This window comes from Loxodonta africana, chromosome 5, assembly GCF_030014295.1.
Source record: "Loxodonta africana isolate mLoxAfr1 chromosome 5, mLoxAfr1.hap2, whole genome shotgun sequence".
NCBI classification, from domain to species: Eukaryota; Metazoa; Chordata; class Mammalia; order Proboscidea; family Elephantidae; genus Loxodonta; species Loxodonta africana.
The window spans coordinates 78,594,957-78,655,904 of NC_087346.1; the positions used below are offsets into that span (position 1 = coordinate 78,594,957).

General features: G+C 39.0%; 2 protein-coding genes across 2 annotated transcripts in view; both read left to right on the top strand.

The window, feature by feature from the left end:
• Positions 1-226, top strand: part of CXCL9 (C-X-C motif chemokine ligand 9) — a 7,520-nt gene extending 7,294 nt beyond the window's left edge. Inside the window, exon 4 of the mRNA XM_010594179.3 lies at positions 1-226. This exon is cut by the window's left edge and continues 2,220 nt beyond it. The gene's annotated coding sequence lies outside the window, so the exon portion shown is untranslated.
• Positions 227-15,922: 15,696 nt separating this feature from the next.
• Positions 15,923-51,984, top strand: SDAD1 (SDA1 domain containing 1). Its single transcript, XM_003414144.4, has 22 exons — positions 15,923-16,109; positions 22,742-22,846; positions 23,229-23,327; positions 26,034-26,144; positions 27,882-27,953; positions 28,025-28,125; positions 29,127-29,184; positions 29,943-30,017; positions 31,148-31,249; positions 31,853-31,922; positions 32,875-32,978; positions 34,789-34,846; positions 35,973-36,031; positions 36,654-36,730; positions 37,536-37,633; positions 37,740-37,816; positions 39,523-39,652; positions 41,090-41,184; positions 41,346-41,536; positions 41,644-41,728; positions 42,981-43,142; positions 46,910-51,984. The coding sequence occupies exons 1-22, from the start codon at positions 16,020-16,022 to the stop codon at positions 46,955-46,957; spliced, it is 2,067 nt and encodes a 688-aa protein (XP_003414192.1). The 5' UTR covers positions 15,923-16,019; the 3' UTR covers positions 46,958-51,984.
• Positions 51,985-60,948: the final 8,964 nt, after the last annotated feature.

The following is a 60,948-nucleotide window of genomic DNA, read 5'->3' on the forward strand; positions in this document are numbered from 1 at the left end:
TACTCTGTCCTACAGAGTCACCATAAGTCAGAATTGACTCAGTGGCACACAACAACAATAACATTATAATCACTGGTCATTTACATGTACATGAATATTTTCCAAGCAAATAATTGTGTTTAAAGCAGCACTGACATATATACTTTGTACTTTGAAATATTTTCTTTGTTAAAAAAGTGATATCAATAAATAGACAATTGTTCAGAAAACAAATCTTGATTTTCTTAATGCCTTTAACATTCCCCTCAACTATTGCATGCTTAACAGTAACTTTCAGGTGACCTTATTCATTTGCTTTTTAGCTTTCTTTTCAAATAAGGTGCAATATTAATGGAAATAAATACAAGGAAGCCCTGTAAAGAGCTCTCTGGGGAAAGAAAGACCTTTCTATGAAAAATATTACAACACCGCTTTATAGCAACATTGACTTATAAGAGTTATATGTAATGCACTTTATTTTCTAATCCTCAAGAGTCATACTATTGAAATGAGATATATATTCAGGAAACCAAAAATGCCCTGACTGTTTTCCATCTCCTAAAATTATGTGTTTAAATATTATAAAAAGCTTCAAGTAGTTATTGTGGAGACCTAAATATAAGTTATTTAAGAATCTATAAAATTTGGGCCAGAGATTATATCCCATGTGGAGTCTCTAAGAGGTTGGGCGTGGACAGAGAATATTACCCTTCTACACTTGATATTAGGCCAGTAGCTGTGATGTTTGGGCAGGTAACCGCCACTGATGGTGGACATGAATAAAGTCCTTAACCTGAGAGGCAGGAGGGTGCTGTGGAAAGAGCTTAAATTCTGGACTCTGAGATATCTGCGTTAGGATTACAGGCCCACCCCTTATTAGCTGCATGACCTTGGTTCAAGTACATTGTTTAACCTCCCTGTGCACCAGTTTTCTCATTCAGGATTGTTGTGAGGAATAGTCCCAACCTAGACCTTGAAACATAGAAAGTACTCAAGGATAGTCCCAACCCTCCCCAATCACTTACCTTGGCCGTGCCGTCCTCACAACAGAGGGTGTTCCACATCTCATACACACAAAAATGTTTCCAGAACTGAAAAAATACTCTGGAGAAATGAGACCAAAAGCCTCCTTAACCAGTTCTCAGAATTATGTTTTTATGATCCTAGTCCAGGTCACCATCATCCCTTTCTTAAACTATTTCAATAGCCTTCCATTTTCCCTGCTGCTCCTGTTTCTCAACTTTTCTCTTGCTCCCTACCATCCATTCTCTACATGACAGCCAGAATGGTCTTTATAAAGCATAACTCACAGAATATTACGTCCTTGCTTAAAATTCTGCAATTAGAATTAACTCAAAATTTATGATGGTCTACCAGGCCTTCTTACCAGGTCTTACTTGAACTGGACGCTTTCTACCCCTCTAACTGTATCTTCCTTCAGCCTCCCTCTTATCTGTTAAGCTTCAGCCTTGCCTTCTTTCTGTCTTTTTGCACACCAAGCTCATTTCCTTCTCAGGATCTTTGCGTGTGCTATTCCCTGCTGTGCTGGCTTGTGTTATATCAATTTAGTTAAACTGAGAACCATTTGCCCACAATCCCCTTCCCTATGTGGTTTTGGATTAGAGTTAGCCAAAAGTGGAACTTGTGTGAGATTTGGAAAACAGAAAGGAAGCAGGGCCATTACTCTTGAGTAAATGACAGATGGTGGCAGTGGTACCCGGTGGACCCCAGCTTGTCCAGCTTCCTCCTCTGCATTTAGTTCCTCTTCCCAGCTGCTGCCTTCTGACTAACAGTGGTCCCAGGCCCTCCACCAGATACTTAGCTGTGGACCCACAGATGAGGTAGTTATAGAGGCAACAGCTTCCCATCATGTTTGGTAAAATAGAGGGTCAGTTTGAAAAAAGGAAGACCCTCTGTGAGTTGGATTGCCACAATGGCTGCACCAATGGGCTCAAATATACCCACCGTTGTGAGAATGGCACAGAACTGAGCAATGTTTCATTCTGTTATACATGCAGTTGCTATGAGTCGGAACTGACTTCACAGCACATAACAAAAGCAACAGCTTCCCGTAGATCCCTGTTGTTGCTGTCGTTGGACATCCTTGAATTGATTTCAACTCCTAGCGACCCCGTGTGATAGAGTAGAACTGCCCCACAGGGTTTTCTAGGCTGTCATGATTACGAGAGCAGATCGTCAGGTCTTTCTTCCACGGAGCCACTCAGTAGGTTTGAATTGCCAACCTTTCAGTTAGCAGCCAAGCACTTAACTATTTTGCCACCAGGGCTCTTCCCCGTAGACCTCTGCCTAAAACTGATTGCCATGGAGCTGATTCCAACTCCTAGAGACCCTATAGCAACAGTGCTATAATAGGACTGCCCCATAGTGTTCCCAAGGGTGTAAATCCTTATAGAAGCGGACTGACACACCTTTCTCCCAGGGAGTGGCTGGTGGACTCCAACTGCTGACCTTTCAGTTTATAGCTGAGCACTTAAACACTGTACCACCAAGATTCCTGTAGACCCCTTACCAGTCCCAATTTGACATGTGGGTAGGCTTGGCATCTTGGATTTTCTTACGAGTTCTGATTGTTGAATTTTCCAACTGTACCAGTGACCAGTGCTGCTAGTGGACTGGTCAGTGATTCTCAGATTCTCTGACTCTCCTTTCTGGAATTTCACTTCCCCAGATCCTCCCTTGTTGTGTAAGATTGATTCTTATAATAAATCTTTTATTCCCATAATATTCATAGTGGCTGTGCTTCCCTGACTGATACAGCTATACCTAAAGCACTCTTCTTTGCATGGCTGTTCCCTCCTCCTTGTTTGAGTTTCAGCTTAAATGTCACCCCACAGAGCCTCCTTCCGTTATCACTATTGGTCATATAGCTGTCTTCTCCTCAGACCCTTTCTATTGTAGTGGTTTCCAAAGTGGATGGAAAGTGTGTACCCTATGGGGTGGATGAAATGAAAATATTAAAAACGTATCTTTGTCTAAAAAATAAGAGCAAGCTGAAGATTTACTATCAATCTTAACCCACAATTGACACTGGCAGCTTCACTCAATGCCTGTGTCAGGTAGCCATGTGTCACCTGCTGATTTCCTGAAGGAAAAGTGAGACTTCCACAACTGGGAAGGGTTGACACGTGCCCTTACTCAGTCATTCCCTTCCTATCCATTGCAACAGTGGGCTGTCATTTATGTGTACACAGTTAAGTGGACTTAAAAATTATAAAATGTAGTGCTAACTAAGCTGACCTTACAAAATGGGCAAGTAGCTTTTAAAGATGCCCACTAAGAAATTCGTGTGAAAGATAAGACTGATAGTGCAAACATAAACTAGCAATAAGAATAAGGATATATATACATGAGATGCCTGTTCTTTGCTAAGGCACAAACTGCTTTCTGGTATACCAAAACATAAGTTGAAGAAGGATGCCCTAGGGACACAATTTTAAAAAGGGTACCTACAAGAGTTGTTAGTTGCCATCAAGTTGATTCTGACTCATGGCCACCGCCTGTGTCAGTGTTAAAAGTCTGGTGGCTATAACCTGTTTCATAGTCTTTTAAACTTCATCAAGATCTGAAATTATCTCCTTTCTTTTTAGGAGGTTATTTCCTGCCCCCCCGCCCCCAACCCCCACCCCACCACATACACAAATGTAAGTTTCTTGACTACAGAAATATGGTCCTGTTCACTGTGTCATTCCCCAGTGCTCACAGCAGTACCTGGCACACAGGACGCACTCAATACCTATGTTTTAGTTGACTGACATATACTTCATCCTAATTTTTCTTGCAGGTCCTTTTCTAATCAATCTCAACTACTCTTATCACAGTCATCTACACCCATCGCATTTTTGCTTTCAGCTTTGCTAATACTCTTATTTACCTGCCCCACTCCCATCTTCTGACTCCCACCTGTACATGATTCTAGTCTCACTTCTCCATAACTCCATTCCAGAGTGCTTCTGGCCACTCTGAAATCCTCCCCCTGTGACTGTCTGTCATAAGGGATTTAAATATTTAGAATTGTTTAGATGAAAACTTGCGGTTACATTTTGCTTATGCCAGAAAGTAGCTTGAACCTTAACAAAGTTTATACATTAGAGGAATCGATAAAAGATTCAGTAAAAAATGTGTGTCATCGGTAAACTGTACTTTTGAACTTAAATGTCAATGATCTCTCAGTTGGTTAACTGAGAGAAAGCTGTGTGTGGTTTCTTTATCCCTCCTGGGAAAGCAGAAAGTTGTTTTCTTATCGGAAAGGGTAATAAAGAGAGAGCCTGCGATCACAGATGCTTTAGAACACTGTCATTTTCTTTTTTTGCCCTGCGTAGACAGAGGATGACATCGAGAAGGAAAAACAGGCAACCTTCCATACTGATAGCAAGTTAATTAGTGGCTAAATAGTAATTTGAGGCATTTTGATAGGTAGTTGGTTTAGAGTTTCCAGGAGAGTGTTTGACCCTACTCTTTAAGGAAGTGAGTAAATTACAGAAAGACTAGTCTACATCTGTGAATAAGATTATGAACTGGAGCAAACTGACAACAGATTAGAGCAAAGATGTCAAAGAGTGCAAAACTGGTTTGCTATGCAGATAAAAAAAATTCATCCTTTAAATCTAGCATTTAATTATGCTGTTTCAAGTCAAATATTTTATTAGGTAATTTGTTTTACCTTAAAGGAAAAAAAAAAGAAAAGAAAGGATTGCTGGTATCTCCATCTTCTAGGAATTTGACCTCATCCCCTACCTTCTGGGTGGTGCATAGGACCACTTAGATATAGCCATCTACTGTCAGCTTCCCTTAAACATCAGAGTAGGCAAGCTACGCTCAAAAAGCCTCTAGAAGGAGGAATGAAAACCTGTAAGGTGAGAAGAGAGCAGTGAAACTAAATCATATAACCCCCAGAAAACCCAGTGCCGTCGAGTCGAATCATATAACAGAGAGGGAAAAAAAAATTGTTGCTTAAACAAAGAAATGTAGGCAACCACACCTACAATATTGAACTGAGCAGAATTTACCTCATGTCAGATGTTTTTTTTTTTTTTTTTTTTTTCAGATGTGTCTTCAGTTTGGGGACTTTGATTAGGGCCAGACTAGCCAAGAGTTTTTATGGTATGGAAATTGAAGTGAGCTAAATTTCTCTGAATAATTAGGAAACCGGAAATAGGGAGGGTGTTAGAGATTCCAGAACAGTAACAAGGATAGAGGACAGGGAGGAGGAGGGAGCCTATAAAAATGGCAGCAAGCTGGGGCTTCAAGGTAAAGAGGACTAGTAAGAAATTTCTTGTGGTGGGAATGACCAACTTTAAAACAATGCTGTGTCGTGTTCAGTTTTAAGATATAAGGCTCCCTGGGACTCTTTCAAAATTGTGAAAAGCTTAAGAGATCTCATAATTGGTAAATTAGGGGTTTAAATTACTTTATTTGGGTATTGAAGGTAACTCCAGAATGCCAGAGAACTTGGGTTATGTGGCAGCCATGAAGGCGGCTCTGGGATCTCCCTTCAACGAAGAACTTGCTGTTTGGCTGTGGGGAGGGAAGTTAGCTGACAGTCTCCGTGGTAGCACCTTCAGAATTCACCTCAGCTTTCCAACTGAATCCAGGCTCTTACTGGGCAGCCTCCAGCCAATGAATGAGTATAGAAGGACTTCCAGGGTCTGGCCATTTCTGCCCATGCATGACTCCTCTGATGGGCAATCTTTAATCAGGAACTCCCCATTGGTTGACTGAGACTTTGTCAAACTGTATCTGTCTGCCCAACCTGTTTCCTTCTGTGTTTATTTTTACCTGTTTTATTCCCAATAAACTCCTTGCATGACTGATTCTGTCTCAGTGCTTATTTCTCAGGAGATCCAAATGACGCAGTTTACGCATAACGTTCATTTTATTTTGATCAATAAATATTAGTTACTATTATCTTTATTATCATCTCCTATAGCTCCTAACAGGGTCCCTGGTGGTACAAACAATTAAGCACTTGGCTGCTAACTGAAAGGTTGGTGGTACAAATCCACTCACAGGCACCTCAGAAGTAAGACCTAGAGATCTACTTCAGACAATCATAACCACTGAAAATCCTATCGAGCACAGTTCTTTGCTGACACACATGGGGTTGCCATGAGTCAGAATCAACTTGACAGCAACTGGCTTATAGCCTTTAACACAGAAATTTTAACACTGGGAGGGGCCTTAGAGGTGGAAGTACAAGCAAGGATCTGGAAATCAAGAGACTAGAAGATGTTCCAGGTCCTGCCACTCATTGGCTAAATAGCCTTGAACAGGTCACATACCTCTCTGGGTAGCAGTTTCCTCATCAGCAAAGTGAAAAGTAAGAGACTATGAGATCTACGGTTTCTTCCAAAGCTTTTTCCCCATTTCAGTTTTCTGTCCAGTACACTATAATTGTTGCTTAATGAATGCCTATTAACTTAACATATCCACCTTTTACAGTGAGGGTTTCTGTACTCTTTTAAATATGTTTATATTTTAAAATAAATTTCCATAGAGAACAATTTTAGGACTGCCAAAATTTGGGAAGGCTACCTCTCTGGTCTTTAGATTCATGTTGATAGTAATAAGATGAAAATTAGAAGATACGAAAAGGATTTAATTATTTTTTTTAATCTTCTGTCAAATGGGATGTCAAGGTATTTCCTACACTGCTCCAGTCCTCTGCCTGAGGGTGGGTTTCTCCAATGTTCCATTTATTCCTGTGGGTCCCTCAGATTGGGGGCAGACAATAGAAGGGGTGCTATTCCTTTTGCAGTTTAGTCCCTGAGGATACAACCAGGAGAACATTCCAGGGTAGGAGAGAGGTATTCTCACTATTTTTATTTATTTCCTGATAGAAAAAGCTGTGGATCCATGAGGACATCTTACTAAACTCTCATGTCATTTGAGATACAGAGGAACAGGTTTCTTCCTAATATTTTATAGAAAAAAAGCAAGCAGGTATGAATTACAAGCAAAGCAAGACTTTTAACAGGGAATTTATGGACTTTGCACGTTATCTCCACTTATTGTAGATATATAAGTGGTCTTCTGAAAAGAGATCCACAGATCCTTGCATATCTTACCTAAAAACTAGTCACAGTCTGTTATATTTCTCATGAGATGGACAAATCTTACAGAATTATGACAGGATCTTGGATCGTATGGTGGGAATTTTCCTAGTAGGTTCTCATAACAATGGAGATCAGGAACATCCAAAACCAACCACATGAATAGTCCTTTCATGGTCTAAATTATCCAGCAGTGACAGTGGATCTTATAGAATAAGGCAATGGACAGCATCAGGTTCATCTGGCACACCCAAGAAATCTGGCAAAAAGATAAGGGCAAGCCTTTGTGTCTGTTACTCATTGAGGTTAAATAATGGCATAAGGTGCAGTGGTCTACCTATAAAGAAGCTAGTTTTCCCCTCTCTGTTTGCAAAATCAAAGCCCTGGCAGAGCAGTGGTTAAGAACTCAGGTTGCTAGCCAAAAGGTCGGCCGTTTGAATCCACCAGCCGCTCTTGAAAACCCTGTGGGGCAGTTGTACTCTGTCTTATAGGGTCGCTATGAGTTGGAATCAACTCAACGGCAATGAGGTTTGGTTCACAAAATCACTAAAGACCCTTCAAAGACAACTGAAAGGCTATCACCCTTTGAGGTTTTAAGTGTAAAAAAAGAAAATAAAAATCATTAGATGGTTCTTGAGAAACATTTTGACTTTAAGAATTTGGCTGTGGTGGTTTAAGAGAAAAATCTAAGGAAGATGGTGCAACTAGTACCTACTGAGCTTGGGGTTGATAACTTTGTCCAGTGGCAGACCCCATAGTTTTAAAAACAAAAGCAAAAAACCAAACCTGTTGCCATCAAGTTGATTCCAACTCATAGCAACCCTACAGGACAGAGAAGAACTACCCAGTATGGTTTCCAAGGCTGTAAATCTTTACGGAAGCAGACTGCGGCATTTTTCTCTCATGGAGTGGCTAATGGGCTCAAACCCCAACCTTTCAGGTAGCAGCTGAGCACTTAACCACTGTACCACTAGGGCTCCTTCCAAGGGGCCTATGAGCCTGTTTCTGTCTGGTTCTTACAGTCCACAAAGGGGAAGAGAGGGGTGGGACTTGTGAGCAAAACACAATAAAGGTGGGAAGAAAGAAAGAAAGATCAATGCAAAATTAAACCAGGTTTGAAAAGAACTAAAGTTGCTTCTGATGCCAGTTCCCTGTTGAGTTTTTATGTGGCCATTTTGTCAAAGGGTCTAATTTTGAGAAAAGCATGAGCTCCCTCCAGTGGCTAATCTATGTTTACATTATTTCAGTTGAGAAAAGACTGACGCTTGCCTGGCTTTTCTGAACACAGTCAATACGTTGCTTTCTTATGCAAATGCATTTATGGTGAGAAAAAGCAGATAATGTTTTTTCTGGGGACGGTGGGGCTCAAGGAAATGTTTGAGGAGGATGGATATGTTTATCGTCTTGATTGTAATGATGGTTTCATGGGTGAATGCATGTACGTTAAAACCCATTAGATTATACAGTTTATGGGCAATTTCTTATACATCAATTATACTTCAGTAAAGCTGTAAAATAAATAAACAGTACATTATCATAAAAAATAAAGGATGGCATCTCATGCAGAGGCAGAAGAAATGGTATTAGATAGGCTCAGGAATGTTTCATCCTATTTTGATGTTTATTCAAAAGATATAATTCAAAAGATATAATTAGCACAACAAACCCATCATTAGGATGAAGATGAATATGAATAAAGAGAGTAGATTTATGTCGGGCAAGTTACACGTGGCACCACCTCCAGGGGAGGAGTCCCATCACATGGACGATAGTAACGTACTCTATATGTTGCAGACGTTAGGGCCACCAAGAAAGACATGACTCACACACAGGCATTGGAGGGAATAACACTTTACCCACCTAGAGAAGATACAGAACAAGGTCAGCTTCAGTAGTGGGTGACAGTCACCCATGGCCAGCGGATCTTGCTCCACCACTGATACAGGGTGATGGTCTGCACGTGCCCCTCTTGCGCCGCAGAAACCCGTTCCATTCCCACCAGGAACAGATATAAATGTGGGGTCGGACCAGGTGCCGTATAATGCACATACATTCTTGAGAAAGTTGACGTGCTCAGAGAACAAGGGTAGGATGTGCTGATAGGGTACTATCTGCTCTGGAAGGTGTTTTGGGTCAAGATGTCCCAGAAAGGAAATCAGCCCACACTCTCATCACTGCCAAGAAGCCACACTGACACATCTGGTCCTAAGTTTATTCATGGTTCACAGGCAAAGGCAGCAAGCTGTGCTTGCACTGCCCCCTTCCACAATTTAACATCAATTTAAAGAAAAAATTCAATTGGTCAACATAAGAATGGTAGCTCTATATGGCAAGTATGTACAGCAATGCCATGAGGGTTGTGTGAGAACTGACCTTGTTCAACACCCTCATTTATAAAGAAGGAAGTAATTTCCTAAGTAATACCACAAAGGTCTTTTAAATAAAGGATACTGAAAAGTTCTTATGGAGATTACCACTGTTCCAATTTTCTTCTATGTAGCCCTTCATGTCAAAGCCCTACACATCCTTCAAAGCCTATCTCAAATACAACCTTCTTCATGAAACCTTTCCTTATGCCTCAAACCAAATGTAACCTCTTTATTCAAACCTTGACTGTGACCAGCCAAAAGACTTTATTGTTCAACCTCCTTTGTAAGACTGGCCATCTCACTAAGTTCTGACCAATGAGATACATGCAGAACTATTATATCGTTTGCGAATCTTTGGGGGCTGATACAACTGGAAGGTGCATCCTTTTGCCTTCCATCCTTCCTACTACTTGTAATAGGGACTTAATGGCTGGTGCTCCAGCAGCTGCCTTGGACTATCACCTCCCCCAAAAAGGGACCCCAAATAAACATATGATCTAATTAAAAAGAGTGTGTTCCTCATGCAAATCAAATTTAAAATAGCCCTCTAGTCTAGGCCCCCCCACCACTCACAAGATATTATGACCCATTTTATAATTACAATAGGGTCTCTTTTTGCAAAAGTATAAAGGAGAATTTTTCTCTCTAGAATAATTCACTTCGGGTTGAAAATCATTTAGGAATTAGAAAAAGAAAGAAAGTTTCTTTTTCTAATCTAAACTAAGAGTATAGAAATAAATATGAAATTTTATAATCCAATCTCTTCTGGTTTGGGTATTGATCTGGCTAATGTACCTTAGACGTAATATAGCCAATTAATTAACATTTTTAAAAACATATACCCAGTTAGCCACTTTCAGCCTTAGTTTTTTCATCTATCAAAAAAAAAAAAAAAAAAAAGAAAGAGAATTCTGCCTTCAGGGTTATGTGGGGTAAAACAAGCTGACCATATATGATCTCCGTGAACTGGTATGTAAAGCCTTTTACCATCAGAACGGCATAACCCCCTCCATCTCATTTTCCTCAGCTCCTTCCCTGCTGCATGCCCCCCTCCCACCTTAGTCACACCAAACTTTTGGCCATTCCTTAAACCTACAAGACTTTTCCAAGGCTTTTTGCCTTTATAAGGGATATTTCCTTTATGTGGGGAAGCCCTTTCCTTCCTCCAGAAAAACTCATCTTTTCGAATTTCATCGGATGGAACCACAACAATGAAATTTTCTGATTCTCTAAGACAGTGTTTCAAAAAAGCCAAACTTGTTGCCATCAAGTTGATTCTGACTCATAGTGACCCTACAGGACAGAGTAGAACTGCCCCATATAGTTTCCAAGGAGTGGCTGATGGATTTGAACCGCTGATCTTTTGGTTAGCAGCCGTAGCTCTTAACCACTACACCACCAAGGTTTCCCCAGAGTAGGGTTAGGTCTGCTCTATTGCTTTCAGTGCTCTATTATACTTTTATTCATTTTAAGAATAAAATATACTTCTACTCATTTTAGATGTGTTTATCTACTTACTTCCTTTATTAGATTGTAAGTTCCCTGAGGACAAATGCCCATGCCTAATTTATTTTTGTATTTCCAGCACTTACCCTAGTGCTTAAGGAACCCTGATGGCACAACGTTTAAGCACTCAGCTGCTAACTGAAAGGTCTGCAGTTTTAACCCCTCCCAACAGCTTCAAGGGAGAAAAGATCTGGTAATCTGTTCCTTTAAAGATTTCAGCCTAAGAAACTCTACTGGGCAATTCTACTCTGTCCTATAGGGTCTCTATGCTTTGGAGTTTACTCAACAGTACACAACAACAACACCCCAGTGCTTGCCACGTAGATTGTACTCAATGAAAGCTTGTGACATGGCCTGAAGGTTTTATTCACAAATTACATTTTTGTGACAGAAGATAAATATTTGCAGAGCATAAACTTATGGTTTTGACAGGAATAAAATGAAATAATTTCAATATATTTGTTTTGAGAGTACTTTTCTCCTTCATTAATACAACTTAAAGAAAAAAAATTTTAATTTAAGTCTATGATTGGGTTAAAAAAAAAAAAGGACTTATTGCCTACATTGACTTCTTAATAACTTCACAAGTACCTGCTTCAATAATTAATAAATAAAATAGTCATTCTTCAAATGCAACTAGAAAGCTAATAATTGTGGTTTATGCCGTTTTTTTATTTTGTGTTGGGATATGAGTACAGGGAGGTCTTGTTTTGGGCTCATTTTATCACCATCACAGATGATTTCAACTGATGTTTATATTCTTTGAAATGGATTATGTTCAGCAGGAGAACACCACTGTCCAGCTGTTAGTGCCAAACCAGATATCAGCTGACAGCTGTCAGCTACTTTTTTCCTTCTCATATAGTTAAAACCAGGACTGCCTGGATTCAAATCCCAACTCCTTCATGAGCTATGAACTTGGGCATTCAACCTCCCCAAGCTTGTTTCCTCGTCAATAAAATGGAGACAATCATAGTACTTATTTTAGAGGGTCGTATTGAGGATTAAATGAGTTAAATACAAGCCAAGCCTTAAAACAACTCCTGAAACAGGGCGAGTGATTAGTAAGTGTATTTTTTGTATTAACAACACTCTAACACATTGAGAAGGAGCCCTGGCAGTGCAGTGGTTAAAGAACTCAGTTGCTAACTAAAAGGTTGGTGGTCCGAATCTACTAGAGGCTATGTGGGAGAAAGATGTGGCACTCTGCTTCCCTAAAGATTGACAGCCTTAAAAACCCTATGGGGTAGTTCTACTCTGTCCTATAGGGTCGCTGTCAGTTGAAATTGACTCCACGGCAGTGGGTCTGGTTTTTGGCTTTAACATATTGAGAAGGCTCCCCTGTGTCGCAAACAGTTCGTGCTAGGCTGCTAACCTAAAGGTTGATGGTTTGAACCTACCCAGCCTTAACATGGAAGAAAGGGCCTGGTGATCAGCTTTCCTTAAAATTACAGCCAAGAAAACCCTATGGAGCAGTTCTATTCTGTAACACCTGGGTTCACAATGAGTTGGAATCCACTAGCAACCAATAGCATTAGTGAGCTGAAATGGACTGGTATTGGCCATTTTGAACTGGACAATCATATGGTCTACTACGCCAGGAAGGACAAATTGAAGAGGAATGGCATTGCATTCATCATGAAAAAGAATATTTCAAGAGCTACTCTTTAGTACAAGACTGTCGGTGATAGGATAATATCCATACACCTACAAGAATGACCAGTTAATACAACTATTATTCAGATTTACACACCATCCACCAAGTCCAAAGATGAAGAAATTGAAGACTTTTACCAACTTCTGCAGTCTGAAATTGATTAAACATGCAATCAAGATGCATTGATAATTACCGGTGATTGGAACGTGAAAGTTGGAAACAAAGAAGAGGGAACAGTGGTTGGAAAATATGGTCTTGGTGATAGAAATGATGCCAGAGATAGCATGATAGAATTTTGCAAAACCAGCAACTTCTTCACTGCAAATACTTTTTTCAATAACGTAAATGGTAACTATACATGTGGACCTCGCCAGACGGAATACACAGGAATCAAATCGACTGCATCTGTGGAAAGAGATGATGGAAAAGCTCAACATCATCAGTCAGAACAAGGCCAGGGCAGACCGAGGAACAAACTGTCAACTGCTCATATGCACATCCAAGTTGAAGTTGAAGAAAATTAAACCATGTCTATGAGAGCCAAAGTATGGTCTTGAGTATACCCGACCTGAATTTAGAGACCATCTCGAGAATAGACTTGACACATTGAACACTAATGACTAAAGACCAGATGAGTTTTGGAATCACATCAAGGACATCATACATGAAGAAAACAAGAGGTCAGTGAAAAGCCAGGAAAGAAAGAAAAGACCAAAACAGATGTCAGAGGAGACTCTGAAGCTTGCTCTTGAACATGGAATAGCTAAAGTGAAAGGGAGAAATAGTGAAGTAAGAGGCACTGAACAGAGGATTTGAAAAGATGGCTCAAGAAGACAAAGTAAAGTATTATAATGAAATGTGCAAAGACCTAGAGTTGGAAAACCAAAAGGGAAGAACATGCTCAGCATTTCTCAAGATGAAAAAACTAAAGAAAAAAATCAAGCCTCCAGTTGCAATATTGAAGGATTTGACAGAGAAAATATTAAATGATGAAGGAAGCACCAGAAGATGGAAGGAATACACAGAGTAACTGTACCAAAAAGAATTGGTCAATGTTCAATCATTTCAGGAGGTAGCATACGAGCAAAAACCCAGGTTCCAGAAACTGACAGAATACCAACTGAGATGTTTCTACAAATGGATACAGCACTGGAGGTACTCACTTGTTTATGCCAAGAAATTTGGAAGATAACTACCTAGCCAACCGACTGGATGACATCCATATTTGTGACCATTCCAAAGAAAGATGATCCAACAAAACGTGGAAAATCATCAAACAATATCATTAATATCACACACAAGTAAAATTTTGCAGAAGATCATTCAAAAGCAGTTGTAACAGTACATCAACAGGGAACTGCCAGAAACTCAAGCCAGATTCAGGAGAGGACATGGAATGAGGGATATCATCATAGACGTGAGATGGATCTTGGCTGAAAGCAGAGAATACCAGAAAGATGTTTACCTGTGCTTTATTGACTATGCAAAGGCATTTGATTGTGTGGATCATAGCAAACGATGGGTAACATTGTGAAGAACAGGAATTCCAGAACACTTAACTGTGTTCATGGGAAACCATACATAGACCAAGAGGCAGTCATTTGAACAGAACAAGGGGATACTGAATGGTTTAAAATCAGAAAAGGTGCACGTCAGGGTTGTATCCTCTCACCACACTTACTCAATTGGTATGCTGAGCAAATAATCTCAGAAGCTGGACTATATGAAGAATGGGGCATCAGGGTCAGAGGAAGTCTCATTAACAATTTGCAATATGCAGATGATACAACCTTGCTTGCTGAAAGTGAAGAGGACTTGAAGCACTTACTGATGAAGGTCAAAGACCACAGACTTCAGTATAGATTACACCTCAACATAAAGAAAACAAAAAATCCTCACATCTGTACCAATAAGCAACATCATGATAAATGGAGAAAAGATTGAAGTTGTCAAAGATTCTATTTTACTTGGATCCACAATCAACACCCATGGAAGCAGGAGTCAAGAAATCAAACAACACATTGCATTGGGCAAATTTGCTGCAAAAGATCTGTTTGTTTTAAAAACCAAAGATGTCACTTTAAGAACTAGGTGAACCTGACCCAAGCCACGGTGTTTTCAATTGCCTCATAACGCGTGTGAAAGCTGGGCAATGAACAAGGAAGACTGAAGAAAAATCAATGCCTTTAAACTATGGTGTTGGCAAAGAATACCCAACATACAATGGATTGCCAGAAGAACAAACAAATCTGTCTTGGAAGAAATACAGCCAGAATGCTCCTTAGAAGCAAAGATGGCAATACTCCGTCTCACATACTTTGGATATGTTCTCTGGAGGGATCAGTCCCTGGAGAAGGACATCATGCTTGGTACAAAAGAGGGTCAGAGAAAAAGAAGACCCTGAATGAGACAGACTGACACAATGGTTGCAACAACGGGCTCATGCACAACAAAAGTGGGGATGGCACAGGACTGGGCAGTGTTTCTTTCTGTTGTGTATAGGGTCCCTATGAGTGGAACCGACTTGATGGCACCTAACAAAAGAAACCAACGACATGTTGAGATTGTAGAAATTTATTCTCTTCAAATTACCAGTATTTGTATTAAAATCTCGGTCTGAGTGTTGCTTACAAGAGGTTATAACAATAGTTAAGTTTTAAACACAAATTAATTTGCATTTTTAGGAGATGAATATAATCACGTTATCCAGTCCACATCGTTTTCCTTTGTCTGAGTCAGTATGTCGAACCAACCCAGAAGAAAACAAACCAAAATACTTGAAACTATACAGAAAAACTAACTTATGCTCCTCAATGCTCTTTTTTTCCCCATCTCTAAAAAAAAATGGGAGAGTGCTATCTTTAAGGTCGTGGCGGTTAAAATACACTATTAATTCTCATCTGTTTCATGAGGTTGTTGTGACAATTAAGTAAACTAGTGTACGTGGAAGAAAAAAGTTTGCCCTTACTGATTAAACAGACATAGGGAACCAGTGGCAGAAAGGGGGAGTGCGCTGTCATATTGTGGGGATTTCAACTAATGTCACAAAACAATATGTGTATAAATTTTTGTATGAGAAATTAACTTGAGCTGTAAACTTTCACCTAAAGCACAATAATAAAAAACAAACAAACAACAACAACCAAAAAAACCTTGCCCTTCAGAGAGTTGTAGAAACGCTAGGTAGTAGTAGCGGTGACTTGGGAAGGAAAAAAGAAAAAAAAAAAAAACATCGCGGACAAACCATTACAGAGCAGTCGACAGTGACAGTAAATTTGACACTCTGAGGCTGCCGTAGTTTATCTCGCTTTAAAAATCAAGACGGCGTCTTCTGTCTAATATCCCTTGTACTATTTCCGGTGACGCTCGGAAGTACGATTCTAAACCGTGGCCAGAATTCGCCAGGGGCTGTCTGCTGTGTGGCTTTTCTAAGCCAACATGTCCAGCAGAAACAACAACAAGCTGCCCAGCAACCTCCCGCAGTTACAGAATCTGATCAAGCGGGACCCGCCGGCGTACATTGAAGAGGTGGGAGCGGTGCGGCAAATTCTAGAGGCCCTGGCGTTAGTGGTTGAGACACACGCGGGGGAAAACGTGGAGTGGAGCACAGGTCCTAGCTCGCCGCGGCTCCTCCCGTTCAGTTCAGGGGTCCTTAGGGAGGAGGGAAGGGGAACCTTCCCCCACCACTTGGAAATCTGAGGCCTGTTTTGATTTTATACCAAAAATTTTCGTAGCTTCTGTGTCGTTGTTGGGTGCCATCGAGTCCATTTCGATTCAGCGACCCCAAGTGACAGAGTAGAACTGCCCCGTCCGTTTTCTAGGCTGTAACCGAGCGGTCGACGGTTCGAAACGTTGTTGGGAGAAAAGACCTGGCGATCTGCTCCTTTAAAGGTTACAGCCTAGAGACCCTGTGGGGCAGCTCTACTGTCATATAGGGTCGCGATGAGTCGGAATCGACTTCAGGGCACATAGCGTTAACAATAACAGCCTTTACAGGAGCAGATCACCAGGTCTTTCTCTCACGGAGCTGCTGGGTGGTTCCAACCGCCAGTCTTCGGGTTAGCAGCCAAGCCCTTAACTATTGCACCTCCAGGGCTCCTATTATAATTTCTGGAGAGCCCAGCAAAGCTACCGCAAAACACCTTTAAAAGCCTCACTCTGTTTTAGGGCTTCTCTCCGACCTTACAGAAGCGGAGAAATAGAAGGATAAATGGCCCGCCCTCCACCTCCAACTTTCTTGCAGGTTTCTCTACTTTTTCGTATTAGAAACTCCTACCTTGAATTATTAATATTTCGTGAAGCTCATATTAGAATGCTTTCGACGTCTGTTTTCAAGAGCCTGCTCTGTGCCCACTGTGCTGGTGAGGGACTATCCTCAAGTACAAGAGACAGACGCAGGAACTTAGCGTATCCAATTAGGCCGGATTCAAACTCATTGGAAGCTTGCAGGGCCTGGATGCCAGACTTTGATTGGGGAAAAAACAAGTTTTAAAAATGAGATTAGTCCCAGATTGTGAGAGACTTTATCTTCTGACCTAATACAAATCGTGAAAGGTCATTGACGGTGACAAAATGAAAGTGTTGGTTTTGATAGATAAATCTGGCAGGTGCTTTCTTCAGATACCCATTTGTAGCCTTAAGACAGAGATCCCTACTAACCTTTTGCTGCATTACTTGTTTGTGTTTTTCCCTCACTAGATTGTGATTTCTTCAGTGGCTAACACTCTTACCCATCCTTTGATTGTCTTCTCACTTTCCCTCGCCCCCAGATTTTTCACACAGAAAATTTTCTGTGAATGCTTTTTAACAAATAGGATTGCAGTGGTTTAGGTCCTCAGTAGAGAGAGCCTTATTAAGGATCAAGGCATTGGAAATAGAGAGTGAGGAACAAACACAAGAAATTAAGCAATGTAGGCAAGCCTTTGAGATGTGTAAAGCATTATATAAGCGTTGACAAATAAAGTAATAAGTTGAGAGGTCGTATAGTGCTGTATTTAAGAGCACTGGCTTCAGAATAACCCTAAAATCCTGAATCTCTATTCAACAGTTGTGTAACCTAGGTAGGTTAATCACCGAGCCTGTGTGTCTATTTTAATATGTAAAAGAAGGAGGTAATACCTACCTCAGAGGGTTGCTCTTTTATTCACTTAACAAATATATATACAAATACACATATATAGCACTCACTGTGTGTCAATATAATTCTAGGCACTGCGGATACAGTGATAAAACAGTAAGACAGATATGAGAGCCTTATTCTCTTGGACTTACATTCTAGTGGGGGTAGACTTACAGTACTAATGAGTATGAAGAAAAAAAACTGGATGGGAATATGTTAGATTGGGAGCCTTTTTGTTTATTGTACTGTAGATGAAGGTTTATGGAACAAAGTAGCTTCTCATTAAAGCTAGTACACATTTTAAGACACTGGTTAACAACCGCGTGACGTGTCAACACTTGCTTCTCAACCTTGGGTTCCGTGTTACTAGCTTTCCTGTTTCCTCCTGCCTTTTCGTCCTTGCCCCTGGGCTAGTGTGCCCCTTTAGACATTTTGTTTTATGGGCCTGTCTAGTCTTTGGCTGAAAGGTGAACCTCAGGAGTGACTTCATTACTGAGCTTAAGGGTGTTTATGGGCCATACTCTCAGCATTTATCCAGTCTCTGTTAGGTAAGTCTGGTCATTTTTTGAGTTAGAATTCTGTTCTAAATTTTTATCTGGTTCTGTCTGGGACCCTCTATTGTATTCCCTATCAGAGCAGTCAGTGGTAGTAGTTGGGCACTACCTAGTTGTACGGGACTCAGTCTGGTGGAGGCCATGGTAGTTGTGGTCTTTCCCTTGAATCTTTAGTTTTCTGCATTGTCTCTTGCTCCCAAAGGGATGAGACCAGTGGAGCATCTTAGATGGCTGCTCACAGGCTTTTAAGACCCCAGATGCTACTCACGAAAGTAGAATATAGAACACTTTCTTTGTAAACTGTGTTATGCCACTTGAGCTAGATGTTCCCCGAGACCATGGTCCCTACAGGGAGGCTGCTGATTTAAATCCTATGAATAGGGAACCCTTCTCTGTGATGATAATATTGAGCCAGACAGGTCAAGAGCATTTTGATAGAGGGAATAAGGAAGCACAGACACTCATGGTGGAAAAGAAATAGGCAGCCAGTGTTACTAAAACTTAGTGAGTATAAAAGGGTAGTGGGAGATAATGTGGAGAATACAAGTAGGAGTCAGGTCATTCAAAGCCTTTGAGACCATGTAAGTAGTTTAGATTCTACTCTGAGTACATTGGGGAGCCATTGGAGCTTTTAATACAGGTGTGATATGATCTGATTTTTTAAAAATTTACTCTGGGGGCTCTATATAGAGTGGATTGTGGGGGAGCAAGACAGGAAGCATGATAATTAAATAATGGCTGTCAGAATAGTCCAGGCAACAGATGGTGGTACTACTAAAATTTAATCAGTGGAAGTGGAAAGAAGCGGACAGATTGGGACTAGCTGTACATGGAGATAAAACTAGGACTTCCTGGTGGAGTGAATGTGGGGGATGAGAGAAAAAAAGGAATGAAGACTGAATCAGGCATTTTATTTCAGCAGCTGGGTAGATGACAGTGCTATTGGTTGTTAGTTTTTAGGTGCCACTGAGTCGATGCCGACTCATAGGAACCCTGTGTACAACAGAACGAAACACTTGCCCGATCAAGTGCCATCCTCAAAATTGTTGTCATGCTTGAGCCCATTGTTGCAGCCGCTGTGTCAGTCCATCTCATTGAGAGTCTCGCTCTTTTTCGCCGACCCCGTACTTTACCAAGCATGATACCCTTCTCCAGGGATTGGTGCCTCCTGATAACATGTCTCGCCATGCTTGCTGCCCAGGAGCATTCTGGCCATACTTCTTCCAAAACAGATTTGTTCCTTATTTTGGCAGTCCACGGTATATATGTAGTATTCTTCTCCAGCACCATAACTCAAAGGCGTCAGTTCTTTTTCCGGCTTCTTCATTCATTGTCCAGCTTTTGTGTGCATATGAGACGATTGAAAACATCATGGATTGGGTGAGGTGCACCTTAGTCTTCAAAATGACATCTTTGTTTTTTAACACTTTAAAGACGTCTTGTACAGCAGATTTGCCCAATGCGATGTGGTTGATTTATTGACTGCTGCTTCCGTGGTCATTGATTGTGGATCCAAGTAAAATGAAATCCTTGACAACTTCAACCTTTTCTCCGTTTATCATGATGTTGTTTACTGGTCCAGTTGTGAGGATTTTTGTTTTCTTTATGTTGAGGTGTAATTCATACTGAAGGCTGTAGTCTTTGACCTTAATCGGTAAGAGCTTCAAGTTCTCTTCACTTTCACCAAGAAAGTTGTGTCATCTGCGTAACGCAAGTTGTTAATCCTCTAATCCTGATGTCCGTTCTCCATATAGTCCAGCTTCTCAGATTATTTGCTCAGCATACAGGTTGAATAAGTATGGTGAAAGAATACAACCCTGACTCACACATTTTCTGACTTTAAACCACAAAGTATCCCCTTGTTCTATTTGAATGACTGCCTCTTGATCTATGTACAGGTTTCTCATGAGTACAATTAAGTGTTCTGGAATTCCCATTCTTCACGATATTGTCCATAATTTGTTATGATTCCCACAGTCGAATGATTTTGCATGGTCAATAAAACACAGATAAACGTCTTTCTGGTATTCTCTGCCTTCAGCCTGGATCCCCCTGACGTCAGCAGTGATATCCCTCATTCCATGTCCTCTTCTGAATCTGGCTTGAATTTCTGTCAGTTCCCTGTTGATATACTGCTGCAACTGCTTTTGAATGATCTATGGAAAAATTTTACTTGTGTGTGATATTAATGATATTGTTTGATAATTTCTGCATTTGGTTGGATCACCTTTCATTGGAATAGGCATAAATATGGATCTCTTCCGGTTGGTTGGCCCGGTAGTTGTCTTCCAAATTTCTTGGCGTAGACAAGTGAGCACCTCCAGTGCCATATCTGATTTTTTTTAAACAGCTCAATTGGTATTTTGTCAATTCCTGGAGGCTTGTTTTTCATCAATGCCTTCAGTGCAACTTGGACTTCTTCCTTTAGCACCATCAGTTCCTGATCACATGCTACCTCCTGAAATGGTTGAAGTCGACCAATTCTTTTTCACATAGTGACTCTGTTTATTCCTTTCATCTGCTTTTTGATGCTTCATGTGTCATTCAATATTTTGCCCGTAGAATTCTTCAAAATTGCACCACAAGGCTTGAGTTTTTTCTTTAGTTCTTTCAGCTTGAGAAATGCCAAGCATGTTCTTCCCTGTTGGTTTTCAAACTCCAGGTCTTTGCACATTTCATTGTAATATTTTACTTTGTCTTCTCAAGCTGCCTTTTGAAATCTGTTCAGCTCTTTTGCTTCATCATTTCTTCCTTTTGCTGTAGCTGCTGTACATTTGAGAGAAAGTTTCGGAGTCTCTTTTGATGTCTATTTTGGTCTTTTCTTTCTTTCCTGTCTTTTTAATGACCCTCTACTCTTTTCATGTGTGATGTCTTCCCGCAACTTGTCTGGTCTTCAGTCATTAGTGATCAGTGTGTCAAATCTATTCTTGAGATGGTCTCCAAATTCAGATGGGATATACTGAAGGTTGTATTTTGGGTCTTGTGGACTTGTTTTAATTTTTCTCTGCTTCAACTTGAACTGGCATTTGAGCAATTGATGATCTGTTCTGCAGTTGGCCCCTGGCCTTGTTCTGACCGACAGTATTGACCTTTTCTATTGTCTCTTTCCACAGATGTAGTCATAAGGTAATACAGAGTATGTCAAATGATATTAAGTGCTATGGAAAAAAAATAGAGTAAGGAAGTGCTGGTGTGTACGTAGGGAAGGAGTGTCTTACAATTTTAAATGGGGTAGTCAGTGGAGACCTTGAGATGGCAGCCTTTGAGTAAAAACCTGAAGGAAGTGAGGGAGAGCTATGCTGATAACTGGGTAGAGCAATCTAGGCCAAAGGAATAGCAGATGCAATGTCCCTGGGACAGGAATATGCCTAGTAGATTTCTGAAACATTAAAGAAGGCAGTGTGGCTGGAAATGGGGGATCAGGAAAGCGGAATGTAATAGAACGTGAGATGGGGTCCCATCTTGTAGAACCAGGCTATTTTTAAGAGCTTTGGGTTTTACCGAATGAGGTGAGTAGCTTTTAGAAGGTTTTGAACAAAGGAATAGAATATATGATCCATCTTAAAAGAAAACAGGATCACTCTAGATGGCTGTTTTGAGACACTATGTAGGAGGACAAAGATATAAGCAGAGACATCGGTTAGGAGGCAACTACAACTATCCAAGCAAGAGATGATGGTACCTTGGACCAGGATGGTAAAGTGGAGGTGATGAGAAATGATAAGATTCTGCATATGGTAGATAGAGAAAACTCTGGGGAAGCCCAGTGTTTAGACTTTAGTGATCTTCTGAGTAACTGGCCAAAGGGACTAAGAAAGTAGCTAGTGAAGCATGAGGAAAACCAGGTGGTGTCCTGGAGGCCAAGTAAGGTGTTTCCAGGGAGAAGAAGAGACCATGTCAAGTGCTGATGAGACATATTAAATAAATTCTGAAAACTGACCATTAAATTTAGCAATATGAATGTTATTGGTTACCCTAATATGAGTAGGTTAGGTAGAGAAGTGGGTACAGTAGGCTTAAAAGCAATTGGGGTATGACTCCATTTATATGAAATGTCTAGAATAGGCAAGTCCATAGAAACAGAAAGTAAATTAGTGGTTGCCAGGGCTGGAGGGAGAGGAGACTAGGGAGTGACTGCTAATGGGTAGGGGTTTTTTTTGTGGGGGTGGGGGTTAGTAATGGAAATGTTCTGGAATTAGTGGAAATAGTTGGACAACTTTGTGAATATACTACACACTTTCGTTTGCATCACACCACCTAAATATCTAATGATAGTTCTAAGGAAAGGATCTTTAGTTTATCTATGATGTGCTTTGATTTTTCAAAGCTCATTTTGAAGAATGCAGATAAGGAAAAGGTAGTGGTTCTGTATTCTTTTGCCATATTTTTTTCCATCCCACAGTCAAAGACTTATAAGTAATTTTTCATTCTGTATTGAGAAGGTCACATAAGAGAATGTGACACACTTAAATTCTATTTTTCCACAGTTTCTACAGCAGTATAATCACTACAAATCCAATGTGGAGATTTTCAAATTACAACCAAATAAACCCAGCAAAGAACTGGCGGAGCTGGTGATGTTTATGGCACAGGTAAGAAGAAATTTCTGAATAAACAAAGACCAATTTGTTGCATACAATCTGCAGAATATTTTTTCTGTAATACCTTCATTCCAGTCGAGTGGAAACTTAAGTAAAGAAAAAAATTATTAACCTTCCTTTTTTGTGACTTTTGTTTTCTCCCTGTGGTAAGTTAAGAGGATTTCACTAGAGTCGTTCACAGAGCCAGGCAGAGCAAAACTTTTAAACTCTTTGTTTTCTTCAAATTCATCATAAAAGCAGTTTCTAAATCATGTCATGAGTGTTTGACTAAGAGTAGAGGAAATATGAGAGGAGTTGGAAAAACTAGAATTTAGAAGAAAAAGTTACATCTGAATAACTTAGACACTTCAGAAGAGCCTTTGTTTTTTTACAGATCGGTCACTGCTACCCAGAACATCTAAGTAACTTCCCTCAGGAACTGAAAGATCTGCTGTCCTATAATCACACTGTCTTGGACCCTGATCTTCGAATGGTAAGACCAGTATTTGAGTTAGTAAATTCTACTGTGTTCATGTGTGTGTGCAATATGTGTTTAAATGAGAATAGCCTCTTAGCCAGATAACTTTTAAAAATGTAAATCAAAATGTAAATTGAAATCCTCCCATGGCTTCTCATACTTAGAATAAAACTCAAACTTACTGTCATGGCCTGTAAGTCCCTACATGATCTGCTTCCTGCCTGTGTTTCTGATCTCATCTCCTTCCGCCTCCCCCTTTTCCGCTACACTGTCCTGTCCCTGATCTTTCTGTGCTTCCAGCATGTTAACCCTGCAGGGAGGCTGTTCCCTGTCTTTTGAATAGGTGATTCCTTCCAGTAGTCATTCAGATTCATCTGCATGAAGATCATAATTACAACTTAATAGTTTTTATAATGCCTAATTTAATAAACTTATCCATTAAACAGTCTGTTTGAGTGCTTAAATATTTATTACGTCTGTGGTTGATGTTGGGCTCTGGTCTAATTCCCCTTTACCAGGCCCCTGTACCCATTTCCCTCTCCTGCTATGAATGTTGGCTGCAAATGGCCCACTGTCCTTCTCTGAAGAATTGCTCTCAACCAAATGAGAGTCCTACCACCTGGGAAGTTGCTTGCACAGCCTACGGGCAATGACTGACCAATTGGGAGGTATGAAAGCCCAGTCTTTGCCAATGGAACTTGTTCTCTGGTGCAGTTTGCGCTTCATGGCTTCCCTGTGGAATCTCACTAAAGCTAATCTCCAGTGGAGCTTTTCTTTTTTCTGCTCTATCCTGCTTCTTTCGCTTCTCTCTGATAGCACACCCGTAACAAATCACTGGTATATGAATCAGGCTCTACTAGGGAACCTGACCTAAGGCATTTTCAAGTTTGATACTTCTGCTTTTCAAACACTTTCACAGCAGGTAGAACTTAATACAAATATAATTACAAAACATGTTAATACCCTATACCAAAACTTGTAAAATAGATTCAACTTTGTTTTTTCTACTTATGTTTTCCCAGTCTTTTGATTATTCTACCACTTTACACTTCTCTAGGATTTTGTTAATTTGATTAGGTCCAAAAGTAAAAGAAATGGCAATCTCAGACAAGCCAAAGTTGCAGGCTCTGGGCTGTCATCTGATTGACTCTCAGCTGGGACATGGGACTGGGCTGCACAGCCCAAGGGAATTCAAACTTGAGCCATTGGTCAGAAGGCTTTTATCTGTCATGTAACTCTTGAAATCCTTTTAGGCCATACAGATGAAAAATTAAATTTTTAAAATTATTTCAGAGTAATTAGTTTTTTTTTTTTTTTTTAAGTTTTGCTTGCCTGGCAGCACCTAACCCAACTGGCTAAGTAAATATGTGTGTGTCTGTCTTTTTAGTGTTTTATGATGATTTGTCGTGCTGTTGTTAGATGCCGTCAAGTTGGTTCCAACTCATAGAGGCCCTATAGGACAGAGTAGAACTGTCCCACAGGGTTTCCGAAGAGCGGCTGGTGGATTTCAACTGCCAACCTTTTTGTTAGCAGCCGAGCTCTTAACCACGACACCACCAGGGCTCCAATATGATGATTAGTGTATTTAAAACAAACAAAAAAGTGAACAGAGATTTTCTTTGCTAAGAGAAAAGGAATGAGGCTGTGTAATTAGCATTGCCCTTTAGAGGAATCACTTGAAACACACTGATGGGCCCTCCTTAAAATTGGCTGTTACAATAACCACCAGTCCTTAACTGCTGGGCTTTCTTTCTCCCTAGGATAGTTGCTTTTTTTTCTAGGACTTTTTGATTCATTCCAGGTTTTTGTTCATTCTTTCTTACTTACACAGCTAGGGACAGATTGTATTTATTAGAGGAAGAAACAAAATATCCATGCATGTTAACTCTTATCTACTTAATAAGATCAGCAGAAATTGAACTAGTATTTATATTTCTTTGACAACGCAACTATTTATGTAGCTTTTGTTAGCTTGTTTTTGAGCATTGTTATTTTTATTATTTTTGTGTTCAAATCGTCGCACCTTGAGCAGTTGGTACTTCTTAGTCCTTTTAGCAATGTCCCTGATGTTTTTGAAAGCATTCTTGCCCTCTGGCAAAAATACTTTCTTACTGTTTTTTCTGCCCCAAGATATGGAGTTAACTGTTCTTCAAGGATTACTTGTTCCCTTTAATGAAGAATAATTACTAGAGGCCAAAATAGTGTTTTGGGTAATAGGTGTAGATGTGAAAGTTGGTGGTAAGCAAAGTGCTACAATCCCTGTTGGGCCACTCCTAGTACTGAGAGTACTTCAGATTAACACCTTTTAGGGTCACAAATTCACACTGATTATTGCAATTTAGTGTATTATATGGTTGGTGCCCCACCATTCTTGTCTTTGTGGATTCATTGCTCACTGGAGTTTTGTCCTATGTTGACACTTCCCAGAGAGGGATTCTTTGTCCTGCCTGTATAAAGTCACTGTTTAACGATCATATTACCTTGTTTTACGTCCTTTATGACGCTTAATCATTATCTGAAATAGTCTTGTTTATGTGTTTACATGCTCATCTGTCCTCTCTTCTGCTCCACCACCAGGGTAAGCTCCATGAGTGCAGGGTATTTTGCTCGATGTCTGGAATAATGCCTAGCAAATAGAAAACTCTTTTGGGATACATGCACTCCATTGTCTCGTCTTAACTTTGTCATTATGTTATAGTATATTTTCTTTTTCTTCCTGAGACATTTTGCAAAGCTTTGATCTTGCTGAGAAATAAGAATCTCATCAATCCATCAAGTTTGCTAGAGCTCTTCTTTGAACTTCTACGTTGCCATGATAAGCTTCTGCGAAAGGTAAAGAGCAAAATTACTTTTTTTCTTATGTCTCATTCTTGTAGTGACATTAAAACTTGCAGAGTTTGGGAGTCCCTTGATTTCTTGATGCTTTATATTATTGGATATAATTAAGAATAATTTTAATAGGAAAAGAATTTACCATTGTGCATGCAATGTGGTAAGAATAGCTAACATTTATCGAGTGTTTACTTTGTGTCGAACACCATTCTAAGAGCTTTCGAGTATTAACTCATTTACTCCTCACAAAACCCTAGGTGATAGGTGGTGGTATTATTACTATTATTACTCTCACTTTACGGATGAAAAGGCTGAGGCAAAGAGAGATAGTGTTACTTGCCCAAGGTCATACAACTTCTAAGTGGTGGGACTGGGCTGTAAACCCAGGCAGCCTGGCTCTAGAACTGAAGCCCTTTGCCACTGCACTGTACTGACTGGCTAAATCAAGAGCATGGACACTCGTAGCTATGCCTCCCCTCCCCTCAAATAAAACTAACTTTTTTGTTAATATTTCTCTATTGGTTTGTTTTTCTTTATACAAGTAAGACCAGAAACTGAAGGTTTATGAAAGAAACTTAAGAAAGAAAAGCTTAATTTTACATTCAGTAGCTTAAAAGTTTTTTTTGAAAGTATTGAGAGGACTATCACCATTCAATTTTAGCAGTTGTATTTCTTGGTCCATGTTGTGGAATAAAAGTGATCCGTAGGTACATAATTTGGGCATCACTGATACTTGTATTCACAGAATGATCTTGCATGCGATAGGTAAATGAAACAACTTTCCTTTTTTTTCCTTAATAGCTTTATTGAGATATAATTTACATACAGTTCACCCATTTAAAGTGTATAATGGTTTTCAGTATTTTCACAGAGTTTTGCAACCATCACGACAATCCATTTTAGAACCTTTCCACCCCCCCACCACCCAAAATAAAGAAACCTTATGTTCATTAGCAGTCAGCCCCCAACCCTCCATCTCCTCGAGCCCTACACAGTCATGAATCTGCTTTTGGTGTCTGTAGATTTGCCTATTCTGGATATTTCATATAAATGGAATTATATATGGTCTTTTGCGATTGGCCTCTTTAACTTAGTGTAATGTTTTTAAGGTTCGTCCATGTTGTTGCATTCATCAGTATGGTAGTTCATTCCTTTTGTTGCTGAATATTATTTCATTGTATGAATGTGCTACATTTTATTTTTCCACTCATCAGTTAGTAGGCATTTGGATTGTTTCCACTTTATGGGTATTATGAATGATGGTGCTGTGAACATTTGCATACAAGTTTTTAGATGAACATATATTTTCAGTTCTCTTGGATATATACCTATGAGTAGAATAGCTGGGCTGGATGGTAACTTTATGCTTAACCTTTTTGTTGCTGTAAAATGTGTATAATAAAACATTTGCCACCTCTAAACCATTTTCACGTGTACAACTCAGGGACATTAATTACATTCACCCTGTCATCCGACCATCATCACAGTTTCCTAATTTTTCCATTACCCTTAATGGGAACTTGGTGCCCCTAATGTTTAACCATTCGAGGTCAGCTTTCCTTTTGCTTTTTAACTGCCTTTTTTGTTGTTGTTTTTTGGGATTTCTCTGGTCCCTTTTGTGGTATAATGAAAAGTAGGTAAAATTAAATCATCCTGAATATTTGTATATTTCTCCAAATTGAACAAGGTTAGACATATTGGTTAGACTTAATGTGTATATGCTTTTCTTTTCCTCAGACTTTATACACTCATATTGTGACTGATATCAAGAACATAAATGCAAAACACAAGAACAATAAAGTGAATGTAGTAAGTATCCTTTTGTTTTGCACGTTTGTAGCATTGCACCATCAGTGTATTAAGCCTCTCTTTTTCTTCAGGTATTGCAAAATTTCATGTACACCATGTTAAGAGACAGCAATGCAATTGCAGCCAAGATGTCTTTGGATGTGATGATTGAACTCTACAGAAGAAACATCTGGTAGAGTACATGTATTTGCCTCTTAAGCAGATCATTTTATTCATTTATAATTAATACAGAACACATACAAAAATACTTTTCTTGATCTCAGTCTCTGTAATATCTCTGTCATAGACTAAGTTGGAAATAAAAATATCGTAACCCAAGTGACTAATAACCACAGTGGCTACCATTTCCTGAGGCCAGGGACTGTATATTACCTCATTCAGCCTTCAAAACAGCTTACTGCAGCTTATGTAAAAGTATTTGTAAGTAACAAAATGAAGTTCATAGATTTTAAGTTTAGTAGCTAGTAAGGGACAGGTCTGAAATTCAAACCCAGTTCTCTCTGACTCCAAAGTCTGCGCTCTTTCTACTCCGTCACTCCCAAGATTTGCAAGTCCGTTTGTCTTATGTATGTACAATACCATGTTTTATAAACTTTCATTTGTTGGTATAGTACCACCAACTCATGTCTTTTGTTTTTCTTATTAACTAATTAATTTTTTTTTTTTTTACTGTAAAATAATGTTTATTCATTGCAGCAGAAAACTTGGAGAAACTAGAAAAGGTTTTTTTTTGTTTGTTTGTTTTTGCTTTTAATTATTGATAGTCCCACCACATAGGGATGATCACTGTAAATTTTTTTACAGCATTTCCTTCTGGTCTTCGTAATGTGCATTTTAAAATACAGTTGGAATTTTGCTATACTGCATTAGAACTTCTTATTCTGCTTCCCTCCCTCCCCCAGTTATCTTCAGTAGTTCCTATGTCATTAAAAATTCTTAAAAAATTTTCTCTTCGTGGCTGCATAATTTTCTGACATATATAAGACTGGGCTGAAATTTAAATAAAACAGCCAGTGGTTGACTATTTAACAACCCAGGACTTTTAAAAAATTACAACTCTGAATTCTAAAATGTTAGAGATAATTATTATGTTGTCTATTTTATACCATTGCATATGCTACGAAATACAGTAAAATGGAGATTTGTTTAAAAACAATCATTGTCTTTCCCCAGGAACGATGCCAAAACTGTCAATGTTATCACGACTGCATGTTTCTCTACGGTCACCAAGGTGAGCTCGTGTAGGACTCTGTGAGAGGTGCTGGTCCTTCTGTGTCACAGTCTTCTAGGGATAGAAGGTGAAGGAGAGGGATACGTGATGAAGCGGTGTATGGACGTGCAGTTTGTGCTTAGAAATGCTGTATTGTGCTTAGACCACTTCCCTGATTTCATTTGTGCTTTACAGGAGCCAAACAAAATTATCCTCAAGGGTTTTTAAAATGCTGTGTATTAAATAATACCCTTAATGTTTAGATTTTGTGTTTTCCCCATAATTTGTTTTTAATTGTGCTTTAGGTGAAAGCTTACAGAGCAGATTAGTTTCTCATTAATTCCTCTATAACCCTTGACTTTTCTTCTTTTAGGAATGTAAACTCAGGCAACCAAAAAACCTAACTTGTGCGTTTGAGTCGATTCTGACTCGTAGCGACCCTATAGGACACAACGGACAAAATTTAAGGGCTATGCTTTCCTTTCTATTAGAAGGGCTATAATGTCACTTTTCTTGTCAGGGATGTAGAAATTCCTAACATTCTACCTTGAAGGATACTTAGGTAAAGCTTCATTATGTTCATCTAGTTAAATTTTTTTTTAATTAATATTTATGGAACGAATAGCAGAAAAACATTTTCTTTTAATTAAGAAAAATGAGTTAGAATTTGACTACACTTTGCTTTTTTTTCCGGATCCTAGTTCATACTCGTGCATATAGACAACAGTGTTTGTTGTAAGCTGGGTTAAGTAATTGACGTTTTCCTGATTGCTCTTTAGATATTAGTGGCTGCTCTAACGTTCTTCCTAGGGAAGGATGAAGAGGAAAAACAGGACAGCGACTCAGAATCCGAGGTTGGTTAACCATTATTGCATCTGAACTTTATAGTTTATTAGATTTTATTACAAATTGTAAAATCTATGATTGCTTGAGTTAAAAAGAAGCTTATATGTCACAATTATCCTTTATTGAGTTCTCTCATGTTGCGAGATTTTATCCCGTTTAGAATTTGTCACTCGTATTCAGTAAGGTTAGTTGAATAGCTAATAAAACATAGATTCATTCAGTCTTGTTCTTAGTTCTAATGTTATGCTTTTATCTCACTATGTAAATTTAGAACAAAAATTGCCAACATATTTTTGAGGTAGCCTGTTGACATCATAGAAGTTTAGGGTGGGGGACAGGAGGGGAATAATGCCACGACAACTTTAAAAGAAAGAAAAAAATCAAAACTTACAATATGATAATTTCTTAGAAGTATTAAAAGGTAGAAATTTGGAAAAAAAATTTTCCTCCCCATCTTAACATTTTGATAACAAGGATACTGGGATATATGATAACATTTTAAAATTAGTTTTATTATTGTTTTACTATTATTGTATTAAATAATGTATGAACAATACATTCTCATTATGAAGTATTTCAGATAATATAGATAAAATTTTTCTTGGCTCTAATTTCCTCTTCCCTCAGAGGTAACCACTTTGTTTCCTATGTATTTACATGGTGTGTGTACATGTAATGTTATGTATGGAGTAGGTTTTTAAAAACTGTGTGTAATACGTGTATTATTATGCAACTTGCTTTTTTCATGTCAATCTATATATAGATGTAAAGATTTATATATAGTTATAAAAAGATTTAGATCTTTATATGTTTGTACATGTAGATGTACCTTATTCTTTAACATTTTAGAATGTGTGCTATAATTTAAACATTTTCATGTTAATAAATATTTGATTCCAGGTTCTTTTTTTAATTAAATACAAGGCTGCATTCTGTCTGTATATTTCAGTAAAAAGCAAAACAAAGACAAAAATCTATGCTGTGGTAAAAACCTTTGTATATACCTGTTTGTACACATGTGTGTGTAGTTTTTTATTTGATTTTAAAAGTAATGTTCATTTTTAAAAAGTGGTTGAAAAGATTACCTTTGCCTCTAAACAGATTTGTTTATGATTTTACAAAGTAGTTTCTTCTTCAGGATGAAGGACCAACGGCGAGAGACCTTCTTGTGCAATATGCCACAGGGAAGAAAAGCTCCAAACACAAGAAAAAATTAGAAAAGGCTATGAAAGTGCTCAAGGTGAAACTTGTACTTGAGACTTGTACTTGGGGAATGAGGTGGGGATCATTAGAATGCAGAGTATGTGGCTTTTAGCAAAAGCTTTTAAAAATTTGAAATAGCATTTCTGAGAGCTTAGAAATGTGTGATAAATTTTTAAGCACTAATTTTTTAGATGAATACATTTATTCAGCTCTAGCAAAATCTGTGACTTGAATAAATGAATTCGACTGAATTTAGATTTCACTTGTTCTGATCAGGATGGCCTGTATTAGTATATCTTTGTCAGAAGAGTGCATAAATGAGGTATATTTGGTATTTTATAATGATTATTCTGAAAATCTCTAATTTGGCCCCTGTGTGCTTTTTTTTAATGTATATTTTCATATCCCCTTCAGTCTCACAGGTACTAATAACTGGAACATTCTCGAGATTTAAGCTTAAAAGACAAAAAACCATCTTCAGTTCTTGTAATGAAAGAAAGGTTTTAGGCACAAGATTTGTTTTCCTTTTTTGAATAGTGTGGTGGACTTGAGGACAGCCTTCAGCACACTTTCGATAATCCCATGAGGGCTGTTATCACTAATTCAGAGTATACATGTTTTTCCTCTCCCTTTCTTTCAGAAACAAAAGAAGAAGAAAAAACCAGAGGTGTTTAACTTTTCAGCTATTCACTTGATTCATGATCCCCAAGGTACTATGATCATGACTTTGTAAGCTCCTTGTTGGCCATATGTCTGCCTGTTTAGTTTCCTACCTTCAGTGTTGCCAAAGAGTGTAATACCCCTGGCACATAGTATGTAATCAATAAATGCTCACTTTTTAATAGTTGGTTGCAGCCTGGAGAATTATGTCCTAAGGCAGTGATTCCCAGTCCACGGCAAAATAAGAAAAATGTAGAACAGCTCTATTTGAGATCCATGTTTATAACAACACAATATTGGTAGGACATTTTACCTGACCACATAAAAAGTTGACATTCTTTTTTTGGTCCTTTTTTTTAAACTGGTCTGTGGAAATCAAAAGTCTGGGAAACGCTGATGTATAACACCAGCTCTCAAACTAGGCTGCACACTGGAATCACCTAAGTGATTTATAAAAATATACTGATGTTTGGATCCTGTTATCTCCAAAGATTCTGACTTAGTTGGTATGGGATGTGGCTGGTTATTAGGATTTTAAAAAGCTGTCTGTACTCTAATGTACAGTAAAGCTTGCTGACCCTTGCTCTAAGTCAGTGTTAAATTTTAATACCCATACAGATCACCTGAAATCATGTTAAAGTATAAATTCCGATACTGTAGATCTGGGATGGAACCTGAGATTCTGTATATCTCACAAGCTCCTGAGGCTTTAGAGAACTGCTAAAGTGGAGCACCTGTCAGCAATCACTCTACGTATTAATGTTGGAAATTTCGGAAGTCCATAAGACTTACCTTTTGGACACTATTGAAGGTATATCTACCGGTGTGTGAATTTTTGCATCTCCTGTCACGTTGCTGTTTTTACCACCCTGGTTCAGCATGGTGATTTCAGGCACAGCCATACCAGAGTCACTATCTGACTACATCTTTCTCTACACCTGTTAGATAAGGGTGTATGTACCATGGACCCACAGTACCCTTCTCTGACCCTTTCCTTTCCAGATTTTGCAGAGAAACTACTAAAACAACTAGAGAGCTCTAAGGAGAGATTCGAAGTGAAGATGATGCTCATGAACCTTACCTCCAGATTGGTGGGAATTCACCAGGTGTGATTTACATTATACTTCTTTGTGAATATCAGACATAAAGTTATTCTTGGTAAAAGGAAAGCCATTAGGTAGAGCAATGGCTTAATTTTATCCCTCAACCTTTTAAATCCATATAATTTACAGAAAATAAAATCTCACCCTAAAAATAACTTTTATCACTTTATTTTCTTTCCAATAAGTAAGTATTTTTTATTTTATTTTATTTAACTTTGTTTCATATATACATTTTCCTGAACCAGCATAACCCATGTATCTTTATTAACTATTATTAACATTTCACAAGGAACCCTGGCAGCACAATGGTTAAGTGCTTGGCTTCTAACCAGTAGGTCAGCAGTTTGAACCCACCAGCTGCTTTGGTGGAGAAAAACCCTGGTGAAAGCCTAGACAACTATGGGGACAGTTCTAGTCTGTCGTAGGGTCACTATGAGTTGGAATCGACTTCACAGCAACATTACATTTCACAGTTTGTTTAACCTTTCATGGCTTTCCTGTCTTCTAGAACTTTCTAGTTAGACATTGTCATGTCTGCAGAGCTGAATTTTCTGTGATTTATTTAACATTAAACCAGATGGCAACAGCTCCTTGGTAGTGCATGTGTGTGTATGTATTATGTATACGTGCACACATACGGGAGGATCACACATACTTTTAGGCTAACTGCTATTGTAGAAAAAAGAGAGATACCTACAAATTTAGGTCATAAAAACATGACCATTGAAGGTGTTTCCCTTCACTTTGCCCTTGTGATTGGTACAGCTTTGAACATCATGGAGTGCATCACACTCCTTTAAATTTTTAAAAAATAAGTAAAACAGGCTCGTTTATTGAAAATCAAATGATATAGACATATGCAAAGTTAAAAGTAAAAGCACACATGAGTGAAAGCACTCATTCCATTTCTCTAAGAAAAATACCTGTAGTCCCAAAGTAGGATCACCAGGTCAGTTCTTGTTTCATTTGTACGGTAATTTCATTTCAGACCTGAATCTGAGCGTGATAGGAAGGCAGAAGCAGTTTGCAGTTTAAGCCTAGTTTGATGGCAGTGATACTGGAGTTTCACAACTGACTGCAAGGGAACATCTTTATATTGAACCACAGTTTTCATTGTCACTTCTCAGTGGTCCATCCTAGTTCTGCTCTGTGGTTAAAAGACAATAATTTATTCCCACATGACAACTCTTGAAAAAGGCCATCCGTCTCTGAAGTTTCTCTTCCGGAAGTTAAACATTGCCAGTTCCTTGATTGGTGGACCCCTGTCACCTTTACCTAGGTAGACTCCAGAGCAGTGGCGTTTTTTCTAAATTATGGAGTGCAGAGTAGTTCTCCTGATTTGGATGGACTGGTATGTGGTAATAAAACCGGGACTGTGGGCTTTTTCATGATCCTGGGCATCACTCCACACTACTGAGATGTGAATTAACTCTTGTCCCTTGCTCTCGAGCCTTAATATCAGTGCTGTTGTATCCTGTAATCCCCTCTCTTTGAACATGAAGAACTCAGTTCTGCAGCCATACCAATTGTAGAAGTAGGAGAATATTACGCTTTGGTTGCCTTTCTTCCCCCTAGTTTATTCTGTTTATACTTTCTTTTTATATCATGGGTACAGCAATGTGGCCTCACCTCAGAGAGAATTCCTTTCCTTGGTTAATATGGCATATTGAATCATTCTGGGCAAGATAGCTTATGGAGAAAACACAGAATGATTCCCAGTTAGTTAAGCTTGGTAGTATAATTACACTGGGGAGAAATGAAATTCCACAGCTTCTAGTACATAAATAAAGGCAGTATATTATTCTCTCCACAGCTTTTCCTCTTTAACTTCTATCCCTTCATTCAGAGGTTTCTGCAGCCCCACCAAAGAGGTAAGCCACTGCTTGCCACCTTCCTTTTTTGTCTTGGTGTCAAAATAACTATCAAATGCCTCTTGTTCTGGAATCACAAAAGACAGAGTTAACAGTGACATGTGTTCTGTATTAGAGAAAGGGAGAGAAAGTGTTCTAGTCTCTTTCCAGTGCCTGCCATGTTAGTTGTTTAAAAGAATCAATAAAATAAGTTGGTTCCTCAAATCAAGTCTTTTTGTAATAACATAAATACCCAGGTAAAAAATTCTAAAAAAGTTTGGCCTTTTACTGTAACTAAGTAACAGATATCTGGATTTTATCTTACTGCTCTCATTGCCTTCATGTTTATTCTTAACTAAAAACAACACACAAGCAGGAAAGGAGAGATGGTTGTTTTTGCCTTTGAACTTGAACCAAGGTAGGAAGGAAACTAATGTTTAGTGAGTGTTTAACATGAGCTAAGCATTGTGCTAGGTGCATTACATACATCATCTCATCTATTCCTCACATCAGTCCCGTGAGATGTAAAAAGAAAAAGACCAGAGTCACTCAACAAATAAGTGGCAAGCCCTCATTTCTTTCTGTTGCCAAAGGCCTTCTTTGTTATATATACTATGCTGCCTCTTTGATGGGAGAGTGGGTGTATGGGTGTATATACATTTGTATTTATTCATTTGACAAATACGTAGTGCTTTCTGTGTTGATCATTGGTTTAGACACTAGAAATTCCACAGTGAGCCTAAATGTCCTTAGCCCTCATGGAGCTTACATTCTAGAAGGAGAATACAGACAGTGCTAGCTATATATATATATATATATATAATATATGTATATATATCCAGGTAAAAGAAACATTTTGAAGAAAAAGGCAGCAGGGTAAGGGAATAATAGGGAGTATAACAAGGAGTGCTGGGGCAGGTTCTGTTTCAGATTGTGTGGTCAGGAAAGACCTTTCCGATAGGGCAACAATTGAGAAGAGGCCTGAAGGAAGTGAGGGGGTGAGCCACGCAGATATCTGAGAGTTAAGTGTTGGAGGCAGAGCAAGGAGAAATAGCATTGAGGCAGAACATGCTCGCCGTGCTTGCTATAGTCCTAATAGGCAAAGTGATAAACTGACTTTGACCTTTCTGATCTCTTACACTTTCAGAAGTGACAAAGATTCTCCTGTTTGCTGCACAAGCATCTCATCATCTGGTCCCCCCAGAGGTAAGCATCCTTAAACTTTTTTCTGGATCTAGTACCTGAATAATGGTGCCACTATGAGATAGAGCGAGGTGACCTTCCCTACAGAGATTACTCTTCACTTTTTTCTTATGTGAATGGAAGTGAACTAACTTAAGGGGATGTATATAGAAGTTCATTTCTGTAGCCCATAGAAAGTAACGTTTGTTTTCGGCAGCTTGTTGAGAGTTCTGATTTTAATAAGCAAATTTTATGACTAGGGGAAGTCAAGAATAGTAGTTTATAGTAATTATTTCTCAAAGCCAGGGATTGATTTCTTTGATTAATGTAGTGTTGGATTATCCTAGGTCAAAGCTTTTTTTTTTTTCATCCATATTGAAAAATAATGTTAAATGGGAATAAAATTTAGTCTGAGGATAGCTAAGAAGAAGGCTGAGTCTTCAGTGGAGTATTTTTCGTCTGTCTTTCTCAGTTGATTCCTTCCAACTCCCAAACTGAAGGTTGGGGGCTGTTTATCTGCAGTGAGTAATGTCAAGTATTTTGTCAAATAATATATATTCAAGTATTTTGTCAAATAATATGTACTCAGATGTTTGAATAGCTACAGACATTTTATCAGCACTCATTTCTTTTATCCCCAATTCAGATCATTCAGTCATTGCTCATGACTGTGGCCAATAATTTTGTTACTGACAAGAACTCTGGTGAAGTTATGACAGTAGGGTATGTAGAACATGGTTGGAAGTTTGGGTGTGTGTGGTTTTTTTTTTTTTTTTTAATGTACTAGATTTGCTTTAAGTGGAGCTCACTTACCAAGATGTGAGATTTTCACCTGGCAGTGTGGCCTCTAGAAAAACAGTAATTTAAAATATGCTGCTGTCTTCTCAGGAGGCTTGGTATTTTTGTTTTATTGGTCAGAATTTTGAAGAAAGGAGCAGGAGAAACGATACTTGGTCTTTTTACTAGCTTTACTCTTTCAAGTGAATGATTATTTGGCAATCTAGATGTTTTTCTCCTGTTTGCTACCCTGAATTCATATCTTCCACCGAACAAGTGATTTGTTGTTGAATCTCTTTTTAATATCAGGATGGTTCAGCAGTCCTTTTTATTAGTTCACTGGTTTAAGATTTGTCTCGGCTGTCCTGATAACTAAGTAATATGCTGAACAGTTGTGTTTTTTTTCCTCCCTTGGGAAATATTGTTGACATGACAGCCCTAAAGAGCCAAACAGCCCTTTAACCTTTCTTATTTGGCCTGGTCCCTTCTCTCTTAGAAATAGAGACTAAATGGTGCCACAATTTAGTGTCCTGGGCACTAAATGACAGTGAACTGTCTGGAATAAAAGCCCTCTAAGGCTCCCCACCGCCCCCCCCCCCCACACATTCTCTACCACATTGCAATTCTAGAAACGTAAGCCATATTAAACCCAACTCATGTTCCTTTTGATTTAGTCTTTTTAGGAAACCTTTTTAGGTTGAGCCACATGAAATTGCTGGTTTTTTTTTTTTAATTCATTTTCCATTTTCAGTATCAATGCTATAAAAGAGATTACCACTCGATGTCCTCTGGCCATGACCGAAGAACTTCTCCAAGACCTGGCCCAGTATAAAACACACAAAGATAAAAGTAAGTTGCATGTTACTCTCTGTATTCCACAGAGTTCAGAGTGGCCCATTTTTGCTTTGGTATACTCTTTGCTCTGGAGTTTCTAATTTATGGCGTTATTTTACAGATGTGATGATGTCTGCCAGAACTTTGATTCAGCTCTTCCGGACACTGAATCCTCAGATGTTGCACAAGAAATTCCGGGTAAGCGAAGTATGTTTATGTGGATCTACAGGTTGTGGTCTCAGGAGGTAAGAGTAATTTCCTATGATTTGAATTACCAGAGTATTTGTGGTGCTTCCATTATGAGTGCCAGTGACGCACACAGTTTTATTCTTGAAGCTCAAGAGACAACTGATTGGTATAATGCCTCTGCCTTAAATGTTTTGTATTTGGCGAAAAAAAAAAAAAAACCTGTTGCCATCGAGTCGATTCTGACTCATAGTGACCCTAGAGAACAGAGTAGAACTGCTCCACAGGGTTTTCAAGGAGTGGCTGGTAGATTCGAACTCCTGATATTTTGGTTAACAGCCAAGCTCTTAACCACTGCTCCAGTTGTAGTTGGCATGTGCCCTTTAATGATGACTGAGACTTGTCCTATTGAAAGCCTTTGTTACTATTAACAGATTGGAATCAGTCAGTAGCTGATGACAGTGTTGAACAGGTCTAGTTGGGAGGAAGAAGCAATGTGTATATACAATAGAGAGATGATAATAGAGAGATGTAAAAATCCAAGCAATGAGGGAAAATCAGGAACTAGGTAGTAGACTAACAAAGTGTTAACTAGATGAAGGGAAAGACAAAGCACAATGTAGGGCAAGTCAGCACAGCTTGACCAAGGCAAAGTCATAGAAGCTTCCTAGACACACTCAAACACCTTGAAGGGCCGAGTTGTTAGGGCTGAGGTCTGGGGACTATAGTCTTGGGAGACATCTAGGTCAATTGGCATAACATAGTTCATAGAGAAAATCTTCTGCATCCTACTTTGGTAAGTAGCGTCTGGGGTCTTAAAAGCTTGTGAGCAGCCAGCTAAGATAGACCTATTGGTCCCATCCCATCTGGAGCAAAGGATAATGAAAAAATGCAAGGAAAATAATAGTCCAAAGGACTAATGGACCACATGAACCATAGCCTCCATCAGCCTGAGCCCAGAACAACTAGATGGTGCTTGGCTACCAACACCAACCACACTGACAGGGATCACAATAAAGGGTCCTGGACAGAGTGGGAGACAAAAGTAGAACAAAAGTCAAATTCATACACACACACAAAAAGAACAGACTTACTGGTCTTAAAGAGACTAAAGGAACCTCCAAGACTGTGGCACCCGGACACCCTGTTAACTCAGAACTGAAGCCACTCCTGAAGTCCACCTTTCAGCTAGAGATTAGGCAGGCCTATAAAACAAACACTGATACACGTGAGGAATGTGCTTCTCAGTATACAAGACCAAATGGACAACACCTGCCCAAAAGCAAAGACAAGAAGACAGAAAGGAACAGGAAAACTGGACAAATGGACACGGGGAACCCAGGGTGGAAAGGGGAAGAGTGCTAACACATTGCAGGGATTGCAGCCAATGTCACAGAACAGTTTACAGATTTTTAAATGAGAAACTAATTTGGACTGTAAACTTTCACCTAAAACACACATACAAACAAAAATGGAGCATTTATTCTCTGACAATGGCCAATTTCTTGATCTGGATCAGAACAGAACTGGAAATTAGGGAGGAGAGTTGTGGCTATGGGAATTTACTTTGATCTAAGAGATAAGCGAATTGTTTTTGTCAGTTAATTTTCTCCATTTTTTTATGATTCTCCCTTCTCAACTCATAATCCTAGAGAATTCCTTTTCATGATTGTTTTGCAATATAAGCACCTTGTTATAAACAATTTTCTTTCCTTTAGGGTAAGCCTACGGAAGCCTCAATAGAAGCAAGAGTACAAGAATATGGAGAATTAGATGCTAAAGATTACATTCCAGGAGCAGAAGTTCTAGAGGTTGAGAAAGAGGAAGAGAATGCTGAAAATGATGAAGGTTCATTTATATTTCCTATTACTCCAGGCAAAGTCACTCCTGTATTTCTGTTGACCTTTAAATCTTAATGCTGTTTGAAAAATCATTCACTCAGTAGATATTTATTGAACAATGACCACATGCCTAGCAGCATTGTAAATTGGGGATCAAATGGTCGTGATTTCTACTTTTAACGGTGCTTACCTTCAAGTGTAGGCGATGCCTTTTATGTCCTTCGGTGTTGATGCATCTAACCAAAGGCATGCTCTTTGGTACTTGGGAAAGATAATGGTTTTGTGTTTGTTTCCTGAAAAGTGAGGAGAGTTAGTTCTAGGAGCAGTCATCCCAAATTCTTCCTGTTGAAGAATGCTTGAGGAACTCCATTCTGATTTTCAGGTTTAGCAGCATTTGTCAGAGTCCTTTGTTATTCCTGGTCATGCATTCATTATTTCAACATAACTTTCTTAAGCATTAGCTGTGTGCCAGCCACACTCAATACAAAAATTAATGATATGGTCCCGGGCCTTGGGGCCATTCCATAAACAACTGAGTGACAGAATGCTAGCAGGTTGTATGACTGGATTCATGGCATAAGCTCAGGAGAGAAATCAGTTTCAAAAACTTCAAAGAGTTGGTGAGCCATGAGCTATATCTTGAATGATGAGGCAGACATTTGGGAAAGAATGATAGACTAGTGGAGACTTTCCGGACAAAATGTAAGCAAAGTCTTGAAGTGTTCAGGGAGCTATTAGAATATAGGTTCAAGGTGGGATATAACGAGGTATGAGACTAGAGACAGAGTTGGAGGCCTTACCATGAGGGGTTGTGTATGTAATTGGAAAATATCTTGTAGATCATGGAAAACCACTGAGGGATTATAAGTATCTGTGATTTAGAAAGCTTACTTTGGTGACTCCATTAAGAACACTAGTACCTTTTTATTGAGACTTCTGTAGGGTTCTTATAAAAAAATCTTCGGCTCAGAATGACTATTTCCAACTGGCTTCTCATACAGAAAATGCATAGGCATGATTGGAGGAGTTAAATACTTGCTATGCGACCATTAAATGTCCAAGTGCAGATCCGATAGATCTTGTTGATTCGCTGGGAAGAACAGTGGCTCTGGAGTCAGAAGTGATTTTCGTGATTTTGATGTAGGCTGTATTTCCTAGCAGTGTGACTCAGGACGAGTTGCTTAATTCTGAGAGCCTGTTTTCCTCTTCTGTTGAGTTGTGAGAGTCAGAGAAACTGATTTAAAGGTTTGGGCATGTGGTAGGTACTTGGTCTGTGCATATTTCCCATCCCTTAAATTAATTAAGTTGATGTTGCTTAGTTCTTGATCAGTAGAAAGTTATTCAAGGTTCATTGACTTAATTTTCTTTTGCTTGATTTTTCTCAACATACTGTGAGTACCCAACAGAAAGTGGTAGCAGTAACAAGATGCTCTTTTTCACACAGATGGTTGGGAAAGTGCCAGTCTCAGTGAGGAGGAGGATGCTGATGGCGAATGGGTTGACGTGTCCCACTCTTCAGATGAAGAGCAGCAAGAAATTGTAGGTTTCAATATCTCCTTTGATATATGCGCCACTCACATGTTTACTAGGTCTTCGTTTTTGCTGGGCCTTGTAGGGGGTAGAATTTGAATGGCTAAGCTCTCACTTGAGCTAGTAGCCACTTAAGCCTTTTTTTCTTTTTCTTTTTTTTTGCTTTCAAGTCCAAGAAGCTAAACAGCATGCCCATGGAGGAGCGGAAAGCCAAAGCTGCAGCCATCAGCACAAGTCGGGTTTTAACTCAGGAAGATTTCCAGAAAATCCGCATGGCCCAACTGAGGAAAGAACTCAGTGCTGCCCCTGGGAAAGCAGAAAAGAGGAAATATATTGAAATAGACAGTGATGAGGAGCCCAGGTAAGTGGCACATACATCAGGTCTTCCCTCTGCTCTCGTGGTAATGAAAGTATTGGGGAAAGAAATTCCACAGTTGTGTCATATTATATTTTTTTCCTCAACCCCAGAGGCGAGTTACTTTCACTCCGAGACATTGAACGCCTTCATAAAAAGCCAAAGTCCGACAAGGAGACAAGGCTAGCAACTGCAATGGTGAGTTAGGCATATCGGTCCCTAGTTTTTTAAGAAGAAAGCAAATAAGATGAAAAATGACACAGAATTTGTACAGCACAGACTGGCATTATTTAAAACAAAATCTTTTAATCAATGTGTAATTGTATTTGTATATAATATAATTATATTATGAATATTATAATAATGTAATCACAATTATAAGATCCTTATAACACACAGATATTAAGTGTTCACTTAGGTGAGTTTTGACAACTGTATATACCCATGTAATCACCACCCAAACAAGGTACGGAGCACAAAAGGGCAGTGTTAAGTGTTCATGGTATCAGGGCGGCCTTGTATACCCATTCCTCGCTTATGAACTTAGTTAGGTTCCAAAGACCAGGTCGTTTTGTGAAAATGGAGGATGACTGCATTAGATTACAAAAGGAAGGATGACTGTATCATTACATAAGTGACAAATGACTGAGAATCTCGGCCCCGCCAAGTGCACACAACCTTAACCATCGCTGCCAGCGTTACTGTCACCTCGAACCTCAGAGTTTGTCATTAGTGTGCACAGTGGATAGTAGATTTTTTACCGTTGTTGTAAGTGTGAAATGTCAGATAAAGAGATAGTCATTAAGTGAGGAGTAGGTGTATATTTATCAAAGCTAGTAGAAAACCGAGAACGTTTACCTTCATTAATGAAAAGCCAGACAGACAGTTGGAATCTACCTCTGGCAAGTGCTGTGGCTGTTCCTAATCACGCCCCGCTTGCTTTTCCAACTTCATTTTCTATATCTTTACTTGTTTTAGGCACCACCCCATACTGGCTTCACAACACCCTTTGCATTCCATTTATACTGATACTGTTTAGATATGTTTAAAACCCTGTGCTTTTTCTTTTCCACATCTTTGCATATACTGTCCCTACTTCCTGGAATGTTCTACCTTTCCCCTTGTTTTCCCCCACCACGGTCACCTTCATCCTGTGAAAACACAGCTCACCTGTCCGCCTCTGGGAACCTCATCTGACTTGCCTCACCAGGCTGAGTTATGATCTGATCTTCTGTTGATCTCCTCTGGCTCCACTGTAATACATCATAGTCATTTCTGCCCAGTATAGTACTGAGTTACTGGGGAACAAGGACTGTATTCTATCCATCTTTGTGTCCTTGGCATCCAGTAGAGTGTCTGGCACAGAGTAGACCGATACACTGATTAGATAGCTTTCTAAGGTGTGTTGTTTTAGAAGAGATACCAGTCTTTTTTCTTTTTGTGTTGATAGGCTGGAAAGACAGACCGAAAAGAATTTGTGAGGAAGAAGACCAAAATAAATCCATTTTCAAGCTCCACAAATAAAGAGAAGAAAAAACAGAAGAACTTTATGATGATGCGGTATAGCCAGAATGTCCGGTCAAAAAATAAACGTTCCTTTAGAGACAAGCAGGTGAGTTCAGTTTGAAGCGTGAATGGCTAGAATTCTAAAACTGCTTTACATTTGAGATGGAGTCATGGCTTCTGAAGACCTTGTATTATGTGGGTGTCTTAGGATTCCCTATTGCTGTTCAGTCGACTGAGACTCATAGCCACCCAACAGGACAGAATAGAAGTGGCCCGTAGGGGTTCCAAGGCTGTACACATCTTTCTCCTGCAGAGCAGCCGGTAGGTTCAAACCACTTACCTTTCAGCAGCCAAACACTTAACCACTGTGCTACCAGAGCTCCTCACCTTGGGATCCATGGGGAGTATTTTCTGGAGAGCATGGAGAGGAGGAAGTAGTCAGCATGTAAATTCCAGATCTGACTTAGTTGAGACCCGGCTGTATGACCAAAGGGAAGTCCATCTTGTAGAGGGAAGGGAATCAAGCTGGATGATCTAGAAGGTTCCTTCCCATGCTAAAATTCTCTGATGTTTGATTTGCGAAATATAAAAATTAATGGAATAACAATTTTTGGACAAAGCCCTGCTTTGTTCATTGTCGGCAACTCTTGAGTCATAAAACATCGGTCTCCTTAAAGATTAAGGAATTTTTCATTCCAGTAAATTAACAGTTCATTGGACATATATACTCAGTGGTTCAGAAATGCTTTTTCCTTGTTCTCCAGTTTTCTTGCCATTTGGAATCTGAAATTAATCAGAATTTCTATGTATATTTCCTTGCCCTGGGTTTTCTTCAAGATCTTTGCATCATAAAACTTAACTCTAGGTTCCTGATTTTTTCCTGTTTTCTCTTTCACTCTAGACCAACACTGTCCAGTAGAAATGTAATATGCACCACGTTTGTAATGGTAAAATTTCTAGTAGCCATATTTTAAAAAGTAAAAAGAAACAAATGAAATTAATCTTAATAATATGTTTTATTTAACCCAATACATCCAAGATAGTATCATTTCACATGTAATCAGTATAAAAAAATATTAGATATTTTACATTTTTTTTCTTTAAGTAATTCTTTGAAATCCAGTGTGTATATACTTACAGTGCATCTCAATTCAGGTAGCCACATTTCAGACACCCAAAAGCTACATGTGGCTAGTGGCTACCATATTGGACAACACAACTATAGAGCATCCCTAAAACTAACTGTAATTCCAGAGGCAGTCTGGGCAGGTGTGATCCCAAGCACCCTGTGGGAAAGGAATATAACATTTCATACTTTCTGCAATCTTCAGTGATGTTTTACTGTCTTAAATAAAAGAGTTTTAACTGCTGTGGAAGTGTACATACATAAGGCTCTTATTACAGTGAAGCTTTTAGAAAGATAAAGGAAAGGGAGAAAGTATGTTGGCATAGTGGCATTTAAGGGGGAGGGGAACTGAGATAGGTGTGAGAGTAGCCTATGCTTTGTTACAAAGTTTAATGAGCAAAATTTAATCCACGTAACCTTGGGTTACAGCAACATCACCAGTTGCCTTTTAATGATTCCTACTCAAGCTGACCCCGTGTATGTCAGAGTAGAACTGTGCTCTGTAGAGGTTCTAGCAACTGATTTTTTAGAAGTACATTGCCAGACCTTTCTTTCAAGATACCTGTATTATCTAGTGTTGCTACACCAGAAATACCACAAGTGGGTGGCTTTAACAAATTTATCTTGTCACAGTATAGGAGGCTGTAAGTCAGGGCGCCAGCTCTTGGGGTAGTCTTTCTCTAAGCTCTGGGGGAGCTCAGCTCCCTCAGCTTATGCCTTGGTTCTCTGGTGATCTTCATGTGGCATGGCATCTGTCTTCCCCCATTTCTGCTTCCTCTCTTCCTTGCTTAATCTGCTCCTTTTATATCTCAAGAGAAATTGACTCAAGACACACCCTATACTGGTACTGTCTCATTAACATGACAAAGGAAACCTATTCCCAAATGGGATTATAACCACAGGTATGGGTTTAGGGTCTCTACGAATCTCAGCAATGTGTATGGGGTTTAAAAAACTCGTGGTCAAGTCAATTCTGGCTCATAGTGACCCTATAGGACAGAGTAGAACTGCCTCTTAGGGTTTCCAGCGAGTGCCTGGTAGATTTGAACTGCTGACCTTTTGGTTAGCAGCTGTAGCTTTTAACCACTATACCACCAGGGTTTCCCATATATGGGGTTAGACAATACATACTCTTGAGGGATGGACTGGAACCTTCAGCCTTTCAGTTAGCAATGAAGCGTGTTAACCATTTGCACCACCCAGGGACTCCATAACAATATTAGCTAACATTTATGTAGTTCTTACTATGTGTCTTGACTATTCCAGAACTTTCCATTTATTTGTTTAATTGATACACAACAATATGAGTAGGTACTGGTTTAAACTCATTTTACAGATGAGAAAACTGAGACAGATGGGTTTGAGAGATACCTCGTTAGCCATGCAAATTAGGATAGAATGAGCTTCGTGTTTTTTTTTCCCCCTTACCTTAAGTATCCCAGCTATTCCACATAACTACAAAGACATACCAAGATTAGGTGTGAGCCAAAAGTAAGGAGTCAATAACTTGAAGTCATAAAACCCAAAAAGGTTGAACATTTAGATCTAGATCTATACAGCTTTCACTCCAAAATGCCTCTAATTACAACAAAAAAGAAAAAAATTATTTTTACACATTTTATTAAACTACAAAAGCTAGAAATCTTAACATGTTTCCAGGAATTAAACAGTGATGTTTGCTAATTAATGGGATAATATCCATCACTCATGTAAGATGTATACTTTGATTTTGGTTATTTTTTTTTTTAATTTGAGTTTATTCTTTATAATCTTTAATATTCTATTTATTTTCTTTTGGGAAATGTAAAACTTTATAACGGCTTTCATAGGTTCACTCTGAACACTGGATCCTCAGTTTCTTTTTCTCTAGGTTATCCTCACCTTCTAATTGTACCCTGGGAATCCCGGCTCCTGTGGTTAGAAAGAAAAGACTACAGGGGATTAAAGGTTGGATCCAGTTGAATTAGATTTCGTTTTCTTGTACATATTTCCAACACAAAATAACTAAACAAGTTACAATCTAGAGCTCATATTAACTAGAATAAATATTTTTGTGTTAAGCAACACTTGTCAGGATTTCAGTATTTAAGTTAATTTCTTCATATTTGAGGCATTATAGAAGGTGAGTGTTAGCACTTACTTATTGTAAGATTTTCTGAGTTCATTAACTGTATTAAACAAACATTTGAAAATCTACAAATAGGGGAGCATTTTTCTTTGTTCCAGATTATGTATGATTATTAGGATTAGAGTTACCGCAAATATGCACAAATGCTGAATGCTTAAAAACATCTTCAAATGGTCCGTATGTGCCCATACTTAGTAGAATATATGTGATTTGGAGAAGTTATTCATGAAGGAAAATCTGTTTTCCTCTTGGATTGATTTAGACAGTGCGTCCTACCCACAGTCCCCGAATATCAAGAGTTGTATAAGCTGGAGAAGTACCAAACATTATCCCTGGAGACAGGTGATGTTCAGTTCGTGCACTCCGTAGCTGCTGCTGTTTTGAGCTGTTGTCCGCAAGGGGTGGGAAAAGCCGTGAAGAGCTTTTCGCGTATTTCCAACCAATGAGGAGGTTCCCAGCCTGGATACAGATTTGGTCTGTCACGGCAAATATCACTATTTGTAATTTTTCAGGATGATTTATCGACGTAGCGGTTCCATTTTGATAAACTTCTGGTAACCAAAATAGCATAATAGGGTATAGCTAAAGGTTATCATGTTTATTTTTTTTTTTCTTCCAGCTGGCGCTACGAGATGCCCTTTTGAAAAAGAGAAAAAGAATGAAGTAACTTCCAAGCAAGTTTTCCATTTCAAGGAGAATGCTGTGGGTCATTACTCTAAAAATTAGTAAATCAGGAATGTTTGTTTATATTAAAAAGTCCAGAAGCACTGTGTTTTGAAAACCACAGTACACTTGGTAGCAGCTTGGTGTTGCTATTTTGAAGATCAGTAAGGGCAAGAATGTTTGAGACGTAAACAGTAGTGTTGGTGTAAAATCGTTTCCATTTAGCATTCATGTAAAAACATTACTGAGTGCCTACCGAGCATCTCTGTAGACACAAAATGAATGAGCCATAACCCCTTTACGCAAGGCACTCTCAGCCTGATGGGGAGGCAGGTGTGTGTGTGTGTTTATAGTGCAGTGTAAGGAGTTTTCTGGTAGAGATAGGGACATGTTTCTGTGGGGTCACAGACGCCTTATGGACTAACTCTGCAAGGAATGGGGTTGTATATTCTCTTAAAACAAAAACGGACAACGTTACAAGAGTAAGAGGTTCTTACTTGTAAATAGGCTTACCTGCTGAAAACAGGTCCCTGCTGTACAGACTTTGGGTGAACAATTTTAGCTCTTTTAGTCCATCTCAAAGATCTAAATATTTTTCAATGCCACGTAGAGACTTTTTGGTTAAGCCCTTGCTTTTTGAATTGCCTTAACTATAAATAGTAACCTTGGAACGTCTTTACTTCATCATTTGCACTACCCCCTCTTTCATAGAGGACAAAAAAATCTGATTGGTTTCCACAGCCTCCTTTTACCCTAAAATATTTTTAGTCCACAACTAGCCTTGTTTCAATAAAATGGTTTCTAATGTCAGATGGGTACTTTGTGTGTTGTTCTTCCTTCTGTAGACATTCTTGAATGGATTTTAGGGGACCTGGGAGCCATTTTCAGTCTCTCCCTGCGTGCAAGTTGTTGCATTTGGAAATAGTTCGGTGTCTTTTGCCTCTGATTTCCTAGGTAACATTGTGGCGGTGGTTGTTAGATGCCGTCAAGTCAGTGCTGACTCATAGCAACCCTGTGTACAACAGAACAAAACAGTGCCCGGTCCTGCACCATCCTCATGACTATTGTTACACTTGAGCCCATTGTTGCAACCGCTGTGTCAGTCCATCTTGTTGAGGGTCTTCCTCTTTTTCACTGACTCTCTACCAAGCATGATGTCCTTCTCCAGGGACTGGAGAAGAGGAAATTGCTTGCATGTTACTTCACATTAGATTAAAAGGCAGTTTTTTGCCCAATCAGAATTAGACAGCAGCTTCTTTGCCAATTTTTTTTTCAGAAGTTTTGTAATAGTGGTTTTATCTCTGCCATGTGTTTATGAAATTAATTCTTATTCCTTTTCCAGTTTCTTTGTCCACTTTTTGAGTTCAGCTTCAGCTTCGTTTGAATGAAACTTTGTGACTTTGCCTGAGATGCCCCAGATCACTGTTTGAGGAATAACTGTGAAGACCTTGAAATTTAGTGATTAAATTGCACTACTCCTGTGGTGCAGTGGTTAAGCACTCAGCTGCTAACTGGAAGGTCAGCACTTTGAACCACCATTAGTTCTGAGGGAGAAAGATGTGGCAGTCTGCTTCCGTATAGATTATAGCCTTGGAAACCCTGTGGAGCAGTTCTACTCTGTCCTGTAGGGTTGCTATGAGTCAGAATCTGGTTTGGCTTTTTTTTTTTAGTGGGAAGAACTGTCAGCCTCCAGCAATTTCAGTGCTTTAGAGGAAGTGTCCAGTGCAAATTTGATTATTTCAGACCTAAAACTGCTGCCTTTTCTTTTTGCATGTTTGAACTGAGCGTCTCCTCATGTTTCTAATCCAGAGGTGGGTGAATAAAATTCAAAATGGCATAGTAGCTAGAGTCCATAGCTTTGCTGTATGAATTGTGATAGTGCTTGAAAGTTTTGTCCTTCTCCTAGATTTCCACCTCCCACTTAGATACCAAGAGGTCAAAGTCCAGTCTGTGCTCTGACTTCTGTTCTATGAAGGCCTCACCCCGTTTAACTAGTGTTTAACTAGTCTGAGGTTTATATGCAAGATAGAAAGATAACCACCCAGTTTAAGAAGGTAAATTCTTGACTTTATTTTATTTCTGTAATTCCATAATATCTTATCTCTATTTGATCCATTTTATTATATTATCAATTTCTTGGTAATATTTTCAGTTTACTATATAAATTTGAAGATTACATCCTCACAGGGTTGGATGTTGCCAGCAGGGTGACCTTTACCTTGAAGAAGTCAACAGGATCTGAGCTTCAGCTTTTCAGTCTCAAATTTTATCAACACAGAGAATGGATCGATTTAGGGATGCACTCACATTGTCCAAGCTTATGTATAATGCAAGTTCGCCTATAAAATAAACTCCACTCAAGGCAGAGAGTTTTGTATGTTTACTGCTATATTGCCAATGCCTGGTTCAGTGCCTGATAAATATTTGAATACATGATTTAATCTCGACTTTCTCTCTGTAAATATAATACCAGCTACCTCACTGATTGTTTTAAGAGTTGTGAGAGCTAATGGTTACAAACACTTAGCATGGTATGTGCCGCAAAGTGAGCATTCAGTAAGTTTCTCATCAAAGGTTAGGTACCTATTAAGCTTTTATTCCTTAATTTGTAGCAAATTAAAATGTTGTACAAAAAACATTTGTAGCAACTACGGTTGCTACAAATGTTTTGTACCTCAAATCCATTTTTTTTTTTAAGCTCAAAATATAAAAATCTGTATTGAATGTCCTCATGTGCGAAGCCCTCTGCTAGATGCTATGTGGGTTGTGAACACAAGGTTTTTTTTTTACAAGTTCAAAGCTCTGGAAATAACCTTTTCTCTCCTAATAACTTAAAAATGCAAGTAGAAGCAGTGAGCACAGCTAATTGTATACTATTTAAACAGCATACTCATATTTTACAGAGGGCATTTCTTACAGGGTAATTATTTCCTTTTGCAGATTCTTTGTCATTGTTTTTTCAATCCAATCTCAATATGGAAGTAGTTCAATAAACTGTAACCTATCCAGTGATAGAATATTATATAGCCATTAAAATGTTTACAATGGGAGTGTTTATTATAAATGAAAAGAATAAAATACAAAGGTATTGATAGTATAATCCGACCACACGTGTAAGAAAATGGAGAATAGTAAAATTCCAAGAGGAGATATGCCAAAATATTAAATATGGTTTTCTTTGGGTGTTGGGATCATGTGTGAGTTTTTTGTTGGTCTTTCTACTTTGCTTTCTGGATCTTTTACAGTGTGTATGTTTTAAGTCATTGTGAAAGAAAAAATAACCTCATTTGAGATAGAGAATAAAGATACCTTGAAACTCATCTTGTGAATTTTCTGTAAAATCAGAAGAGGAATGTACCTTTAACCAAGGCAAGGATTACTTTGAAAATAACCCAGAAGAGGAGTTACAGTCTTGCCTTCTTAATTACTCTCTTCCACCAGCTTACTGATTGGGTGCTAGAGTCATCCTTAGTTTGGGATTCTCTTTGACTCTAATGAGCAATACCAAATATTAGCGAAAGTGGTAAATTAGAACAATTCTTTGAGAAAGAAATTTGTAATATATACCAAGAACCTATAAAGTAATCATATCCTTTGATTCAAAACCACTTCTGAGAGTCTAGTCAAAGAAGACAATCCAGAGCTGTGTTTGGCTAAATGTCCATCCAAAAATATCCTAACCCAATTGGAATTTGTCTGTAATAAGAAATCTGGAGATGGGCAGTTGCTGACCTAGGTTCAGCTGTTCAGTGATGGCCATCAGGATCTTGGGTCCTTTCCTGCCTTGTCATCCTTAGTTTGTTGGAGGTAGATTCTCTTGATTCACAATGCTGACTGACATGCTGTATCACTATGGGTAAGTTAATATTTCTCTGCCTTGGTTTCCTTGTGTGTAAAATGGGCAATGATGATACCTTACCTTCATAAACATCTCTCTGTGTTTAAGGCAGAAAGAAGGGATGCAAGTGGTGGCGTCACATCCATCCCTTTTACTAGGAAAGCAAAAGCTTTCCCAGAATTCCTGCAGCAGCCTTCCCTTAGGTCTGGTTAGCCAGACTGGGTTACTGAGGCCACCCTACCAACACGGGAAGCTGGAAAAGCAGGAAACAGGATTGTTGATCTATCAGATGAACTATAACCATCCCAACAAATCAGGGCTTCTGTTAGCAAGGAAGAAGGAGGAAATGGATTTGGGGTAGGCAAATAGCAATGTCTACCACAAGGTATCTGTAGGGAAATATCCACTGCAATTTAATATATAATGGCAAAAACATGCAAGGAAGTGCCTAAAATATGGCAGTAGTTAAGCAATTTGGAATATAGGTATTAGGTGGAATATGCAACCATTAGACAATCACTGATAAGAAAAATTATTCAAACAAGATATAAACTGTATAGTATGAAAAGATGTTATGCTATCTTTTTAAAAAGCAAAGCCTAAAATGAGATTTTTTCATTGATTTTTAAGACACATTTTTCGTATTTTTGCCTCTGAAGTTGGAATGTGCCTTAAAATTGTTGCAGCCAGACAGCAGTCTTGACATTGCCGTGACCTGTACACTCATGAAGTTGGTGCAAAAATCTTAGTTGGCATCTGCTCAGGTGAGGCGAGGGCCATCATCAAAACATGCAGAATGGGAGTCAGCGCTCATTAAAAAAATCCAGAAAAAAAATAGTAGAACGTTAAAATTTTTTTTTAACTTTTTACTAATGTATGCATAAAGAAAAGTACAAGTACTGTGAGCTGTACACATCCTATAACCAGCACTAAGATCAAGAAACAGAAAATTAACACCTTAGAATAACCTCTACCTCTTAGTTAAAAGCTCTTAAAAATGCCACATTTTGATGGCACAAAGAGTGATAATTTGGAACAATACGGTCACCTGTGATACTGAATCAAAAAGGGATTCAGGAGTGTCTAACTTTGCAAAGAAGTTTGAGCAATACCGTACACAATTTATTCCACTTTTTAAAATGTATATACACAGTAGACATGTGATTAAAAAAAAAAAAAAACCTATTACAAAAGACTAAAAGAATTCTTTCAACACATTTAAAAATTCTAATAAGAGCATCATATTAGAGTTTAAATGACAGTGATTCTTTGAGGCATATAAAATAATGGTGTTTATAATGTAAAATTTTATTTAAAAAATATGCAAATGAGAACAGTTGCTGGTTTTGGGTAGTGGGAAAATAGGTTTTCTTTTTCTCTACATTTTGTTATATTGTTAACAAAATATACTAAACTTTTTTTAATCTAAAACACTACAAGTTCCATTCTTAGAAAGATCTAATTTTGGTATACCCAGTATTCTTAATATCTAAATTAACAACAGAACTAGGAGTCCTTTAAAGGAAATTTGGGCAAGAGGGAAAGGAAAATTAAAGACAAAATGGAACCCTCTTTCTGGGAAATACTACAAAAGGGATAGGTTAAAAGAATTACATGGAAACTATACTAAGAATATATTTGACAACTCAATTTTGATGTCAAACCTTTCTCTTTTTTAAAAAAATTTAAACATTTATCATTTAAATTCTGATACTTTTGAAACACACAGACAAAATATGTTGTTAGGTGCTGCAGAGTTGGTTCCAACTCAGCGACCCAGTGTACAACAGAACGAAACATCGCCCAGTCCTGTGCCATCCTCACAATCGTTATGTTTGAGCCCATTGTTGCAGCAGCTGTGTCAATCCATCTCATTGAGGGTCTTCCTCTTTTTCACTGACCCTCTGTCTACCAAGCATGATCTCCAGGAACTGATCCCTTCTGATAAAATGTCCAAAGTACGTGAGATGGAGTCTCCCCATCCTGGCTTCCAAGGAGCACCCTGGGTGATTTCTTCCAAGACAGACTTGTTCCTTCTGCAGTCCATGGTATATTTAATAGTATTTGCCAACACTAAAATTCGAAGTTGTCAATTCTTGTCTTCATTCTTCATTGTCCAGCTTTCACATGCAGTGAGGTGATTGAAAATATCATGGTCTTGATTAGGCCCACCTTAGTCCTCAAGGTGACATCTTTGCTTTTTAACACTTTAAAGAGCTTACAGCAGATCTGCCCAATGAAATAGTTTGATTTGACTGCTGCTTCCATGGGTGTTGATTGTGGATCCAAGAAAAAGAAAATCCTTGATAACATCAATCTTTTTTCCATGTATTTTAATGTTGTTTATTGGTCCAGTTGTGAGAATTTTTATTGTCTTTATGTTGAGGTGTAATTCACACAGAAAACTATAGTCTTTGATCTTCACCAGCAAGTGCTTCAAGTCCTCTTCACTTTCAGCAAGCAAGGTTGTGTCATCTGCATATTCAAGGTTGCTGATGAGTTTTCCACCAATCCTGATGCTACATTCTTCTTCTTATAGTCCAGTTTCTCAGATTACTTGCTCAGTGTACAGGTTGAATAAGTATGGGGAAAGGATGCAACCATGAGACACACCTTTCTTGGTTTTAAACCATGCAGTATCCTCATGCTCTGTTCAAACAACTGTCTCTTGATCTATGTACAGGTTCCTCATGAGCACAATTAAGCGTTACGGAATTCCCATTCTTCGAAATGTTATCCATAATTTGTTATGATCCACACAGTCTAATGCCTTTGCATAGTCAGTAAAACATAGGTAAATATCTTTCTGGTATTCTCTGCTTTCAGCCAAGATCCATCTGACATCAGCAATGATATCCCTTGTTCCACTCCATTTTCTGAATCCAGCTTGAATTTCTGGCAGTCCCTTGTCGATATACTGCCGCAACCCCTTAGAAATGATCTTGGGCAAAATTTTACTTGGGTGTGATACTAATGACATTGTTCTATAATTTCCCCATTCAGTTGGATCACTTTTCTTTGGAATGGCATAAATATGGGTGTCTTCCAGTAGGTTGGCCAGGTAACTGCCTTCCAAATTTCTTGGCATAGACGAGTGAGCACTTGCAGTAATGCATCCATTTGCTGACACATCTCAATTGGTATTCCATTAATTCCTAGAGTCTTAATTTTCACCAATGCTTCAGCGTAGCTTGGATTTCTTCCTTCAGCACCATCGGTTCTTGATCATCTGCTACCTCCAGAAATGGTTGAATGTCGACCAATTCTTTTTTGTACAGTGACTGTGTATTCCTTCCATCTTCTTTTGATGCTTCCTGCACCCTTTAATATTTTCCCCATAGAATCTTTCAGAATTGCAATTTGAGACTTGAAATTTTTCTTCAGTTCTTTCAGCTTGAGAAATGCCAAGCGTGTTCTCCCCTTTTGGTTTTTCTATCTCCAGCTCTTTGCATGTCATTATAATACTTTACTGTGTCTTCTGAGGCACCCTTTGAAATCTTCTGTTCAGCTATTTTACTTCATTTCTTCTTTTTGCTTTAGCTACTCTACATTCAAGAGCAAGTTTCAGAGTCTCTTCTGACATCCATTTTGGTCTTTCCTGTCTGTTTAATGACCTCTTGCTTTCTTCGTGGACGATGTCTTTGATGTCATTCCACAACTCGTCTAGTCTTCAGTTATTAGTGCTCAGTGTATCAAATCTATTGAAATGGTCTCTAAATACAGGTGGGTTTTACTGAAGGTTGTTACTTTGGCTCTTGTGGACTTGTTCTACTTTTCTTCAGCTTCAGCTTGAATTTGTATATGAGCAATTGATGGTCTGTTTCACAGTCAGCCACTGGCTTTGTTCTGACTGATGGTGTTGAGCTTTTCCATCATCTCTTTCCACAGATGTAGTTGATTAGATTCTTGTGTATTCAATCTGGCAATATCAACGTGTATAGTCACCATTTATGTTGTTGAAAAAAAGGTATTTGCGATGAGGAGGTCATTGGTCTTGTAAAATTCTATCACGTGATCTCTGTCATCGTTTCTTTCACCAAGGCCATATTTTCTAACTACCAATCCACCATGTGTCTGTCAGTTTGCCATACCGTGGTGGCTTGTGTGTTGCTGTGATATTGGAAGCTCTGCCACTGGTATTTCAAATACCAGCAGGGTCAACCTTGGTGGACAGGTTTCATCTGAGCTTCCACACTAAGACAGACTAGGGAGAAGGACCTGGCTGTTTACTTCTGAAAAAATTGGCCAGTGAAAGCTTTTATGAATAGCAGTAGACAAAATATACAAAATAATAAAACATATCTATATCCCAGATTTATTCAGTGTACAAAAAAATTTTTTTTTTAGTATTTTGCCACATGTCTTAGTTATCTTAGTTATCTAGTGCTGCTGTAACAGAAATACTACAAGTGGAGGACTTTAAAAAAAACAGAAATTTATTTTCTCACAGTTTTTATTGTTGTTAGGTGCCGTCAAGTCAGTTCCAACTCATAGCAACCCTATGCACAACAGAATGAAACACTCCCTGGTCCTGCGCCATCCTTACAGTCATTATTATGCCTGAGCTCATTGTTGCTGCCACTGTGTCAATCCACCTCGTTGAGGATCTTCCTCTTTTCCGCTGGCTCTGTACTTTGCCAAGTGTGATGTCCTTCTCCAGTGACTGATCCCTCCTGACAACATGTCCAAAGAATGTTGATGCAGTCTCTCCATCCTTGCTACTCAGGAGCATTCTGGTTGTACTTCTTCCAAGACAGATTTGTTCGCTCTTTTGGCAGTCCATGATATATTCAATATTCTTCGCCAACACTACAGTTCAAAGGAGTCAATTCTTCGTTCTTCCTTGTTCATTGTCCAGCTTTCACATGCATATGATGTGTTGGAAAATACCATGACTTGGGTCAGGCATGCCTTAGTCTTTCAAGTTTAGTCTTCTTTGCTTTTCAACACTTTAAAGAGGTCCTTTGCAGCAGATTTACCCAATGCAATGCATCATTTGATTTCTTGACTGCTGCTTCCATGGCTGTTGATTGTGGATCCAAGTAAAATGAAACCCTTGACAACTTCAATCTTTTCTCCGATTATCATGATGTTGCTTATTGGTCCAGTTGTGAGGATTTTTGTTTTCTTTATGTTGAGGTGCAATCCATACTGAAGAGTGTGGTCTTTGATCTTCATAGTAAGTGCTTCAAGTCCTTTTCACTTTCAGCAAGCAAGGTTGTATCATCTGCATAACACACGTTGTTAATTAGTCTTCCTCTAATCCTGATGCCCCGTTCCTTTCTTCTTCTCACAGTTTAAGAGGGTGGAAGTCCAAATTCTGTGTGCCAGCTGTAGGAGAAGTCTTTCTCTGTCGGCTCTGGAGGAAAGTCCTTGTCTCTTCTGAGCTTCTACTCCTGGGCAATCTTCCTTTAACGTGGCATCTCTCTTCCCCCATATCTGCTCTGCTTGCTTATTTAATCACTTTTATATCTCAAGAGATTGATTCAGTAAACCTCCTACACTAATCCTTCCTCATCAACATAACAAAGACAACCCATTTCCAAATGGGGTTATAACTACAGTTATAAAAACCAAACCAACTCCATTCCAACTCATAGTAACCCTATAGGACAGAGTAGAACTGCCCCATAGGGTTTCCAAGGAGCAGCATGTGAATTCAAACTGCCAACCTTTTGGTTAGCAGCCATAGCTCTTAACCATTACGCCACCAGGGTTTCCAATCACGGGTATAGCAGTTGGGATTTACAGCACATATTTTAAGGGGACACAGTTCAATCCACAATACTCCACCCTTTGGCCCCCAGAAAATCATGTCCTTGCCACATCCAAAACACATTCACCCTGTCCCATCATCGTAAAAGTCTTAAACCAACTCCAAGTCCAAAATCTCATCTTCTGAACCATCTAAATCAAATGTGGGTGAGACTTTAGGCATATCCCATCCTGGGACAAAATTCCTCTTCATCTGTGAACCTGTGAAATCTAGACTACAAGTTATCTGTTTCAAAGGACAATGGAGGAACAGGCACAAGGTAGACATTTCCATTGCAAACGGGAGAAATTGGAAGGAAAGAAGGGATATCAGGCACCAAGCAAGTCCAAAATCCAGCAGAAAAAATTAGCTCTCAAGACTTGAAAATAATCCTCTCTTCTCTGAGACCATCTGAGCAATGGCCCTGTGCTCCAGACGCTGCTCTCCATGTCCTCAGGATTCTGAGGGAAACCCCTTGGCCCTGGGCATCAGCTCCGTCTACCAGCCCCACTGGGATGGCAACTCTGCTCCCTCTGCTTTTTATGGCTTCGTTCTCCCTGTCCATTCTGAGTGGAGACCCCACCCTCTTGGTCCTGGCAGGCCCTGTGCTGCTTCTTGGATATGGCAGCCCCGCCCCGTCAGCTTTGGACTATGGCCCCATCCCTTTCATTTAAACACATATTTTGGGGGGACATAATGCATAACACCACATTACTTTCTTTTTCTTTTTTTTAAAATAGAACATTGAGAATGTAACTAAAGCCCTACTCATTCCTCCACCCTCAGGGATAACCACTACCTTGACATTGATGCCTATTATTAATGTAGTTATTTTTCCTTTTACTGTGTGTGTATGTGAGGAGCCCTAGTGGTGCAGTGGTTAAGCACTCAGCTGCTAAACCAAAAGTTTGGCAGTTGGAACCTACTAGCTGCTCTGCAGGAGAAAGATGTGGCAATCTGCTTCCAGAAAGATTTACAGCCTTGGAAACCCTATGGGGCAGTTCTGCTCTCTCCTGTAGGGTCTCTATGAGTTGAAATTGATTTGATGGCAATGGGTTTTTTGTAGTTGTTGGTTATGTGTGTATGTAGTACACAGTATTGTTTAGTATATTTTTAAGTTTTAGTAAATGATATTGTATATATTCTTTTGCTGAGTATGTCACTCATTAGATTTCTGATAAATGAAGATTCTTTCATTTTAATGATTTTAGAGTTATCCATTCCTTATTCATAAATCCACAATTTATTTATCATTTCCCTATTGGGAAACATTAAAAACCTTGCTGCAATAAACATCCTTGAGCACATGTCTTAGAATGTTTTTATTCAAAGTTTAGATAGAAATTTAGAAATGGAATTGCTGGGTTGTAGGGTCTGTGATTCTTCCACTGTACTAGGCATTGTTGAATTGCTCTCTAGAATAGTCACACCAATCTACTGTATTCCCACCAACAATGCACATGAGTTTCTATTTTACCATATCCATATCAACTTTTTTTTTTTATATCAACACTCGGTGTTTAAATTAGACTTTAAAATTTTAGATAATCTGTTGTTTATGAAATGGGATCATTCTTTTAGTTTGCATTTCATTGATTACTAGTGAGGTTGAAGTTGCCTCATACGGTTTTTGGAAATCCAAACGATTTCCTCTTTTGCAAATTGCCTATTTACAGCCTTTTGTGTTTCTTTTTTTTCTTACTGATTTGGAGAGGTCTTTAGATATTCTGGATACTAATTATTTGTCCATTACCTATGTTGCAGTTATCTCCGCAGATAGGTAAATGCCATCTCTGTGATAAACTAAGTTCCCATATATACCTTGGAGTCTGGAAATTTTCAAAATCAGTTAGTCCGGCATCCTTTTCATTTAACAGCTTTAGCTGATATTTCTCCTCTTGCATTTTACAAAAAGCAACAAGAAGCCAGGTGGCACCTCCAACATTCTGTCTGGAAATCTGGCTACATTATCCAGTTCCTTAGTTACATCTTTTACTTTCCACATTACTGTAGGCAACAGTGTCATTAAACCTCTGTCACAACATACAAGAATCTCCTTTCTTGCAGTTTCCAATAACGTTTTTCTCACTTCCCTTGAAGCTACTATTGGCAGTCTTCTTAAAGACCATCAGGCTTCTGCTAACAGTCTGTTCAAGGAACTTTAGGCTTTCACTAACACTCTGCTCAAAATCCTTCCATCTTCTATCCATTGTCTTGTTCCAAAGCCACGTCCACATTTTTAGGTATTTAAGGTAACACCCTGCTATTCATAAGGTTTTCACTGGATGATTCTTTTCAGAAGTAGACTTCTGGGTCCTTCTTCCTAGTCTTAGTCGGGAAGCTCAGCTGAAACCTTTCCACTATGGGGGTGACCCTGTGAATACTGGTGGCATAGCTTCCAGCATCACAGCAACACACAAGTGGCGTTTTTGAATTGGAATGTTGGTGAAGAATATTGAATATACCATGGACTGCTAAAAGAATGAACAAATCTGTCTTGGAAGAAGTACAACCAGAATGCTCTTAGAAGCAAGGATGGCGAGACTATGTCTCACATACTTTGGACATGTTATCAGGAGGGATCAGTTACTGGAGAAGGACGTCATGCTTGGTAAAGTAGAGGAAAACCCTCAACGAGATGGACTGACACAGCGGCTGCAACAATGGACTCAAGCATAGCAAAGATTGTGAGGATGGTGCAAGATGGGGCAGTGTTTCGTTCTGTTGTGCATAGGGTTACTGAATCAGAACCGACTCGATAGCACTTAATAACAGCAACAAGGTAACGCTCTATGCTTGTTGCCCAAATCTGTATGAGTTATCTATTCCTCCATAACAAGTTACCCCAAAACTTAGCAGCATAAAGCAATAAGGATTATTTTACACTTTGTGTGAGTCATGATTTTGGGGGTGGCTTAGTCCTGGTGGCACAGTGGTTAAGAGCTCTGCTGCTACCAAAATGTTGGCAGTTCAAATCTACCAGTTGCTCCTTGAAAACACTATAGGGGCAGTTCTTCTCTGTCCTATAGGGTCACTGTGAGTCAAAATCGAATTGATAACAACGAGGTTTTTTGGTTCTAGCTGGGACTGGAGAATCCACTTCAAAGATGGCTCATTCACATGCCTGTTGGCAAGAGGCCTCAGTTCCTCTCTGGCTGCTGGTAGAAGGTCTCAATTTCTCAACACATGGACCTCTTCTTAGGGCTTGTTGAGTATCCTCAGGACATGACAGCTGGCTTCCTCCAAAGCAAGCATTCCAAGGAAGAGGAATAGAATGCAATGTCTTTTTCCGTTTAGCCTTGGAAGGCACACACCATCATTTCAGCCATAGTCTATTTGTTAGAAAGCAATTCACTAAGTACAGCCCTCAGTGAAGGGGCTGGGGTTGGGGGAAGTAGGCTCCACCTTTTGAAGAGAGGTCTATTGAAGACTGTGGATAGATTGTAAAAACATCACACTGCCGTTTAAGCTGAACAAAATAAAATGCCAGGTATGGAAACATTCCACCCCACATTTCTCATTCCATTATGTACCTTCTTTCATTCAGCATGGAAATGTTTTTTAAACTGTGGGTTCTAATCTGTAGGTAGGCCATGAAATCAGTTCAGAGGGCTGTGACCAACAATTAAAAAAAAAAAAAAAAAGAACAGGGGCATTGCACCACAGTAAGGCCAAGTAATCTTTAGTGAAATAATTGTTTCAATTTGCATGTGTCTGTGTGTGTGTGCATGCGTTCACATGTGCATACGTGCTGGGCTGCAATGTAAAATGTGCCTACACAAGGAGTTTTAGCAATACAAAAAACTTGAGAATCCCAGCTCTGTAGCATAGAAGCAGCAGAGAAAAAGAAGGGTTGTACTTTTATAATTTCAGATCTCCTTTTTAATCTTCGTTTTAAATTGCCCTATAACAAGCATAATCTTTTAATAGTGGGGGACTAAATTATATAAAATTATATTTACCTCAGTGTTATGGATTGAATTGTGTGTCCCCCAAAAATGTGTCAACTTGGCTAGGCCATGATTCCCATTATTGTGTGGTCATCCTCCATTTTGTGATTTGATGTGATTATCCTATGTGTTGTAAATTCTACCTCTATGATGTTAATGAGGCAGGATTAGAGGCAGTTATTTAATGAGGCAGGACTCAAACTACAGGATTAGTTTGTATCTTGAGTCAATTTCTTTTGAGATATAAAAGAGAGAAGAAAGTAGAGAAGGACCTCATTCTACTGAGTAAGAGCTGCCAGGAGCAGAACGTGTCCTTTGGACTTGGGGTCCCTTTGCTAAGAAACTCCTAGACTGGGGAAAGATTGATGCCAAAGAACTTCTCCCAAAACCAACAAAGAGAAAGACTTCCCCTGGAGCTGACACCCTGAATTTGGACTTCTAGCCTCCTAGAC

Excerpts from the sequence above, each read along its gene's own strand:
- SDAD1 (XM_003414144.4), top strand. The coding sequence starts at position 16,020 with ATGTCCAGCAGAAACAACAACAAGCTGCCCAGCAACCTCCCGCAGTTA. Across the intron at positions 23,328-26,033 it reads TGGACCCTGATCTTCGAATG|ACATTTTGCAAAGCTTTGAT; the intron begins GTAAGACCAGTA and ends TTTCTTCCTGAG. Across the intron at positions 39,653-41,089 it reads GAATGCTGAAAATGATGAAG|ATGGTTGGGAAAGTGCCAGT; the intron begins GTTCATTTATAT and ends TTTTTCACACAG.